The sequence below is a fragment of the Phocoena phocoena genome, chromosome 8, assembly GCF_963924675.1.
Source record: "Phocoena phocoena chromosome 8, mPhoPho1.1, whole genome shotgun sequence".
Taxonomy (NCBI): Eukaryota; Metazoa; Chordata; class Mammalia; order Artiodactyla; family Phocoenidae; genus Phocoena; species Phocoena phocoena.
The window spans coordinates 54,461,483-54,520,777 of NC_089226.1; the positions used below are offsets into that span (position 1 = coordinate 54,461,483).

General features: G+C 43.8%; 1 protein-coding gene across 1 annotated transcript; it reads left to right on the forward strand.

The window, feature by feature from the left end:
• The first annotated feature begins 5,480 nt into the window (after positions 1–5,480).
• Positions 5,481–58,344, forward strand: GAB2 (GRB2 associated binding protein 2). Its single transcript, XM_065882374.1, has 10 exons — positions 5,481–5,795; positions 8,586–8,886; positions 34,449–34,692; positions 50,997–51,589; positions 52,376–52,470; positions 53,507–53,771; positions 55,177–55,267; positions 55,553–55,655; positions 57,229–57,354; positions 58,201–58,344. Exons 1-10 carry the CDS (start codon positions 5,481–5,483, stop codon positions 58,342–58,344), a joined length of 2,277 nt encoding a protein of 758 aa, XP_065738446.1.
• Positions 58,345–59,295: the final 951 nt, after the last annotated feature.

The following is a 59,295-nucleotide window of genomic DNA, read 5'->3' on the forward strand; positions in this document are numbered from 1 at the left end:
CTATAGCCACACCCACTTCTATCCCAGTCCAACCCTCTCCTTAACCACTGACAACCACTAATCTGTTGTCCATTCCTAAATTCTGTCATTTCAAGAATGCTCTATAGGGCTTCCCTGGTGGCACATTGGTTGAGAGTCCGCCTGCCGATGCAGGGGACACAGGTTCGTGCCCTGGTCCGGGAAGATCCCACATGCGTGGAGCCGCTGGGCTCGTGAGCCATGGCCGCTGAGCCTGCGCATCTGGAGCCTGTGCTCTGCAACGGGAGAAGCCACAACAGTGAGAGGCCCGCGTACCGCAAAAAAAAAAAAAAAAAAAAAAAAGAATGCACTATAGGTGGGATCACACATTATGATTATGTAACCTTCTGGGATTGGCTCTGACAACATTCAGCATAATTCTCTGAAGATTCATTCAGGATTTTGCATGTGTCAATACTTTGTTCCTTTTTTTTATTGCTGAGTAGTGTTCTATGGTATGGAAGTACCACAGTTTATTTACCACTTACCCATTGAAGGACATCTGGATTGTTCCCGTTTGGAACTATTGTAAATAAAATTTACATAGACATTCATTTACAAGTTTTCGTATGAATATGAATCTTCATTTCTCTGGGATAAATGCCCAGGAGTAAAACTGCTGAGTCATATAGCAGTTGCATGTTTAGTTTTTTAAGAAGCTGCCGAATTGTTTTCCATGGTGGCTCTATCCTTTTAGAGTCTCACCAGCAGTGTTTGAGTGACCTATTTTCTCTGCCTCATTGCCAGCATTTTGCGTTGTTACAATTTTTTTTTTTTTTAACCATTCTGATAGGTCTGTGATAATCTCTTTGTGGTTTTGTGTTTTCCGAATGGCTAATGATATTGAACACCTTTTCATGTGCTTATTTGCTATCTGCATATGCTCTTCAGGGAAATGTCTCTTCATGTCTTTTGCCCATGTCCTAATTGGTTTGTTTCCCTTTTTAAACTATTGAGTGTTGGGAGTTCTTTATATGTTCTCCATACTCTCCTCTGTCAAATATGTGGTTGGCAAATATTTTCTCCCACTCTGTAGCTTATCCTTTTAGCCTGTTAACCGTCTTTTGCAGAGCAAAAGTTTTGAATTTTAATGAAGTCTAATTTATAGATTTTTCCTTTTATGGATTATGGTTTTGGTGTCTAGTCTAAGAACTCTTCGCCTAGCCCTAGATCCTAAAGATTTCTTCCAATTTTTTCTAAATGTTTTATAGCTTTACATTTAAGTCCATGATTCATTTGGAGTTCATTTTTGTATAAGTCCATGATTCATTTGGAGTTCATTTTTGTATAAGGTGTGAGGCTTAGATTGACGTTCATTTTTCCCCCCCTATGGATGCACAGTTGCTTCAGCACCATTTGTTGAAAAGGCCATCTTTCCTCCACTAAATTGCTTTTTCACCTTGGTCAGAAATCAGTTGAGCATATTTGGGTAGGTCTATTTCTGGGTTTCCTGTTTTATTCCATTGTTCCTATGTGTATGTCCCTTTGCCAGTATCACATGGTCTTGATTTCTGTAGCTATACAATAATTATTGAAATCTAGTGGACTTGTTTCCCCACTTTTATCTTCTTTTTCAAAGTTGTTTTAGCTATTGTACTTTCTTTGCCTTTCCATATATGTTTTAGAATAATTTTGTCTACATCCATAAAAACCCCTGCTGGGATTTTGATAGAAATTGTGTTAAATCTGAACATCAATTTGGAGAGATATACTATGTTGTGTCTTCCAATCCATGAACATGGTGTGCCTCTCCATTTAGGTTTTTTAAAATTTCTTTTATCAGCATTGTATAGTTTTCAGCATACATGTCCTGAACATGTTTTGTTAGATTCACACCTCTTTCATTTTAAAAAAAATGATTATAAATGGCATTGTGTTTTTATTTTCTATGCCCATGTGTTTATTTGCTAGTATACAGGAACAAATCCATTTTTGTATGTTCATCTTGTCAGGCATACCTTGGAGATATTGCAAGTTTAATTCCAGACCACCACAGTAAAACAAATACTGCAATAAAGCGAGTCATATGAACTTTTTGGTTTCCTGGTGTATATAAAGGTTATGTTTACACCATACTGTTGTCTATTAGCGTGCAATAGCATTATGTCTGAAAAACTATGTAATACCTTAATTTAAGAATATTGCTAAAAAATGCTAACCATCATCTGAGCCTTCATCAGATCACTGATCACAGATCACCATAACAAATATAATCATAATGAAAGAGTTTGAAATAGTGCAAGAATTACCAAAACGTGACACAGAGACACAAAGTGAGCAAATGCTGTTGGAAAAATGGTGCCAATAGATTTGCTTGACAGAGGGTTGCCATAAACCTTCAATTTGTATAATATGCAATGTCCACAAAGCATAATACAGCAACATGCAATACAATGAGGTACTCCTGTATTTTGTGACCTTACCAGACTCACTTATTTGTCCCAGGAGTTTTTTCCTAAATTCCTTGGGATTTTCTATGTGGACAATCATGTCATCCAAATAGGGACACTTTTTTTCTTCCTTTTCAATCTGTATGCCTTTTTAAAAATGGAGATACAGTTAATGTACAGTATTATATAAGATACAGGTGTACAACATAACGCCTCACAATCTTTAAAGGTTATGCTCCGTTTATAGTTATTGTAAAATATTGGCTGTACTCACTGTGTTGTACAATATATCCTTGTAGCTTATTTACTTTATATGTAATAGCTTATACCTCTTAATCCCTGCCCCCTATCTTGCCCCTACCCCCTTCCCTCTCCCAACTGGTTACCACTAGTTTGTTCTCTATATCTGTGAGTCTGTTTCCTTTTTGTTATATTCACTAGTTTGTTTGATTTTAGATTCCACACATAAGTGATACCGTGCAGTATTTGTCTTTCTCTGACTTATTTCACTTAGCATAATGCCCTCTAGATACATCAATCTCTATGCCTTTTATAACCATTTCTTGCTTTATTTCCCTGACTAGAGCTTCAGCACTATGTTGAATAAGTGGTGAGAGCAGACATCCTTGCCTCGTTCCTGATCTTAGGGGGCAGCATTCAGCCTTTCAATATGACCTGTAATGTTGGTGTTGGTCTTCTGTTGATGCACTTTATCAGATTGAGGAAGTTCCCCCTCTCTTCCTATTTTTTTGAGTTTTTATCATGAATGGGTGTTGAAATGTGTCATATGTTTTTTTTGCATTGATTGATAGGACCATGTGGTTTTTCTCCTTTAGCTTATTACTGTGGTTGATTACATTGATTGATTTTTTTAAAATATTGAATCAATTTCACATCTTTGGAATAAACTCCACTTGGTCATGTTATATAATTCTTTTTATATCTTGCTGAATTCTGTTTGTATTTTACATTTAAGTCCGTGATCCATTTTGAGTTCATTTTTGTAGGAGATTTTGTACAGATGTAAGAACAGTCCTGAAGAAGCTTTCCCCTTAAGAACATACTCAGGACTCAAGTTCCTGTATTCTCCTTGCATTACATGTCAGTACTCCAGCAGTAAATTTTTCATTTCTATATCATGGGGTACTTTCAAGCTGAAGTGCCCAGACTCCTTTATAAATATTTATTACAGGGTCCTGCACTCATCAAAATGAAGGGAACAAGGTGCTGGAAAACTCACGTCATAGAGAATCCACAGCATACCTTTATCTTATTCTCTTTTCTGTAATCCTCTTTTTTGTCCTCCTTTCCTACTTTCTACTGTGAAAACTCAACTTTTTAAATTGCATTTATTAGTTTGAATAAATGAATACACTGATTGAATGAAAAAAAATAATCAACAGATCTTTACTGAGTTCCCATATAGGCTAAGTACTCTGCGGAGTAACTGTTGGCCACACAGGACCCGAAAATCAAGATGCTTAGAGCTTAAAGGGGAGGAAGACATATGAGCAATCGAAACGTCAAAGATGAGTGAAGAAATGCCACAGAAAGCACGGGTTATTAAGGGAACAAGGGACAGGAGCACCAGCTCTATGGGAAGTTAGTAAAGGCCTTCCAGGAGAAGTGATATTTAACCTGACACTAAGAAAATATAGGAATTTTCCGGATAGATGAGATGAGGTGAAAGGCATTCTAGGAAGAAGCGTCAGCTTGTGCACAGACATGAAGTCATGCAATTATGTGGCACATTTGGAGAATAATAAGTAACCTGTTATGCGCCTGTAATTTCTGTAAGACCAGGAATTCATGCTGTATCCTCAGCATCTAGGATGATGCCTGTAGCTTAGTAAGCACTAAATAAGTGTTTGTTGGATGGATGGATGGATGGCAGGAAGGAAACATAAATGAGACCAGGGAGATAAGAGAGGTTCAGTGATAAAGAGCCTTGCTTAGTAAATGCCTACCATGAAGATTGAAAGAGGAATAGGAGGAGATTTTACTCATCATCTACTTGGGAAGAAACAACAAATACTAAAATATCTGTAATATGTTGTGAAAAAGAAAAATGACATGACATGAAAAGTACATTAAAAGTGTTATGATGGTTCGGAGGAAATAGAGGTCCATTTCAGCTGAGGGGATCAGAGAAGTTGTCTTTGGAGCTAGACTCTTTGGAGTTGCTTATACTTAGTTCTGAATTGTATGGTTCCCCCAAAAACACATACGTGAAGTTGGATCAGAGAGTGTTGTGGCAGAAGAGCGATGTGAATTTGGAACTAGACTAGATGGCTTTGCCTGCTCTGTCATAAATTTATCAGCATTTTGTAGGCAGCCATTTATCAGCCTGCACCACTTCTTGCGAGCAGAACCTGACAGGCTCTGATGTTATCTGTAGCAAACGCCTTTTTCTTGTTTATGAGAGTGTCTGCGTGTGTGTTTATGCTTGCACCTGCACACCAGTGATTTGAAGGCAGCTCTTTCTACAGAGACAAGCACTCAGGGGGGATACATCAACTGAAACACAAGCTTCAATACCTTTTAAAAATGCACCTTGCTTCCCACACACTTTCATTATATGCCTGCACACACATACACACATGCACACAGAGTTCTGTAAGTAGTGGCCTGGGCAAGATTTTAGGTGACTATAGTAGATGGTACTTATATTTATTTCCTCAGCTCTATCCTATACCTTAATCTTCACTTCCACCATGGCTCATCAGGTACCAGTTATATCCCCATGACCTTCTAGATTCTGTAAGGAGTTCACGTAAGAAAATGATTCATTGATTAGTCCAATACATACTTATTGATAACCACCTTTGTGCCAGGCACTATTCTAAACACTGAGGATGCAGCATGGGATAAAAAGAACCAATCCCTGCCCTCTCGAAGTTTACATCCTGGGAGGTGGGTAGAATCAACAAAAATGTGCTGTTTTAGGTGGCGTAAGTGCTAGTGAGATCAGTATAGAAGAGTAAGCGGGAGAGTGTGAGGGTTGGGTGGTCAGGAAAACAGTCTGTCCAGTGATGTGACACTTGAATAGTGACTTGAAGGAAAAAATAAGCAATGGGACTGTCTGGGGCAGGAGTATTCCAGGCAGGGGGAACAACCAGAGCAAAGACCCCGAGGCGGGATTGTGTGGCCAGTGTGGCAAGAGCAGAATGGGCAAGGTGGAGAGTGGCAGGAGGTAAGGAGAGCTGTGGGATGAGGGACTGTCATACTAGGCCCACTTTGGCTTTTACTCTGAGTGAGACAGAAAGCCAGTGGAGACTTGGTGCAGAGAAGTGGCATGCTCTGATTTGCATCAGCACCCGTGTTGAGAATAGATTGCAGGATGAAAGCATAGAAGCAGGAAGACGACCCAATGGTGGACTCAATCAAGTGAGTTAACAGTGGAGGTGTGGAGAAGTGACCAGGTCGTAGATGTATTTTGAACTGTTTGGACCGACAGGATTTGCTGTTGGGTTAGATGTGGAATGGGAAAGAAAGGAGTTGATGATGACATCAGGATTTTTGGCCTGAGCAACTGGAAGGCTGGAGCTGCTTGTAACTGAGATGGGAGAGATTGCAGGAAGAACAGGCTTGGAGGACGTCAAGAGCTCAGTTTTGAGCACCTTAAGTTTGAGATGCCTATTAGTGAGGAGTTGAATGTAAGACTCTAGAGTTCAATAGGCTGGTCTGGGCTGGAGATATAAATTTAGGAATTGCAGCAGTTAGATGGCTTGCAAACCTGTAAAGTGGAATAAAATAACCTAGGAAGTGGGTATAGAAGGAGAAGAGTCTGAGAACCCAGCACTGGGGCATTCTAACATTTAGAGATCAGGGAGATGAGAAGGAACTAGCACTGAGTGAGCGCTGAAGCCAAGTGAAGAAAGAGCTTCAAAGAGAATGGAATAATAAACTGTTATCAGATGTTGCTGAGAGATCAAGTGAAATGCAAATGTTGAAGTCTTTAAGACCTCTGTTGAGTTATTTTAGTGGGGGGTGGGGGAGCTGGGGGAAGCCTGATTAGACTGCTTCCAAGAAAAGAATGGGAGGAGAGGAAACAATGATTAGTACTATAGAAAACTCTTTGAGGTTTTACCGTACAGAGGAGCAGAAAACTGGGCCATTGCTGGAAGGGAATGTGGGATCAAGTCAAGCTTCTCGTTTTTTTCCTTGGCTGGGAGAAGTTGGGGTCCTGATGGGAATGATCCTAGGAGGGAGGGAAAATGCAGTGATTCCAGAGATACAGTGATGTCCACATGTAGGTGAGAGGGGATGCTCAAGTGGAAGAAGGTTGGCCTTAGACTGGGTGAACTGTCCATGCTCCCTAGTAACAAACTACTTTGCTACAAATGCAGACAGATTGGTAAATTTGGTGATGGAACATGTGTAGATTCTCTTTTGCTTGCTTGTATTTTCTCATACCAAAGAGTAGAGGTGTTGGAGGTTTAAAGAGAGGGAAGTCCGGGACTTCCCTGGTGGCACAGCGGTTAAGGATCCGCCTGCCAATGCAGGGGACATGGGTTTGAGCCCTGGTCCGGGAGGATCCCACACGCCATGGAACAACTAAGCCCATGCCCGACAACTACTGAGCCTGCGCTCTAGAGCCCGTGAGGCACAACTACTGAGCCCGCGTGCCTAGAGCCTGTGCTCCACAGCAAGAGAAGCCACCTCAATGAGAAGCCCGCACACCGCAACGAAGAGTAGCCCCTGCTCGCCGCAACTAGAGAAAGCCCGCGTGCAACAACGAGGACCCAATGCAACCCAAAAAATAAATAAATAAATAAATTTTTAAAATAAAATTAAAAAATAAAGAGAGAGAAGTTCAAAGACTGTTGCCAAAGAGCAAGAGAAAATCATGGACCAGGTAAATGTAGTAGGACTGTCAGGCAGCCTAAGGGCTCACTTGAATTTAAAGTGAGAGCAGCCAGCGTAGTTGTATGATTTTCTCCAACTACATACGGCTGAATGGGAACAGGCAGACTAGGCTGAGCATTAGACTTAGCCAGGGGTTGTGGTTTCCCAGATAAAGGAGAGGAATGGAGGAAAAAAGCAAGGGAATGATGATAATGATGGATCACAGGAGCAAGTTAGGTAGGGAGGGAAGTGAGGACAGGGATAGAAGGTGAGAGTGCAAGGTGGCAGGATTAACGGAGTGAAGGTCCCGGTAGGATGTAACGAACTGTGATGACAGTCTGATCCTTGGCATTTGCAGTGCTTTAGGGTTGTATACATAGTGCTTTGTGTGTGTTTGCATAGTATAAACCCTATAAGGTAGGTAGGACAGGCAGTGGTGATGTTGACTCTCATTCTATAGATGAAGCAGGATCCAAAGAAGTATGTAGTTTATCTAAAAATCACACATTAAGTCAGTGGTAAAGCATAGACTCAACCCAAGGCTCTGTTTTATATGTGATGTCTTTTTACCACTTTGTGTGGTGTCTGCTCACAGATTACTCAGTCTCATTGAAGAGATGGAATGTAGAAGACAACATAAGGCAATATGTAATCTAGTGTTAAATTCTATAGTATGACAAGATGTAAGGAGTTTATTCATTCAATAATGTATATTGAGTACTTAGTGTGTGCAGGGCTCTATTATAAGTACTAGAGATATAGCAGTGAATGAGATGGGGAAATCCTGAAGTTATGTGCTTCAGAGAAGTTTTAGAAGGGTTTCTATGTGATTTTTCCAAGGCATCATGATTTGGTAAAAAGCACAGGGTACTGAAAGTTAGGAAACTTGTTTCTCTGCTACTTGCTATGTGTGACATTGTTGCTTCAACTCACCTTGTCTTATTGGGGGACCCCGTCCATAAACTGAGATGTTAGTTTTGCAAGTCCCACCCTGACTAAAAGGTGCGTCTGAGTCTGTATTCTAGCTTAATGGAATAATTGCTCTAAAGTGTTTTAGTCCTCATCAGACTTCCTGACCTAAAAAGTGGGAATGCCACATCTCATCTCATAGTGATAAGACCCTGTTTCCATAGTGAAATGCTGCACTAACACGCATTCTAGTCATCCTTCATTTTTGAAACTCTGGGGAAGTAAGAAACGGAGATAGAGGCCATGCTCAGCCTGCAGGTGCAACAGTCCCCACCCTTAACCTGGTGACATCTGAGGACCTGTGAAAAGCTTTGAAGTAACTAATGACTTTCCACCCTCTTCTTACTCCTTCCTGTTCAGGCCTGGAAGAAACGCTGGTTTATCCTGCGGAGTGGGCGGATGAGCGGTGACCCAGATGTTCTGGAATACTACAAGAATGATCACTCCAAGAAGCCCCTGCGCATCATCAACCTGAACTTCTGCGAGCAGGTGGATGCAGGCCTGACCTTCAACAAGAAGGAGCTGCAGGATAGTTTTGTGTTTGACATCAAGACCAGCGAGCGCACCTTTTACCTGGTGGCCGAGACGGAGGAGGACATGAATAAGTGGGTCCAGAGCATCTGCCAGATCTGTGGCTTCAATCAGGCTGAGGAGAGCACAGGTATGGGAACAAACACGGATCTTTCTCAGAAGGGGCCAGGCACTTCCTGGGAGGGGCTGGGCAGTTGGGGCTAGGATGATGGCCCTCATATGCCTTGAATCAGGAGAACAACCTGTAGCTAAAGGCTTTCCTCTGTGGCAGAGGAGTAGTAGGCAAAGGGTAAGAGTGTGAAGGGGTAGCCAAATATAGAGGGCCTCCTAGCACTAAATATGCTAAGTGGGAAACAGATATGTTGGGGTTATGATGAAGCTCGAGGTACTTGATGGTGTTTCTTCAAGTACCTCCATACCACCACATTTCGCAGGTCTGCACCTTTCTCCCCTTCCCTCAGCTCTCTAGCTCTTTGTGCCCTGTTAACTGTCAGCCATCCCATAGGGCAACTCACACCTTTATCCCTTCTCTGATGCATCTCTGTCCGTTCCTGCCATCTATTTCAGACCATCCTGCAGTTATCCTTGCCACTTTTTTTTGGCAGGGGGAGATTTGGGATCCCTTGTGATTATTATTGATGTATAATCCAGTGTTCATTATATTTACTTGGGAAGGGACAGTCAAGAGGGGGAGATTCTGATTTGTGTTGGGTTTTGTTAACCTTCAAAAAAAAAGGGTAGCTCAACTTTTCAAAATAAAAGTTTTAAATTGCAGAAACGCTCTTTGACATTTGTTGAGGCTTATCCTCAACTCTGGGATGATTGAAGAGTAGGGTTTTTTTTGAGGCAGATGGAGACCCTATATTAGTAGTTTCCTGAACCTGGTTACATATCAGAAGTAGAAGAACATTTTTTAAATGCTGATGCCAAGGACCCATATCAAATCAGTTAACCAAGAACCTCAGGGGTGGGACCTAGACATTAGTGTCTTTTGAAAACTTCATTCTAAGTAGCAAGGGTCTGGGGCTCAGCATCCGTTTTCTGTACATAAATGAAGGCCTCATACAGTCTCTGATTCATATACCTGTTTTCTAAATTTTTTACAGCCCTTTAAAACAAAAACCATTCCTAGCTCATCAGCAACATCGTCCTCATCTGGAAATCTGTTAGAAATGCAAATTCTTGGGCCTCACTCCAGACTTACTGAATCAGAAACTCTGGGCGTGGAGCCCAGCAATCTGTGTTTTGATCAGCCTGCCAGGTGATCTGATGCACAGTTAAGTTTGAGAACCGCTGGTTTAGATTCTTGCGGCTCAGAGTGGGGTTTGTGGACCAGCAGCGTCAACCTCTCCTGGGAACTTGTTAGAAATGCAGAAGACTTCCACCCAGACTTACAGAATCAGAATCTGTGTATCTTTAAAACTTCTTATTCTGAAATAATGTTACAATTACAGAAGAGTTGCAAAAATTGTACAGCAAGTTCCCATGTATCTTTCATTCAGCTTTCCCTGATGTTAACATCTTGCTTAACCAGGTATAGTGGTCAAAACTGAGCAGTTAACATTGATTGGTACAGTACTATTCACTGCAGTGTATTGGGATTTCACCTGTTTTTCACCAGTGTCTTTATTCTGTTCAGGATTCAATCCAGGATAGCACATTAGATTTGGTGGTTCTGTCTCCAGGGCTCCTCCAATCTGTGATGACAGTTCCTCAGTCTGTCTTGTCTTGTTTGACCTTGACACTTTTAAAGAGTACTGGTTAGGGGGCTTCCCTGGTGGCGCAGTGGTTGAGAGTCCGCCTGCCGATGCAGGGGACACGGGTTCGTGCCCCGGTCCGGGAGGATCCCACATGCCACGGAGCGGCTGGGCCCGTGAGCCATGGCCACTGAGCCTGCGTGTCCGGAGTCTGTGCTCCGCAGCGGGAGAGGCCGCAACAGTGAGAGGCCTGCGTACTGCAAAAAAAAAAAAAAGTACTGGTTAGGTATTTTGTAGAATGTCCCTCCATTTGGTGTTTTCTCATGATTAGATTGAAGTTTTGGGGAGACTACCACAGAGGTGATGTGCCTTTTTCTGCACGTTGTATCAGGGGGCACATGGTGTCAATACGTCTTATTACTGGTCATGTTAACCTTGATCACTTGATTAAGGTAGTATCTGCCAAGTTCCTCCACTGTAAAACTACTATCTTTGCTTTTGTAATTAATAAATAGTTTGGAGGAAATACTTTAATCATGTGCAGATATCCAATTTCTCCTTAAACTTTTGCGCACTAATTTTAGCATTTATCAGTGGATCGTGTTTACAACCATTATTACTGTGGTATTCTAGTGAATTTTTCTATTTCTCTCAGAATCCACATTTTATTAAGATCCCTAGGTGATTTGTATGCACGTTAAAGTTTGAGAAGCTCTGGTCTGGATTATTTGTCCACAAACCTGGTGCCTTATCAGAATCACCCTAAAAACTTTTATCTAACTTACAGGTACTAATTCAGTAGATCTGGCTTAGGGCTGAGGAATCAAGTGTTAAGAGATTCCTCCTATAGAATGGGAGGAATTATTTCCAAATCATATCTGATGAGGGTCTAGTATCTAGAATATAAGAAGAATTCCTACAACTCAATAACAACAAGAAAAAGACAAATGACCTCATTTAAAATTGGGCAAAGGATCTGAATAGACATTTCTCCAGGGAAGATGTACAAATGACCAGTAAGCCCATGGAAAGATGTTGAACATCATTAATCATTAGGAAGATGCAAAGCAATACCACTAGCACTTCACACCCACTAGGACGGCTGCAATCAAAATGTGGACAATGATAACTGTTGGCAAGAATGTGGAGAAACATACATTGCTCATACATTCCACCTCATACATTGCTGGTGGGAAAGTAAAATGGTACAGCTACTGGAGAACACAGTGTGTCAGTTTTTTAAAACCTTAAACCTATGATCCAGCAATTCCACTCCTAGGCATATACTCAAGAGAAATGAAAATATGTTCACACAAAAATCTATAGACGAATGTTCATAGAAACGCTATTCATAATAACCAAAATGTGGGCACAACCCAAATGTCCATTAATGAATAAACAAGATGTACGTGTGGCGGAGTGCATGTGTAGTGAGCACTTTTAAGATCTGCTCTCTTAGCAACTTTCAAGTATACATTTGTTACAGTATTGTTAACTATAGTCACCATGCTATATATTACATCCCTAGGATTTATTCATTTTATAACTGGAAGTTTGTACCCTTTGATCCTTACCCATTTCCCCTGCCCCACCCTTGCCCCTGAAAATCACCAATCTATTCTCTGTTTCTATGAGTCTGGTTATTTTAGATTCTGCATATAAGTGAGACTATACAGTTTTTGTCCTTCTCTGTCTGACTTATTTCACTTAGCGTAATGGCCTGAAGGTTCATCCATGTCGTCACAAATGGCAAGATTACCTTCATTTTATGGCTGAATTTTATATATATATATATATATATATATATATATATATATATATATATATACACACACACTATATATATATATGTGTGTGTGTGTATGTCTATAGAATGTGTGTGTGTGTATATATATATATATATATAATGTGATTTTTTTAATATATAGTCACATTTTCTTTATCCATTCATTCTTCAGTGGACCTTTAGGTTGTTTCCATGTCATGCCTACTGTAGGTAATGCTGAAATGAACATGAGGGAGCAGATATCTCTTCCAGATAGTATATTCGATTCCTTCAGTGATATATCCGGAAGTGGCATTGCTGGGTCATATGGTAGTTCTATTTTTAATTTTTTGAATAAACTCCATACTGTTTTGCATAGTGGCTGTACCAATTTATATTCCCGCCTACAGTGCACAAGGGTTCCCTTTTCTCCACATCTCTGCTCACACCTCATATCTTTTTGACAATAGCCATTTGACAAGTGTGAAGTGATATCTCATTGTGGTTTTTTTTTTTGTTTTTTTTTTTTGCGGTTCGTGGGCCTCTCACTGTTGTGGCCTCTCCCATTGTGGAGCACAGGCTCCAGACGCACAGGCTCAGCGGCCATGGCTCACGGGCCCAGCCGCTCTGCGGCATGTGGGATCTTCCCACCGGGGCACGAACTCGTGTCCCCTGCATCGGCAGGCGGACTCTCAACCACTGCGCCACCAGGGAAGCCCTCATTGTGGTTTTGATTTGATTTACATTTCCATGATGATTAGTGATGTTGAGCACCTTTTCAGGTAGCTGTTTGCCATTTGAATATCTTCTTTGGAAAAAGGTCTGTTCAGGTTCTTTGCCCATTTTTTAATCAGGTTATTTGAGTTTTTGCTATTGAGTTATATGAGTTCCTTATATATTTTTGATATTAATCCCTTATCAGACATGAAGTTTGCAAATATTTTCTCCCATTCCTTAGGTTGCCTTTTCATTTTATTGATTGTTTCTTTTGCTGTGCAGAAGCTTTTTAGTTTAATGTAGTCCCACTTATTTACTTTTGCCTTTCTTGCTTGTGCTTTTGGTGTCATATCCAAAAAATCGTTGCCAAGACCAGTGTCAAAGAACTTTTCCTCTGTGTTTTCTTTTAGGATTTTTATGGTTTCAGATCTTACATCTTTTATCCATTTCAAGTTAATTTTTATGCATTATGTAAGATAGGGTTTTTTTGTTTGTTTTTATTTATTTATTTTGGGCTGCATTGGGTCTTCATTGCTGCATGCGGGCTTTCTCTAGTTGCGGTGAGTGGGGGCTACTCTTTGTTGCAGTGCACAGGCTTCTCATTGCGGTGGCTTCTCTTGTTGTGGAACATGGGCTCTAGGCTCACAGGCTTCAGTAGTTGTGGCACACAGGCTCAGTAGTTGTGGCTCGTGGGCTCTAGAGCGCAGGCTCAGTAGTTGCGGCGTGCAGGCTTAGTAGCTCCGCAGCATGTGGGATCTTCCTGGCCAGGGCTCGAGCCCATGTTCCCTGCATCAGCAGGCAGATTTTTAACCACTGCACTACCAGGGAAGTCCTAAGGTAGAGTTTTTGTTTGTTTGTTATTTAACATCTTTATTAGAGTATAATTGCTTTACGATGGTGTGTTAGTTTCTGGTTTATAACAAAGTGAAGCAGCTATACATATACATATATCCCCATATCCCCTGCTCTTGCATCTCCCTCCCAATCCCACTCCTCTAGGTGGTCACAAAGCACCAAGCTGATCTCCCTGTGCTATGCGGCTGCTTCCCACTAGCTATCTATTTTGGTAGTATATATAAGTCCATGCCAGTCTCTCACTTTGTCCCAGCTTACCTTTCCCCCTCCCCGTGTCCTCAAGTCCATTCTCTACATCTGTGTCTTTATTCCTGTCCTGCCCCTAGGTTCTTCATAACCTTTTTTTTTCTTTAGATTCCATATGTATGTATTAGCATACGGTATTTGTTTTTCTCTTTCTGACTTACTTCACTCTGTATGACAGACTCTAGGTCCATCCACCTCACTACAAATAACTCAATTTCGTTTCTTTTTATGGCTGAGTAATATTCCATTGCATATATGTGCCACATCTTCTTTATCCATTCATATGTTGATGGACACTTAGGTTGCTTGCATGTCCTGGCTATTGTATAGAGCTGCAGTGAACATTGTGGTACATGACTCTTTGAATTATGGTCTTCTCAGGGTATATGCCCAGTAGTGGGATTGATGGGTTGTATGGTAGTTCTTTTTTTAGTTTTTAAAGAACCTCCATACTGTTCTCCATAGTGGTTGTACCAAGATAGGGTTTTAATTCCATTCTTTTGCATGTGAATATCCAGTTTTCCCAACACCGTTTTTTAAATTTATTTATTTAGGCTCCACTGGGTCATAGTTGTGGCATGCGGGATCTTTTAGTTGCAGCATGTGGACTTCTTAGTTGCAGCATTGGGACTCTTAGTTGCGGCATGCATAAAGGATCATCCAGTTCCCCAACCAGGGATTGAACTCAGACCCCCTGCACTGGGAGTGTGGAGTCCTACCCACTGGAACATCAGGGAAGTCCCCCAACACAGTTCATTGAAAAGCCTTTTCTCCTTTGAGTATTTTTGGCTCCCTTGCCAAATATTGACCATATATTGGGCCTCTCTATTCTGTTCCTTTGGTCTATGTGTCTGTTTTTCTGCCGGTACCATACTGTTTTGATTACTATAGCTTTGTAATATACTTTGACATCAGGGAGTGTGACGCTTCCATCTTTGTTCTTCTTTCTCCAAATTGCTTTGGCTATTTGGCATCTTTTGTGGTTTCATACGAATTTTAGGATTGTTTTTTCTATTTCTGTAAAAATGCCATTGGAATCTTGATAGGAATTGCACTGAATGTATAGATGGTTTTGGATAGTATGGACATTTTAACAATGTAAATTCTTCAAGTCCATGAACACAAGATATCTTTCCACTTATTTGTGTTGAAGTTCTTAATTTTTGATCATGGAGCCCTGCATTTTCAGTTTGTACTGAGCTCTGCAGGTTATGTAGCTGATTGTGCCTGGACTAGATGTCCTGCCCTAGGAATTATGTGATCTTCCTTGAGGAAGGATTATGAGGCCCCATTTTACTCTTAAGTCCTTTGGTATAATTTTTGCTTCCTGTGCGGACTTTTTTGTTTTCCCCCCCAAATCTTTGTTTTTTTAGGCTTTATGGATTTTGGTTTTGTTTTTCATTTTATTTTATTCCTGATAAAGAAATAAAATACTCATGCAAAAAAAAGAATAAAATAAGAAAGGAATTTTTAAAAAGTGGGAGAAAGAACCCATAGACCCCCTAGTGTCAAAGCTTTCATAAATGTGAGAAATAAGTCCAAGGAATACGTCAGCTTTTTAGGAAATAGGTATAATGGGGTGGAGGAGGAACCAGAAAGCAGATTGCTTTTAAGTGAACTATTCTCTTGTGGGATTAGAGGTGTCCCTACCAAGAAAAACATATCCTTGAGATGTAGCAAAAATTACTCTTGGTGCAAATATCTTTTTTAAAAATCACATATTTAAAAAATAGTTATTTTCTGAATCCCTACTTTTACTATATAGAATTTAAGTATAATTCAAATTCAAATATGTAAAACTACATCATCTGGGCTTGCTTTCTTTGGTGGGAATATTTATTCATTCATACATTGTTCATTTACTCATTCATTCATCAAATCTTCATGGAGCACTCATTCTATGAGAGTCCCTGTCATAATCACTGAGGCTACAGACTATAAAGATGAACCATAGAGTTCCAGCCCTCAGACATCATAGTCTAGTGGAGGGGACAGACATAACCAGACAGTCACAGGGAAATTCTGTAACAGAGGCATCACCAAGGATGGAGGCACCATCCCATGCACCACCATCTCAGTGAGGGAAGAAAAGGAGGGGAAGTATTAAGGGGGTGACAAATAATCAAGTCAGTATTTTTCAACAGCTTTGTCTATTAAACAGTATATTCCCTTTAACTTTTAACTTCATTTTTAAGGGATTATTTTATTAGATGTCTAGTAGTTTAATTACCAGAGCAAGGGTATTATTTGTCTCTGATAGAGGTTTAGGATTTTTTGTGAGATCTTTCTGATGAAGACAAATGGCCTTTTCTTCCCTCTCATAGGAGAATCTGGTATGTAAAAAGATTCAGCCACATAATAGGTTATGTTGTAATTTAGAAGCTGTCTTGAAAGTACATATATTATATCTATAAAACCCTCAGGTAAGGAATGAGAGATTAATCACCCAAGTCAGTGTTTCTTTTCACTGAGAATCAGGGTCTGAGGGAAAGCAGGAAGGAAGTTAACATTTGACTACCTACTTTTGCTTAAGTACTTTATTTCATTTAATCACTTTTATCAACTGTTTCTATTTTTTTTAAATAAAGAAACCGAGTGCTATTTCTTCCCTGCCTAGCACTCCAGGACTAAAACTCTTCTCTGAACCCAGCCTTGGCTGGGTTCACATGGGCTATCCAACTCTCATCTGCCTGAGATTCTTCCTAAATACAACTGCTGCTCTCCTTTTGCTGAGGCTTGTTGAGAACAATCCAATCACCTGGGTGTTAGCGTCAGCACCTGCCTTATGTGAGGAGCGTCCTGCACTGATATCTAACCTTCGGTGGCCACAAAAGGAAATTATAGGAGCTGTGTATTGAGCATCTACTCTATGTAAAATAAGGACTTTACATAAATTCTCACTAAAAATTCATAGTAATCCTTTGAGGTAGCAACAATTTTGACTCAAGTTCACAGCTAGAAAATGATGGAGCCAGGATTCTAGTCTAACCCAGGTCTGACTGTGCATTGTAATATGCTGTCTCTTTGTCCTGGACCTCCTGGAATATGAAAATCTGTCAGAACCAAGCCCCGATAGTTTTGCCCCTGTGGACACCATGTATTAGATTGGAAGCACTCCTTGACCCCTTCCACCAGAATCCTACAGCTGGCTCAGTTTTCCCTCCTCACCAACCCATATTGCTGAAATCCTTGGGCTCGAATATTCCAAGAATTTAGTAACTTCTAGAGCTTTAATCCAGCCATTAGGCTGTATTGGTGAGTCTGTAGGCTGGGGACGAGGAAGCCTGAACTCACATCACAACTCTGGGGTGATGTGAACAAGTCACTTGATTGAGGCCTTAGTTTCCTTTCTTCAAATAGAGAGAAAATCCTCTTTTCACTCAGTAATTCTGCTTCTCTATGGGTTCATCAACGCAGACCTTAGACCACTGGCAGCCCCTCAAGTTTCTTATTTCCCAAAGGAATATTCACACTGTATTCTATGTAGAGGTATCTCCTGGAGCTGTGCAGTCCATACCCCTGCTTGCTGTTGGTCCTGTAGAAATTTCTTCCCATGGGGAGCTTCCTTCAAGCAGATACTCCTTCTTTCCTTTCTTTTTTAAAAAGAGTTGTGATGGGACCCGTAAAAAAAAACTTGTGTTTTTCACTTTTAGCTGGAAGCAGTTCTATAGCAGATGGAGTCTTTTTTTAATCCTTCTTGCCACCCCCAGCTTCTTCTTTCTGCTGCCACTCTCCAACTCCTCACGTATTCCAGCCAAAAATGCCTAGGATAAAACCTGTCTAGGATCAAGACCAGACCAGGAGTGCCACTGAGTTCGAATATTGACACAAGTGTGGAAGAAACAGCCTCCTGATAGAGAGCTCTTTCCAAAAGGAAACCGGGCACGATGCTCAGAAAGGAAAGGCAATTCTAAGAATGAATATCAAGATTTCATATCACATACATGGAGTTTGCTTGTTGTTTGTTTGGGGGTGGGGGTGTGTACATGTACGCACAGGCAACAGTAAGAACCCCACCTTCCTCTGGGAATCAAAATAGCCTTCAATCCCCCAAGTCAGGGGGCAGAAAGCTGCTCTGAGCTGTGTTTACGAGCAGGCGGGTCCAAGTCCTCACATTTGTGGCCCTGTCGTGGGCAGCTGTCCCTGACCAGATGTACCACACATAAAAAGAAGCAGCTCCCAGCACAGAGCGTGGATAAATGATTCATGGGCTCAGGAGTCATCCACAGTCAGGAAAGCCCTCACCCCTTTGAATCCTCTAAGCTGAGGGCTTCTCCTTCCCACTCATCCCCTCCCTCCTCCCTCTATTCCGTAGCTGGTCCAGGACCTGCACAGCCCCTTACTCTAACGTGCACTCTGAAAGGCACCCTAGCTGCTGCTGTTTATTTGCTCTAGGATGTTGAATAAGTAACTCTATCTCTTTGAGGTGTTATCATCTGTAAAATGGAGATTATGCTCCCTTGCAGAGGGGTTGGGAGGAAGCTGGGAAAATGTATAGGCGCACAATGTGAACAGTAGCTGCTTGTTTTGCGGCTTTCCGTGTCGTACTTTTGGTGAAAATGATGATTTTTATATCTGGAGGTCAAGATGAACAGGATATGATTTAAGTATCTGGTGTTTTTAGAGAACTTTACAGTCTACACAACACTTACACAGTCTCCTTTGCGTATAAAGAAACAAAATAAGCTAGGCAAGGCTGCTAGCACTATTCCTATTGCACAAATAAGGAAGCTAAAGTTTAAAGGCACTGACATTGCCAGAAAGCAGTGTTGCCGGATCTAGAATCCAAGGCTTTTAACTCCACCCTAGGGCTGTATGCTCTAACCTCTTCTCACTTATCCGAACCCCTTTTCACAGACCTGTTTATTGTTGGCTGCTTGTAAATCACAAAATAGCCAGCAAAGAGGAGAAGCAAGAAGTTGATCACTGAGAACTAAACATTTGGAAAGTAAAGTGCTGTCTATACATTAACGTTAATCTCGGACGGCTAAATCAGCAAGATAACATGATCCGTCTCAGAGTAGCCAACAAACTACTGTGAACTAAAGCTCAGGGAGTTTAGGTCACCAGAGCCCCGTTTGCAACTCTTGAAGATTTTGAAATTAAGGCCAGAGCCTCCTCCATATCCTATTATTGTAGCTTTTTTCCTTCTTGAACTCCCTGGCAGGAATTTCACAGTAGTTGCATGACTAACTCTATAGAAAGATGACCTCCCAGAGTTCCAACCGACTGTTCTTTATCTGTTCCCCACCATTTCTCTACTAAAATTTTGGGTGAGACTGCCCCCTACTTTAAATATTTTGCGAATATTTACACTTCTAGTAATCTGTGAATTTCCCCAGTAACTCAACAGCAGAATTATTTTAAGTCCTGGTTCCCTTCCAGGATGAAACTATACCCACAGGTATGCGTTTGGGGAGATCTTCAGCCCCCAGTGGAGGAATGTTATCAGCGTCTTCAAACAGCTCCTTCCTCTCCAGAGAGAATGATTGGTGCCTTAAAGGTCAGGACCCCTTATTCCAGCTGGACTTCTCACAGCAGGGAGGGCCGTAGTGGAGACAGGCAGTCCACTCAGGTACCTTCTGGTGACCTTGGTCCCTTCCCCCACTACCCTGACGCAGTGAGTGGGAGTGCCAGGGAGAAGCTGGGAGTGGAGGACAGTGGGGACGAGAGAGGCCTTTCTAGGAGACCTGACCCTTTCTCTCTTCTCATTCCTGGGAGGAACTTTTCCTCCCTTGTTCCCTCCCCTACCTTTTGTTTTCTGGGTTTTTTTTTTTTTTAACTGGGGTCAGATCTCTCACTCCTCTGGGAGACCCTTGTTGGAAGCTTAGAGAAAATGTGGGAGGTGATAGGCAGCTTCTCCCCAGGCTTACACAGGTCCCTGGAGGAAAGAAGAACAGACTGGAGACTGATCCGGGCCCCAGCCCAGAGGCAAAGGCTGCTCTCTGAATCACCCACCCTTTTTTTCCAGAGACAGTGGGGAAAATAAACATCCAGACCAGTTTCCAGCCAGATCTGAAATCCTCATGCCTTAAAAAAAAAAAAATTGGTATTCTAAATAACCCTGAAATATCAGACCTTCCTCCTCAGTCTTTTGTTTATTTGTTGTTTTTTTGTCTACAGCTGGGTCTCGTCACCCTGAGAGTAGGCTTTGAGTTGGGACATGAACTCTGTAAAATCCCCACAGACACTTTTGCCTTGTCCTGGAACAGGCTTCAGCCCTGACCTGCAGCAAAGTCCAGACCCTCTGGAGGAGGAAAGGGTGACAGGGAGAAACCTGACCCTCTTCTTTTCGTTCTAAGCCTTGATCCTCCTTCCTACTTTCCCTTGTATACCAGACACTCCCCCACACCGTCCCAGCCAGCCAGCGTAAAGTCTAATGTACCTGCCAAACCCACAGACTGTTAGAAATGAGAGTGTCTCATCCCAACTCCTCAACACCAGAAGCTTTGGATGGTTCCCCAGACGTCCCATGAGATGCTCCCCCTTTTTTTTGTTCTTTGAGTATGTCTAATTATCTCTAGTGAAGGAGGGTAATAAATTATTGTTGAATTGGTCCCAGACCAGATTCCAAAGCCCAATGTAACTCTAGTTTTTGGCTAAAGGTAGAATCAGGACTTTGAATTTGGTGGTAAGGTCACTTTGGACCTCTGAAGCTCTTGATTATGATTAAACATCCAGTTATGTACAGTTCTGCATAGGATTCTGAACTCTGCAAAGGCCTTTGGACTCTACCTTCAAGTTGAGGCCCACCCTGCACTCCAGCATGGAGTCAGGGCTCTGGGATTCTTCACCCTTTTTGCTCAGTTCTGACCCGCATCTTGTGTGCGAGATAAGGTCAGCCCTGGAACTTTGCCTACTTTTTCCTATTCTTGAGTCATTTCCCTGTTAACCTGACTGTCGTATCAAATTCCACCTGGGACTAGACCCCATCCTGCTTTGATTTAGTCCCTCTCAGAGACCCCAGTCTTACCAAAATCCTTAAGCCAGTGGCTGGAGCCCCACCGTCCAGTGGCTGACTTCCGGGTGGCCAGTGGTCTGTCTGCCTGAATTTCTGAAGAAACTCCACTTGTGCTTTCCCTAAACAGCTTCCTCCTCCTTTCGGACTCAGCTGCCCCCATTTCTGGGTGATACCCAGTTTCCGTTTCTGTGTTCACCCATTCAGCACACTGAGTACCTGTTTTTGCCAGGTCCTGTTCTAGGGTCACATGCCAGAGAAGAGCGTAAGCCGCGCACCCGCTCTCAGTGACCTCAGGAGCTTTGTCAGGTCCTCCAGTTGGAGCCCTTCTCAGTGACTGCCTGCCTCCTCTGTGTATAGTTCCAGGTCCTGGGGCCCTCAGTTTTCACCAAGTTTTGCTGCTTTTAACTGAACTGTGCCTGGCTATATGCCAAGATACAGCTAACAGATTAAAACAAAATTGAGGTTAACCTCAAGTGTGAAAAGAAAAGAAAATTTTTTTTCAATTTCTGAATTTAATTTCAATATCAAGCCCCTATCTGGCTAGTGATAGAAACTAAAGTTCTAATCAACTTAGGTTAACACTGATCAATACAGGATTTTCTCAGTTACTTCAGGTTTCTCTTCTTTCTTCTCTTTCTTCTCTTTTCTCTTTTTCCTCACATAAATGGAAATAAATACACCAGATATTTATTTTTTCCACCTCTTTATTGAAGGATAATTGACAAAACTGTATATATTTATATATATATATATATACAAACTATATATATACAAACTGTATATATATACAAACTGTATATATACAAACTGTATATATATATATATATATATATATATATACAGTTTATATATATACAAATCACCTCATGGTGATTTGATATATGCAAACACTGTAAAATGATGGCCACCATCAGGTTAATTAACACATCCACCACCTCAGAGTTCAGGTTTCTCTTGTTTTCTCCAAGTTCCCAGAAGCTTAGGGAACTGGAAGTAGTTCACTGAGGCTAGAGCTCAAAGTTTGGGACTGAGGGGAGATATGTCAGAGACCTGAGAATGAGAACATGACCCTTTTATCTTTCTGTCACCACATTAGTAGAGACACATAGTGGCTGCCCAATGATGATTCAGATGAATGATTTAGTTATAGTGTTTGTTTATAACTTTGTAAATAGTTACAGTTACATAAAATTACAGTTTAAAAAATTACAACTTATTTCTAAACGTTGTTTTGAGAAATTCACTGTTGAGGAGGGGGAAACAAAGAAGCTTCAAAAACATTCTAACCTTATTAACAGGACATAGAGTCTAAAATTCCATATATTGAAATAGTGGTATACAATGAACAAGAACAATTTTTAAAAAGCAAAGAAAAATTGAAAATGGATGATGTTCTAACTAGTCTGAAGAGGTAGGATATGAACTTTATTTTACATATCTATCATTTATTTAGTGTTTGCTTTTATTCCCCACCGCCTCACTTCTTGTGTGGATGAGGTCAGTGAACAAATTCTTCATGGCTGGTAAATCATAGCAGCCAAAACACCCAGCCAAGACAGAGAAGGCAGTAGATTTCATAAACTGAGAAAATTCTAGAATACGAGATCTTGAAGGGCCCTTAGAGAGTGTTTTGTTCCAAACTCCTCAGATGACAGCGTCTGGAGGTCAAGAGAGGGGAGCTAAGTTGCTCAAGAACATAACTGGCAAGGCTAGAATTGAAACCCAGGTTTCATCTTATACTTTTATGATGCATGTGTGTGTGCCTGTGTATGTGTATATATACACACTCAGGCACACACACACATACACACACACACCGGTTCAGGAGGTCAATTTAGTACAAAAAGCAAAGAGCATAGGTCTTGGAATCATAAATACATGAATCCACAACACTGATGAGTTCAGTCTTATGGTCTTAGGCAAGTCAGTTTTCTGAGCCTCAGTTTCTGCCTCAGTAAAATAGAAACGAGACTTTCTTCACAATATTATGATGAAGATTATACAAGAATCCACTTAAAGCATGGCATTTGGTACATGATAAGCACACATTAAATATCTGTCCGGTGTATGGCTGATAAATTGTTGCAGCCTTCTCTGTGATCTTCGTGGCAGCCCTTTGAGTGTGTATACCGTGCTATTCTTATCTCCCCAAAACTGAAACATCCGAAGTAACACGATCTCTATTTTCCCTGAACTTGGAAACATTCTTACTGTGTGTGATTAATATGTTTATCAAATAAGCCTTGCTGACTTTCCTGATTTGAGATGCATTATACTTAAGTTATTGAGGTGCTCAAAAAACAAAGGTGTTTCTTTAAATATACTACTACTAACAGTAAGAGATAATGTTTACGTAGAGCTTACCATGTAGAGGCAGTGTTCAAAACATTTCACAGATCTTAACTCATATAATCTTATGAGGTAGATACCTATCATTATTCCCATTTAACAGATGAAAAAGCTGAGGCACAGAGAGGTTCAGTAACTTTCCCTAGTTCTTACAACTACTAAGTAAAGGACCTGGGATTCAAACCCAGACTGTATGGCTGCAGAAGCCATGTTCTTAACTATTAACCCATACCCTGAAATTCTAGATATAGTTCCTTGCCTCACACTGTCACGATACCTGTTTAGGGTCTTCAGCATGTGCATGAAGACCTGAGAAAGACTCACTGCTGTCTCTGCTCTCTTGTGATGACCTTCTCTGGCTTTGCCAAGAAGGTTTCCCAAGCCTGTCAACACAAGTCAATCATATTATTCTCTTGTACCTTTTGATTCTGTATGCTGACTAGAAACTAGCATGTTGTTTGTGCCCAAGGTGTGCTGAGATGAAAGTGAATATGATTTCTTATAATAATATTCATGGGCTCTCCACACTGGCTTTTCCCGTGATTCTTCTTCTTCATTATTCGAAAACATAGGTTTGGGATCCACTGGTCTTGGTTTCAGCCCGCTTCTGTCTCCTTAGTGAGCAGCTTAAGTTAGGTACTAAGATTTTTGAGAGAGGACATGATTGTACAAACCAGAAGGAGAACTTGTAGTCTGGGGACTGGCAAACTTTCTCTCTAAAGGGCCAGATAGTCAATATTTTAGGCTTTACCACCTGAACGTTCTTTGTCACAAGTACTCAACTTTACATAGAAGCAACCATAAAGAATATGCACATGAATAGGGATAGAACTTTATTTATAAAATCAGGCAGTCGACGAGATATGACTTATGGTCCTTAGTTTGCCAACTCCTGTTCTAGTATAATAATATGCCTTGGCAGGCCCACTCAGATACATGTACATATGGTCTTAGTGTGCTGGCCGTCCTAGGGATGTTAAAAAACAACTCTCCCTTTTGGATCCCGGTGAAAAAAACCTAGGGTTGCTGAGGCATCAAGACACAAGGCTGGAAGATGAATAGGGAAGCTACAGGTATGAAGCCAGGAGATTGTTGTGACCCCAGGACTGGAGACAGTGGCTGAGAAAGAGCTGCCGACTGGAAGCTGAGTCCTGCCAGGCTCTCTGCCTGCAGTCCTCTACTCGCCAGTCAAAGGCCAGTTGAATCCATCTGCATGCTCTGGTACCAGTCCTGCCTCTAATCAAACCCTGAAGGTCTGCAGATGCAGTTCACACACCAGGTGACCCCAGGGATGGAGTGCTAAAGGGAGAAGTTCCCTTTGTGGAGCACTGATATACAGACACTGTGGCATTCCTTGACTCTCCAGGACAACGCTGCAGGTAGCTATTCGTAAAAATTTTACAAACTAGGGCACAGATTCGGATACCATTCCTAGGTTCCACAGCAAAACACTCAGATTCAGATTTCAAAATCCACGTTCCTTTCCCCTAACCACACTGTCTCTCCTATAGCCACAGTTCTGGGTCAGGTAATGCTGTGGATCTCATAATTCCCTAGGCAAACTGGAGCTCTTAGAATCCCAGCCTCACCATCCAGACTAGAGCAGTTTCAGGGATTGTTCTTGTGATTATTGCCACTGGTAATGATTCTTGATAAACTCCCATCATTGGAATATCTGACACTTGTGTTTCACGCTGGTAGCCAGTTGTCTCTTAGTGAAAGTCACTGTGAAAGGAAGGGGAAGCTTACCTCTTATGAAGTTGGTTAGCTTAAAAATACAGTGATATAGTTTCGATATTTTTGTGGAAAGGTCACAAGGGTCAGATACATCATTGACATGTGAGCTTATGGTGCCACTAGATGGATTGATTCCCATGGGAATACTAATGAGTCCCCAGAGTTCCTTGGGGGAAGGGAGAAGTGCTGCCCCAAGTATACATTTGCTCTTCCCAACTGCAGTATAAGCTCATAGAGCAAGGACAAGATCCACTCTTTTTGTCAGCCTGAAGCTCTTAGCAGAGTGCCCACGGTCAGTACTCATGCCCCTAAGTTAACAAGAGTGCTTCATTCCAATTATGGATTGACTCTTTGAGGGGGACACGCAGTCAACCGAAGCCCCTCTCAAAGGAGCAGGAGTAAGGTCTGTCACAACTGGGGTGTGCTGTCCGTGTGGCAGGTGAGATGAGAACAAAGCTGACCTGTCCGACGTGAACTGGACAATGCATGCGTGGCTAAATATAGACCAGCTGTCCAAAACCAGAAACACACACAACTCAGACAGCCTTGCTAAGTGGTAACAGTTCCTCCCACCCTGAACAGCAGCTTACATTCAGATCCTGGAGCTCTTCACTCCTTCTTCTGCCACAAAGAGGAAAGATTCTGACAAAACGTATTGCCCTGGTATGTTTATTGAGCACCTTGTTCTCATCTGGACGTTTAGTAGACGCACAGCATTGTGCTGAACTCCACCAGAGAAACAGATGGTCTGGGTCCTAACTTCTAACAGCTCGCGGTCTGTTTAGTATGAGAGGTTTGTGAATGCCCAGCATAAAATAAAAACCAAAATGAAGTACGGTAAAAGGTTTAGAGGAAGGCATAATCAGTTCTCACCAGAGACCTTATAGAAAGCGTGGCGTTTGCTGTGGACCTTAGTTTCCCATCTCTGAAATGAGATGCCACGGGGCAAAGGGAGGTTTTGTAAGGACGTGTGACCAGAGACTGTGTGACATGCCTGCGAGCTGCAGCCACTCACTCTCTTTGCCCTGTGCCCCTTCACAGGATTGATTTCTGCTAAAGTAGACCAAGAGATCATATCCGTCGAGGTCAGGGTGCTGTGACTTGGCCCTTGGATCTCTGAGATGGTGTTTTTTCCCAGATCCTTCCTCAGAAGGGGTGTGGGGAGGCCTGGTCCCTGAAAGGTCTCACAGGGTCTCATGTTACTGCCTGTCTGCCTCCCCTTTTTTCTTCCTCTGTTTTATAGTTTTTATAAACACTAGAAGACTTATATTTTTGAACTTGGGGAATTATTTATACTAGTCTTTAGTAGTTGGATCCAGCAAATGTCTACTTACCATGCGAATATGAATAACATTATAAACTCACGACAAAATAGCAATCCCGCTGGCCAGTGTCCTGGTGGTCAGATCTCCTGGCTTGATTACCACCCCCCCTTTATAGAGAATATATCTTCATTCACATTGATACATCTTTCTACTGGTAGCGCAGAAGGACCCCTGGACTAAGAGATCTGAGTTTTCATTTCAGGGTTTACATCTGATCCACTGTGTGGCCTTGGACAAGTAGCCTCACCTTTCTGGACCACGGTTTCTCCAACTGTAAATGAGAGATTTGGGGGTGAGTAGGGAGGGCGGTGGTGATACTGATCGGACCCTAGGTTCCCCTCCAGTTACCATATTATGTGAGGTAGTGTATAGAGTGAAGGCATTTCGTGTTTGATCCTGAATGTATGAATAAATTCTCTAGTAATGATGTGTGCCAGAGGATTTTGAGGATGATTCCTTTTTAAATAATTTTAGGCTTGTGATTGTGAGTTAAAATGACCTGGATCTATTGATCCAATTTTGCACTCAGCCAATCTGTCAGCAGGTTTTTGTTTTTAGAATTCTCCACCCATCTGATTCTTGCTTTTCAGTTAGCTTTCTCCAGGGGACCACTCATCCCATAAAATCCGACACCATTAGTTTCAACATTCTTTGATTAATCATCTTCTCCCCAGTTAGAACCCTCAGAATTTTACCACCTTTCTACTTCTAGGAATAAATGATATAACAATTGTCAACTAACTACCACTTACTTAGTATTTAATAGTTACTATTTACCCATATTTCACCTCATTGAATCCTCAAAAGAACCCTGTAAGGTGGGTGTTCTCTTTGGCATTTGACAGCATGGGAGAGGAGATGTAGAGATTAAAAGTTTCGCCCAAGGCCCTGTGGCAAAGTAGTTTTAGAACCTGGACTCCCACGTTTCTGAACCACGTCAGGCTCTCTCTGTTGCTCACTGTTCCTTTGGAGTCGGCTGTGGACAAATGATAAGGAGGGCCAGGAAGAGCATGGATGGTTTCCAATTTAGAATTTTGATGATACCAAGAAGGATTCTGGGAAGAATTTGTTCTTTCATTTGGCTTTCAGAACTTGCTTTGCCCTTGATTTTTCAGTTGACCCCAACCCTTCTACCTCTGCCCCAGAATTAAGAACCAGAGATTGTGAAAAACAAAGCCAGTGGATCTGAATCTAAATGTGTAAATATAACTCATTAGGTCTTACATGGAGCAGCTCTCGTAAATTTCCCAAAGATGACTTTGACGTGTATCCCTGGTCTAATCCAAGTTCTCCCTTTTATAAATAAAGAAAACAGGGCCCAGAAAGGTGAAATGACGTACCGAAGGTCACGCAACCAGTTGGCAGCAGACCTGGACCTAGACCCTCATTCTGTTATTTGACTCTGCCTCCCATAAAGCTAATACCATTCACCTCATAGGGATTGTGCAGGAACTCTTTTCTCTACATGGGTGAAAATAATTGGCTTTGAAGACAATGAGCTCTCTTTCAGATCTAGACTCTGCACTTCCTAAATGTGTGACCCCAGAGCTCACTATTAACTTCTCTGAGCTTCAGTTTCTCCATCCCCCCCAAAACAAAAGAAAAAAACCAATGGAGGTAATAATAATATCTACCTCACGGGGTAGACCAGAGACACGTAGTAGGTGCTCAGTAAATGGCAGCTGTGATTATTGTAGACAGTATTGTCCCTTTCGTTCTTATTAGTCCACGTATAACATCTATACAAGGTATAGTTGTGACCTGGAAAGAAATTCCATACCTCTTGGCCAATTTCAGGGTCTCAGCCAGTTCCATGTGTACTCTAGGAATAGGAGCAGTAAGAATGGTGGGGTGCTGTGCTAAATGCTTTGTATAAATGACTTCCAGTCCTTGCAGCAGCCCTGCAAAGTATGTATTCTCCCTATTGAACAAGTGAGGATCAAAGAGGTTTATGTAACCTGTCCAAGACCAGAGCCAGGAGTTAGTAGAGCCAGGCTTTGAATCCAGCCTGGGCGCCAGCATGAACTTTGGTCTATCATTTTACGGGTTCTGAGACCCACTGAGGCTTGGGGTGGGGTTTGGGGGGGGGGGGAAAGGATAAAGATTAAAAGGGCATTGAGATAAGGGAACCAGTCATTATTTGGCCAGTCACCTTTTCCAGAAGCTCCCGCCAACCACCCCTTTCCTGCTCCTGTTATCACTAGCTAGTGGATGGCTGGGCTGGGCTCCTCTACTGAAATCCTTCAGAGCTTTCCTGTTCTAGAGTTTTGCAAGAAGGTGGGAGGAGTGTTTTTATGCTGGGAAGGCTTCCCAGGGGTGATTGTGGAAAGGAAGGGGAGTGATTTTGTAGGGCCCTAAAAAGAAGCCAGGAAGAAGAGGAAAAAATAAAACCCTGCTGAAAAGAAAACAAATTGACTCAGGCATTTTCTGGCATTATCTTTCGTCTAGACTTGGAGATCGAAGCTCAGGCCAGAAGTCTGGAAATGTCCGTTTTCTTCTCGCTGTGTATAACTGACCTTCCTAATGACCCAAGACACATCATTACAACAGCCTTACAGCCACATACCAAAAACAGCCCAGCCACGTATTGTCTAATGTCTCCTTTATCTTTACCATTCTTTCCTTTCCTCAAAAGGTACCCAGGCAATAACAACAAATTCTGTGAATATTTATATGAGTGCATGTATTTGTTTTCACATCCTTATCTCATTCGCCCTTTACAACAGCCCAGTAAGATAGACAAGCAGGCCAGGGATTATCCTCCCATCTTGACAGGTAAGCAACTAAAGCTCAGAGAGAGACCTGTCCATGATCTCACAGCTAGTTAACAGCAGAGCTGGAAATGGATCCCTGGGCTCCTGACTCCTGTCCTGTGCATGAGGTCCACACACTGTGAGGTGGAATTTCAAGCTGCTTGAGTCTTTTCACCCCAAACCATGAGTGCTTGCCTTCTGTTTAGCTGAACTTCCCACTGCCTTGCTATGATGATGGGGTGAAACCCTGAACAGCGGGGTTGGAGGAGTTATAGGGAACTGAAGGTAGGAAGGGGAGAATGTCTCTTACTCAAGGGAGTTTAGTAAGGGCTCGGTATTTACTGAGTGTTCAGTTTTCTCTTCGGAGAAGAAATAAAGAAAAACTAAAGGTCAGATGAATTTAACTGGATGACTGTTAATCTCTTGCATATACTTTACACTTCATACTTTGCAAAGGGCTTATGCGTGTGTGTGTGTGTGTGTTAATTCACACACCATATATCACTCAATTAAAGTGTACAAGTCAATGTTTTTAGTATATTCACAGGGCTGTGCAACCACCATCACAGTCTAATTTGGGAACATTTTTATGACCCCGAAAAGAAACCTTATACCCATTAGTAGTCACTTCCCATACCCCATCCTCACCCCAGCCGTAAGCAACCACTAATCTACTTTCTGTCTCTATATATTTACCACTTCTAGACATTTCATATAAATGGAATCTAGCTTCTTTTCACTTAGCACAGTACTTTCAAGGTTTGTACATGTTGTAATAACATGTATTTGTGCTTTATTTTTTTTTTTTTTTTTTTTTTTTTGTGGTACGCGGGCCTCTCACTGTTGCGGCCTCTCCCGTCGCGGAGCACAGGCTCTGGACGCGCAGGCTCAGCGGCCATGGCTCACGGGCCCAGCCGCTCCGTGGCATGTGGGATCCTCCCGGACCGGGGCACGAACCCGTGTCCCCTGCATCGGCAGGCAGACTCTCAACCACTGCGCCACCAGGGAAGTCCCGTGCTTTATTCTTTTGACTGCTGACTATTCCATTATACGCTATGCCACATTTTCTTTATCGATCAGCTTATATGCATTTGGATTGTTTCTACTTTTGGCTGTCATAAGTAATGCTGCTGTGAAAATCTGTTTACAAGTTTTTGTGTAGATGTATGTTTTCATTTGTCTTGGGTATATACCTAGAAGTGGAATTGCTGGGTCATATGGTGACTCTGTGTTTAACTTTTTGAGGAACTGTCAAACTGTGTGTGTGTTTATAAATTTACTGAGATGTATTTCCCATAGCATGAAATTCACCCTTTTAAAGTATATAGTTCAGTGGGTTTAGTATTTCCCAGGGTTGTGCAACCATCACCAGTCTAATTTTAGAAAATTTTCATCAACCCAAAAAGAAGTACCATACTCATGAGCAGTCACCTTCCATCACTGCTCCCCACCCCAGGCAACCACTAGTTGACACTACTTGCTGTCTTTGGATTTTCCTATTCTAGACATTTCACATAAATAAAGTCATGTAATCTATAGTCTTTTATCACTAGTTTTTTTCTCTTAGCATAATGTTTTGGAGATTCATCCATGTTGTAGCATGTATTAGTATTTCATTCACTTATATGGCTGAATAATATTCCATTGTATGGATATATCACCTTTTGTTTATCCAATCTCTACCTCTTTCATCCCCTTCCTGTATGTCTTTGTCTCTCTTTTCTTATAAGGACACCAGTCATTGAAGTAGGTTCCATACTAATCCGGTATGACCTCATTTTAACGAATTACATCTGCAAAGATGCTGTTTTCAAATAAGGTCACATTCTGAGGTTCCATGAATTTTGGATTGACACTGTTCAACCCAGTAAAGGTACCAAGGAATCATCACATGAATTCAGGTAGTCTTTTAAAGTTGCAAGCTGAGGTAGGCTTTTGGCAAGATTTAGTGCCCAAACAGCTTTGAAAGAACTTTTCTGGGGCTGCAGGCCATTATGGAGCTAACTGGCTTCATAGACATGGCTTTATGTCAGAAGAGTGGAATTCCAAGTGTCTGTGGGCCCAACTCATGCTAACCCTTACTTCATCTTATTGACAGACCTGAAAAACCTCTCTGACTTTGACCACAAGAAACAAGCATATGTGGATTTTTATGCCAGGGAAAATTCTTTTATTCATTCAACAATGAATTCAGTGTAATGAACACCCACTATGTGCTGGGACTGTTCTAGGCACGGAGATACAGAAGTGACTAGAACACATTTTGAGTACCTACAACCTGCAGTGCTTTCTTGGCCCTCTATGCACTTCATCCTCATAAACCCACCCTATGTCAATTTGTAAATAAGGAAACTGAGACTCAGGTGAAATTTCTCTAGCTCTGTGAGTAAACAGACTGGGTCACAGATTTGAATCCATAGCCTGAGCTGGAGGCAGAGGGCCCTAGAGCTGAGGATAGCTCACTCTTCCTTTATACAGACCCACAAGCATTCAGCATAGGGGACATGAAGGATGAGTTGGGTGACAAGGCAGGGTAAGTAGGTTGTGACAGAATGGCTATTCTTGTCAGACTGGGGAACCTGGACTCTATTCTGAAGGTAATGAAGAGTCAGTGGATGTTACTGAGGGAGTATCACTTATTATGCTCTATGTACTTCCTGTGTTTAATCAACACATGATTATGGAGTTGGATCACAGACTGGGCTTCATTCTAGGGGTAAAACTGTTACAAGAGAGACAGTATGTCTGCCCTTACTGAATTGGTAGCCTAATGTATGGAGCGATGAGAAAGAGGTTGGTGTTTTCCTGAAATTCTGTTTGAAACACAAGGAAGTACAGGTGGGAAACAAGATTGAAGAAATAAACAGGAAAGTGGTTTTTAAAAGAGAGAGCTTTGTAAGTCATCTTGAGGATACCAGGGATCCAGTGACAAATTTTAAGCAAGGCAGTGACATGATGACATGCCGTGGTTGCTGAGAAACAGGGGAGAGTCACAGATGATGCCTAGGTTTCCGGCTTGGGGAACTGACTGGATGGTGACATTGATGCACTTCACTGAGCTAGAGACGCAGGAGGAGGAGTTCCGTTTAGATTGTTGAGCTTGACCTGCCTGTGGGACAGCTGAATGGAGACACTCCGTAGATGGGGGGTGGGGGTGGGGATATAAGACAGGGAGCCCAGGAGAGAGAACTGAGCTAGAGATGCAGATTTGTGAGCTGTTACCACATAGCTGAAGCTGTGAGAGTGGACGGGGTACCCCTGGAGAGTCTCCAAAGTGAGAGCGAGGTCGTAGGAGGGTCTGGGGCAGAACCCTGGAGAAAGCCCCCCTTGAAGGGCTGGGCAGTGGAAGAGGAGTCCAAAAGACCACAGAGAGTGTAGAATGCACCAGAGGTTTCCCTTGCACCTTCCCTATGTCTCCTCAGGCAGCGGCTTGGGCTGATCCCCGGCGCTGGGCTTTCTCTGTCCCCCAGCACAAACCCTCTCCTCTGCCACTAGAGAGTTCATCTTGCAGGTCTAATGGAGTAATGAAGCCATTGATTCTGTTAACAAACATCCAGTTCACTACGAGACCTGTAATGGGAATTCATTTTGGAGGTCAACACAGCTGTCAATGGGACAGTTTTTCCCCAGAGGCCTGTGGCTTTTCCTGCTGTACGCTGGCAGAAGTTGTCTTGCCCAGCAGCAGAAAAGACTGCAGAGTCATTAATGCTGTAGAGCATCCATGAGCTGGTGGATCCTGCCCAGGGCCATGAGAAGGGCCCTAAAATAGGTCAGATAACAGGGAACTATGTCCCCTCTGAAGTGCTTTGAATAACCATAGAAAGCCACCATCATCACCACTAAAACATTACCTCCCACTAGAAATTACACCTTTAAATCTTTCTTTTGAACAAAAAAGTTTCACTGTTGGAATTATTGTATGCTGAATGAATGTTTTTGCTTATTCTACAAAGACAGACTCAGAACTTTGTATGTACCTGGGGTTTATTCGGTAAATGCTGGCACTGTAGAGGTAACATCATCAGTCACTGTTCTTAGAAACCCATGGGCCAGGCAAGGAAGCAGGGTGACAGTGGATATAATGAAGCATGGGCCACGTGCTGTTAGCACCCAGAAGAATGGCCAAGTCCATGAAGGTTTCAGAGAGAATGTGATACCCGTACAGGGTCTTAAAGTCTGTGTGTGAGTGCCAGAGGAGAAGAAGTGAAATCCAGGCAGAAGGAACATCATAGGCCAAAACAAAGAATCATAAAAGGGGCCGGTAGTGTATATATATCCATGCCACTCTCTCGCTCTGTCACATAGGGAGGATGGGAGGGAGGGAGACGCAAGAGGGAAGAGATATGGGAACATATGTATATGTATAACTGATTCACTTTGTTATAAAGCAGAAACTAACACACCATTGTAAAGCAATTATACTCCAATAAAGATGTAAAAACAAAAAAAGGGGGGGCTGGTGCATTCACAGACTGATGAAGCTTTCATATGCCTGGGGTATGGGAGGAGGGAAACAGGAAATAGGTCAGACTGTGAAAGGCCTTGTATGTTGTGCTAAGGAATTTGGACCAAGCTTAGAGAGCCAGCCAAATGGATAATGCCCTTGGCTGGGGGTATTACTCTAAACTATTATCTGTCTTTAATACCTCACTTCCTTTCTAACACAACAGACGAGAGTTTAAGATAAGAGTTAAGAGAAAAAAGACCAATAGATGGAGAGTGGTGAGTACAAGATGTGGGGAACATCGTCCTCAGAGGACTTGGAAGGGTAGGCGGGAGGAGCTGGGACCAGTCTTAAGGGACCGTTCCAATTACATGTGCTTTTGTCATTAGTACAGTAACACACAGTCCAGGGACTCAGTAAATAAGTCTTCAGGAAGCAAAGTTTCATTTAGTAAAGCCAGCTTAGCTTTGAGGGAGATGATGAGAGCAGGAGCCACCAAAGAGAGGGAAGGCCGTGGCACTCACTGCCCCAGAGGCTGGCCTTGCTCGAGAGCCAGAGTCGCACTTCTGGACCTCGAGTAGGCACACCTCCTGGAAGTGGGGCAGATACTGCCCAGGCTGTGATAGGGAGTCGCCTCCAGGAGCGGTACAGAGGTCCAGAGCCTGGAAGCCACAGCCCTGCGCTCTGGGAGGGCAGAGCCGGGGCAGGTGCACGAGGAAGAGAATGCTGCGGCTGGACCATTGCCTCTGCTCTTAGTATTTTCTCCTCGTCTGACAACCCAGTTTGGGATAAGGACACCTTCCCTTCCTTTACCATTCAGAGAGCTCTTTCTCCTTTTCACAGACTCCCTGAGGAACATTTCCTCAGCCAGTCACGGCCCCCGCTCTTCTCCAGCTGAGCTCAGCAGCTCCAATCAGCACCTTCTCCGGGAACGAAAATCCTCAGCCCCTTCGCACTCCAGCCAGCCAACCTTGTTCACCTTTGAACCCTCGGTGTCGAACCACGTGCAGCCCGCCTTGTCCACCAGTGCACCTCAGGAGTATCTCTACTTGCACCAGTGCATAAGCCGGAGAGCAGAAAATGCAAGGTAGGCAAGCAGTAGTAGTTGGTTGAGCAACCAGTCGCAGGGCCTAGTACTTTTCAGACTCTGCTTTGTAATTTTAAATACGTAAGAGTAAACTATTTTATCTTTCCAGGTGGGCAAATATATAATTATAAAACAAAACATCATTGTTTTCGCTTAGGCAACCTTCACATTTTATTGGTATCATCTACGTTGCTGTACAATGATAATTGGATTCCAAAGAAGCCTCCCCTTATCAAAAATCATGCTATAGGGACTTCCCTGGTGGCACAGTGGCTGAGAGTCCGCCTGCCGATGCAGGGGACACGGGTTCGTGCCCCAGTCCGGGAAGATCCCACATGCCGCAGAGCGGCTGGGCCCATGAGCCATGGCCGCTGAGCCTGTGCGTCTGGAGCCTGTGCTCCGCAACGGGAGAGGCCACAACAGTGAGAGAGGCCCGCGTACCGCAAAAAAAAAAATCATGCTATAAAAATTTCTGGTTTAATTTGAAAAAAAAGCGTTAGGAGCTAGAGTTTCAGAATTGAAAAAAACAAAGCCAGTGCACTTGTTGGCCCTAAGAGTATAACTATAAAACCTTAATATTGTTGAACAAATCCTTATCTCACTTTGCTCTAGAGCTACAGTTCCATATGGCAGCCACTCTCCACATGTGGCTATTTAACTTTGAATCAGTTAAAATTAAATAAAATTTAAAATTAAGTTCCTCAGTTATACTAGCCATATCTCAAGTACTCAGTAGCCGCACATGTCTAGTGGATACCATACTGGGTAATACAGATATAAAACATTTTCATCATCACAGAAAGTTCTAGAGCAAGGACTCCCTGCTCTGGAACAAGTTTTTGTTTTTCTAACACCATCAACTCTAACAGGTACAGAGCCTGTACATTTTTTTATTACCTTTTATTCCCATTGTTAGGGTAAACAAAGGTGCAGAGCTGGTGGGCTTTGCCAGAGCTAGTTCCCGATTCTACCATGGCCAGCAGATTGTAAATCATGTTCCTTACTGAATTAATTTAGAAATATCTAATTTGTGTTACGAAAATTAAGGCAGTTAGAGAACTGGCTGTATTAATCATGTCACAGAGTATTTTCGTGCATAATCTCACTTAAACCAGTTAAACACACTGAGAGATCGCCAGGGTAGATCATTTATCTCCATTTCATGGATGAAGAAACTGAGACTCACAACTAATAAATGACAGAGAGAGGACTAGAACCCAGGTTTCTCCTTTCTGGTCCTGTATTCTTTTTTCTACACTGTGCTGTTCTGGTTATGGTTTTCTGAGTCATTTTCATGCAACAGAACCTCCCAACACTCAATTTTAAGTCTGCCTGAAAAACCCATTTTCCTGAAGCAGCGTTGATTCATTTGTGAACTTTCACTAGTTCAGTCGACTTCCATCAACATACACATGAAGGGCTGAGTTCTAAAAAGGTAGAATGAATTAACCAAGATCACTGAACTAGTTAGTACCTGATTCTCCTGAAGCATAGACCAGAGACAGTATAGTAGAATGAAAAGTATTTTACAGAGTGAAAAGTATTTTGCAGTCAGTCAGTTATGGGTTCAGATTCAGGTTTGGCCACCTCCTTGTGACCTTGGACCACATAGTGAGCCTTTTTGACCTTCAATTTCCTTATCTGCAGAGTGGGAATAATTAGTTCAAAGGCTTACTTAACGAGCATAAAATGGCAAAATATACCTAAGGTAGCCAGGAGGTAGGAGGTGCTCAGGACACATTGCCAGATGCTCTCCTGTGCCGCCTCCCCTTCTACTACATGTAGGATTGCCTGGTGGTAGAGAATGCGAGGTCTTACGGTCATAATTCTAGTGAAAGACGGAGCACTTTATATTAGTGCCTCTCCAACATTAACGTGCATATGAGATACCTGAGGGTCTTGCTGAAATGCTGATTCTGATTCACTGGGCCTGGGGTGGGTCCTGAGATCCTGCCTTTCTGCGAAATGGCAGATGATGTCAGTGCAGACTGCAGAGCATACTTTAAGTGGAAGGCTTTATATAGTATTAACAACTTGCCACCACCTCCAGTCCCATGGTACTGCTAAAGCAACAGTGAACGCATGTATAAATGTCTCTGCTTGAATTAGCAGCTGGGGCCCACTCTCTGTACCCTCACCTCCTCTGTAAAACCTCTTTTAAATCTCCCTAGCTGGAATTCATTTTTCTCTGAATTCCCATAGCAGTTTTTGATGATCTTTCTCACAGCATTTGGAACTTTCTACCTCGTATTATGGATTTTTGTATTAATATGTTACTGTTCTTTGGGACAGGACTCAGGGCACATAGTAGGTGCATAATAAATATTTGAACAAATCTGTGCTATGGAGGTAACATAATAGATGAGAGAATTTATCTACATCTGGGGAAGCAGCTTAATTGTAGGGCCTTGATCAAGTTGTGCTTTTCTCTGTGTCTTTGTTTTTACTTGTGTGGGTGTGGGAGCGAGAGGGTGATGAGCAGGATCTCAGGGAGATTTTAAAAAATACTAAAGTTCAAACAGTGTGTGTAGAATTCCAAGCAGGAAAGGAGGGCGGGAAGGAAGTTTTCTTCAGTCTAGAAGGATTATGTAGTTCTTGGTAATGGTGGAGTAGCATGCATGACACTAAACATACTGTAACAATTATAAACTCTGGACAAAACATTTTAAAATCCTGTTCAAAGGCACTGAAGAGCAATCAAAAAGCAGGACTGATTTGACTCTTCAAACAAGGGACCCACATTTAGTGAGATTCAATTTACATGGCTTTTGCTATGAAGGAAATTTCTATAACATATCATCCCAAATGTCAGTATACAATGAGAAATTGCTGGACATGTGAAGAAACTGTAAAAGTTGACCTATAGTCCTAGAGAGCTCAGGTCATAGAAACAAGTTAAAATCAACCCAGTTTTTGGAGCTAGCATACAAAGACTTTAAAATAGTTGTGTTACTTGCTTTAATCTATGGTGGGAAGAGGGGGTGGATAATGAGTAAAGAGATGGTGAAATTTAGGAAAGAGATAGAAACTTTGAAAAAGAACTTAGGAGTTCCAGTTCCGCTATGGTGGCAGAAGCCACCACAGGCTCCTGTCCCTCCCACTAATTACAGATAAAAACTCTGGGCAAAATATAATTACCCAAAGACTCTGTAAAGAAAAAGAAAGGAAGCAGATTATGGAGGGGAGCAAAACTTGGAGATGTGAGTACACAGGTAAATCTTCTGTCTCTGGTGGATTTGTCCTGAGAGTGGGCTCCATCACAAAGCAGCACAGTGGGGCAGACTGCTGAAACTCTAATAGAAACCTCATCTTTCTGGTTAGAGGAACCAGAAAAGGAGCCCTTTGGGGACTGGAAAGGAGTGGAGTATCCCAGTGTGGAGAGAGCTAGTGAAGGCAATTCCTGATTCTGGATATAAACCCACACAAGTCTCAGGCTCACCTTGAGCTACCTATGTGTGGGACAGACTCAAATCAGTATAACCAGAGCTTTGTGAACTAAACTGAGATTTTCACTACCACACACAGAGGAGAAACAGAAGTTACAGGTTGAACCTGACCATATTGATTGCCTGAAAAAACCAAATCAACATTCTGCAGAGGATGATAAAAGAACCCAGAGTCTACACAACATTCAGAATATAATCTGAAATTTCTCAGCCTACAGGGAGCCAGCAAACTAATTCTCAAGGGAGAGCACAGATGCCAACCCCAATATAACTAATGTTGAAACTACTACACAGAGGTTTAAAAGCCCATTTTATAACGGTATTCCATATGATAAAGGAAAACACACTTGAAATTAATGGAAAGAAAAAGAAACTCATATCAACCCAGAAGTCTATATTCTGCAAAAGTATTCCTTCAGGAATGAAAACAAAATTAAGACACTCTCAGATGAAAGGTAAATAAGAGAATTTCCAAGAGATCTGACTTAAAGAAATAATAAGGTTAAAGCAAAGAAGTACCAGAAGGAAACTAAGATCAGGAACGAAGAAAGAGCAGCAGAAATAGTAAATATCTGCATAATTATAAAATACTATTTTTTCCCTCCTAAGTTTAAAATGCGTATGAGTGCTGAAAGCAAATATTAAACATTATCTAGTGGGGTTTTTAATCTGTTTTTATTTCTGGTAAAGGAAGCGCTCTTCTGGTAAAGGAAGAGCTTCCTTTACCATTTTTGGCCATGTGAGTCCCTGGTAACAGATTTTCCCAGCTTTCATTTATGTGGAAATACCTTTATTTCACCTTTATTTTTTAGAGATATTTTTGCTGGGTATAAAATTCTGGAATGATGGTTTTATTTCAGCATTCTAAAGGATGCCATTCTATAGTCTTCTGACCTTCATTGTTTCCGATGACAGGTCAGCTGTTCTTTTTATTCTTATTCTCCTGTATGTAATGTATCTTTTTTTTCTCTTCTTTTAAAAAAAATTGTGGTAAAATACACATAATATAAAATGTACCATCTTAACCATTTTTTTTTTTTTTTTTTTGTGGTACGCGGGCCTCTCACTGTTGTGGCCTCTCCCGTTGCGGAGCACAGGCCCCGGACGCGCAGGCTCAGCGGCCATGGCTCACGGGCCCAGCCGCTCCCCACGCGGCACGTGGAATCTTCCCGGACCAGGGCACGAACCCGTGTCCCCTGCATCAGCAGGCGGACCCTCAACCACTGCACCACCAGGGAAGCCCCATCTTAACCATTTTTAAGTGTACAGTTCAGTAGTATTAAGTACTTTCACATTGTTATGCAACCAATCTCTAGAACTCTTTTCAACTCTCAAAATTTAAACTCTCCACTCTTAAACAACTCCCCATTTCATCTTCCCCCAGCCCCTGATAACCTCCATTCTACTTATCTGTATGAATTTGACTTCTCTAGGTAACTCATTTAAGTGGAATCATACAGTAGTTGTCTTTTTGTGCAGTCCTCAAGGTTCATCTGCATTGTGGCATGTGTCAGGATTTTCTTCCCTTTTAAGGCTGAATAAATATTTCATTACATGTATATTCCACATTTTGTTTATCTGTTCATCCATTGTTAGACCCTTGGGTTACTTCCACCTTTTGACTATTGTGAATAACGCTGCTGTGAACATGGGTTTATAAATACTCTTCAGGACTCTGCTTTCAGTTATTTGAGGTATATACCCAGAAGTAGAATTGCTGGGTCATACGGTAATTCTATTGTCGCTTTCTGAGGAATTGCCATACTGTTTTCCATAGTGGTTACACCATTTTACAACAGTGCACAAGGGTTCTAGTTTCTCCACCTTCTTGCCAACACTTGTTATTTTCTGGTCTCTTGATAGTAGCCATCCTAAATGGGTGTGAGGTAGCATCTCATTGTAGTTTTCATTTGCATTTCCCTAATGATCAGTGATAGTCAGCATCTTTTCAGGTATTTGTTGCCAATTGGTATATCATTTTTGGAGAAATGTCTACTCAGGTCCTTTGCCCGTTTATTATCAGAGTCTTTTGTTATTGTTGAGTTGTAAAAGTTCTTTATATGTTGTGGACATTAACCCCTATGAGATACATGATTTGCAAATATTTCCCCCATTCTAAAGACTGCCTTTTCACTCTGTTGATTGTGTCCTTTGATGCACAGAAATGGTTTTAATTTTGATGTAATCCAATTTATCTCTTTTTACTTTGGTCACCTGTGGGTTTTTTTTTGCGGTACGCGGGCCTCTCACTGTTGTGGCCTCTCCCGTTGCGGAGCACAGGCTCCAGACGCGCAGGCTCAGCGGCCATGGCTCACACTCCCAGCCGCTCCGCGGCATGTGGGGTCACCTGTGTTTTTTATTTCATACATAAGAAATCATGGCCAAATCCAATTTCAAGAAGATTTTCCCCTGTTGTCTTCTAAGAGTTTTATTGTTTTAGCTCTTACATTTAGGTCTTTGATCCATTTTGCATTAAGTTTTGCATACAGAATATGGTAAAGATCCAACTTCATTTTTCTGCATGTGTATATCTAATTTTCCCAAAACTGTTTGTTGAAAAGACTGTACTTTGCTGTGGAAAAGATCTTTCCCATGGTCTTAGCATCTTTACTGAAAATCATTGAGGGTTTATTTCTGGACTCTGTATTCTGTTCCCTTTGTCTATATGTCCATCTTTATGCCAGTACCACACTGCTTTAGTTACTGGAGGTTTGTAATAAGTTTTGAAGTCAGGAAGTGTGAGACCTTTAACTTTGTTCTTCTTTTTTAAGATTGTTTTGGCTATTTGGGCCTCTGACTGATTTAAGTTTTTTTCTTTATCTTTTTTCAGCAGTTTGAATGTGATATTCCTAATGTGTGTTTTTCTTTATACTTACTATGTTTGGGGTTCACTTGCCTGTCTGATTCTGTGTGTTGATATTTTTGATTCAGTCCAGCAAAATTTCTACCTGTATTGCTTCTGCCCCATTTTGTCTCTCCTTTCCTTTGAGGCTCATGTGAAACTTCAGTTACTCATATGCTAGACCACTTGAACCTTACCTACATGTCACCGATACTATTCTTTTTATTTTCCTATCCTTTTTCCTTTCTGTGCTCAGTTTGGATAGTTTTGTTTTGTTTTGTTTTGTTTTTTGCGGTACGTGGGCCTCTCACTGTTGTGGCCTCTCCCGTTGTGGATCACAGGCTCAGGATGCACAGGCTCAGCGGCCATGGCTCACGGGCCCAGCCGCTCCACGGCATGTGGGATCTTCCCAGACCAGGGCACGAACCCAAGTCCCCTGCATCGGCAGGCGGACTCTCAACCACTGCGGCACCAGGGAAGCCCTGGATAGTTTTTTTAGTTCATTTTTCAATTCTAGGATTCCCCCCGCTTTTTTAAAAATAATTTTTGAAGGGTAATAGAAGTACAGTCAATGCCATATATATAAAATGTCCTCATGCCCCTTTGTAATGTGTCCTTCCTTGTACCATATTCCTCAGAAACGACTGACAGTCTTTCTGTCACTACATTAGTTTTCATTTTTTGGAATTAACTTGAATGGAATCATAGAGTATCACTATTTTTTCTGACTCCTTTCAGTCAGCATAATGCTTTTGGCATTCATTCATGTTGCATGCATCATTAGTTTTTCCTGTTTATTGCTGAGGAGTAATTCAGTGTATCTTTCTATCACAACTTACGTATCCAGTCACATGTTGATGGGCAGTTGGGCCATTTCCAGTTTCGGCTATTACAAATTAAGATGCATTTGTACATAAACAGTCACTAACAAATCTTGTATGGACATTTGTTTCATATCTCTTGGGTAAATACCTAGAGAGCTAGGTGGTTTACTGGTTAATTCTGTCAAATATTCAAACAAAATAGTACAAATATTACCCAAATTCTTTTTAGGAAACATAAGAGGAAGGAATCCTTTTGCAACTCATTTTTATATAACCAACATAACTCTACTACCAAAACCAGACAAAGATTATGAGAAAGAGAATTACAAAGCATTATTCCCTGTGATGATAGATACAGAAATTCTTTTTTTCTACAAAAAAGTATTAGAGGGCTTCCCTGGTGGCGCAGTTGTTGAGAGTCCACCTGCCGATGCAGGGGACACGGGTTCATGCCCTGGTCCAGGAAGATCCCACATGCCGCGGAGCTGCTGGGCCCGTGAGCTATGGCCGCTGAGCCTGCACGTCCAGGGCCTGTGCTCCGCAACGGGAGAGGCCACAACAGTGAGAGGCCCACGTAAAAAAAAAAAAAAAAAAGTATTAGAAAACAAATCCAACAACAACAACAAAATATATATATATATTTAAAATGTGTGTGTGTATTTTAGGGATAATATATATTAGGGAATATATATGTTTGTATACATCATTAGGGATAAGACACCATGACAAAGTAATGTTCATCCCAGGAATACAAGGTTGGTTTGACATTCAAAAACCAACCGATATAATTCATCACATTAAGATAAATAAAGGAAAAAAATCATATAATCGTCACCTCAACAGATGCTAAGAAAGTATTTGACAAAACTTAATACCTCTTCACAAAAAATATTTCTTAGCAAACTGTGAACAGAGGAGAACTTTCTCAAACTAATAACAGACTTCAAAGGATAACCTACAGCTAATATCATACCTAATGGAGAAGTAGTAAACATATTCCCCTAATATTGGAGACAAGGAGAGAATACCTGCTCTCACCACTTCTATTCACTAGTGTACTAGAAATCCTAGCCAGTTCAATAAGGGAACAAGAAAAATATAAAAAGCACAAATATCAGAAAGGAAGATGTAACACTGTCTCTATTTGCAGGTAACATGATTGTTTATATAAAAAATCCTGAATATAGAAAATACTAGAATTAATAAGGGAATTTAGCAAGGTCACAGGATAAAAGATTATTATACAAAACTTAATTTTTACATACTAGCCTCGAAAAATTGGGAAAATGAACTTTAAAAAATTCTCTATATAGTGATGCCCCCAAAATGGACTAGTTAGTAATAAATTTAACAAAAGACATGCAAGATCTCTTCACTGAAATCACTATCTAACATTGCTGAGGGAAATTAAAGACCTAAATATGGAGAGTCATAATATACTACAGTTATGAATTGGAAGACCCAATATTATTAAAATGGCAATTCTTCCCAAATTAATCTGTAGATTCAATGCAATCCAAATAGAAATCCCAACTAGCTTTTTCATACAAATTGATAAGTCAATTCTAAAATTTACGTGAAAATGCAAAATATGCTAAAATGTGAATAGCCAGAGAGAGTGGCATGGACATATATACACTACCAAATGTAAAATATATAGCTAGTGAGAAGCAGCCACATAGCACAGGGAGATCAGCTGGGTGCTTTGTGACCACCTAGAGGGGAAGATAGGGAGGGTGGGAGGGAGACGCAAGAGGGAGGAGATATGGGGATGTATGTGTATGTATAGCTGATTCACTTTGTTATAAAGCAGAAACTAACACACCATTGTAAAGCAATTATACTCCAATAAAGATGTTTAAAAAAAATGTGAATAGCCAAAGAGATCTAAAAAAAAAAAGTTAGAGGGCTTATACTACCTGATTTCAAGACTTTCCGTCAAACTACGGTTAGACAAGACAGTGTTGTATTGATGAAAGGGTAAACATACAAATCACTAGAACAGATTAGTGAATCTAGGGGGTAGAATGAAAAAAGATATGTATGATTTTGACAAAGGTGCCAATAGGGAAATGAAAGTCTTTTCAACAAGTGGATATCCATATAAGAATTTTTTTAATTTTTATTTTATATTGGAGTATAATTGATTAACAATGTTGTGTTAGTTTCAGGTGTACAGCAAAGTGATTCTGTTATACATATACATGTATTTATTCTTTGTCAAGTTATTTTCCCATTTTAGGTTATTACAGAATATTGATCAGAGTTTCCCTGTGTTATACAGTAGGTCCTGGTTGGTTATTTTAAATATAGAGTGTGTACATGTCAGTCCCAAACTCCCAGTCTGTCTTTCCCCCAACCCTTCCCCACCAGTGACCATAAATTCATTCTCTAAGCCTGTGAGTCTGTTTCTGTTTCATAAATAAGTTCATTTGTATCATTTTTTTTTAGATTACACATATAAGCAATATCATATGATACTTTTCTTTCTCTGTCTGAGTTACTTCACTCAGTATGACAATCTCTAGGTCCATCCATGTTACTGCAAACAGCATTATTTCATTCTTTTTAATGGCTGAGTAATATTCCATTGTGTATATGCACCACATCTTCTTTATCCATTCATCTGTCAATGGACATTTAGGTTACTTCAACATCTTGGCTGTTGTAAACGGTGCTGCAATGAACATTGGGGTGCATGCAATGTCTTTTTCTATCCATCTCCCAGAGTAATGGAAATAAAAATAAAAAACAAATGGGACCTAATTAAACTCAAAAGCTTTTGCACAGCAAAGGGAACCATAAACAAAACATATAGGGATTTTTTTAAAAACCTTTACTTCATATCACGCTACTCAAAAGTTAACTCAAAAGTATCAGAGACCTAAATGTAAAGTCTAACACTGTGAAACTTATAGAAGAAAACATCTCTGTGATCTTGGGGTAAACAAAGATTTTTATATAGGATTTAAAAAGCAGGAATCATAAAAGAAAAAAATGATAAAGTAGTTTTTATCAAAGTTAAAACTTGCTCTTCAAAAGATCCCATTAAGAAAACAAAATAGCAAGTCGCCAAATGTGAGAAAATATTCAAAACACATATCTGGCAAAGGAGTTATTTGTAGAATATATAAAGAGCTATTACAAGTCAGTAAGAAGACACGCAACCAATTTTTGTTTTAAATGGGCAAAAGATTTGAACAGACACTTCACAAAAAAAATAGATATAAGAATGACCAATAAGCTCATGAAAAGATGCTGAAACATCAGGGAAATGCAAATTAAAACCTCAGTGAGGTTTTGGTTCGTCTCCCCTGGAATGGCAAAAACAAGACTAGCAACACCAAGGGCTGGCAAAGTATGTGGATGGGCTTTATCCATGCACTGCTTCTGACATTCACATTACACACTAGGTACTCTGGAAAAAGGAATAATGCTTTACAGTTTACAAAACACTTTTATATTAGTTACCTCATTTGATCTCCAAAATAATCTTACAGGGTTACTTTTGAGTAGGGACTTTGAGAGAGAACCATCTCATTCATCTCTGCCTAGCATAGACATAAATATGCCTGATGATTGTAGTGAAATAGTATTTACTGAGGCCAATAATACCAGCCTTCTGTCTATCCCCTTCTACATTCATGAGGGATCCTGATACAGTTACAACAAATGAAACATCTTAGAGATAAAACCATGACTTTTTTATTATTACTCTTACTGTACTACTAGCCACTATTATTTCTTCAAGTACCAGATAGTATGTATTCTGGTTAAAATGACTTCAGTCCTCAAACTCCAGCTCTTCCACTGAGCTAAGATAACTAATAATTCAGAATAGTAACTATTGCCAATGGAAGGAGTTTTGAATGACACTGTCAAGACAAGCAGAATCTTTTTTGTTTTTGAAAACAAAGTAGTTTCACTAGATTTATTTTTGCCCTCTAGCTAGATTCTAGCCAATCTCTGTCTTCTTATTTCAAGGAAGCTGTTAAACCTGTAACATGTGATGCGTTGTGGTGTGTGGTGGGTCAAATGCCCTGGAAAGCCATAATTCTGGTGAGGGTTGAGGAAAGTGAAATTTCAAGTAACGAAATTCCAGAATGAAAGCATCACTGACCCTGCAGCAAGCACTATTCTACAGAAAGATAGGGGGTAAAAAGTAAAATCAGAAATGTCCATGGAGAACTTACCTGTGATTAATCATTTCTAAGGCTCATTCTCCCAGTGGCTTTGATTGACCAAAGGCAGAATATACAGCTTTTACCTTCATTTAATTTCACATATACAGCTTCTCTCTGTAACCACAGAGAGAAGGCAGGCTCAATATTGCAGCCAGAAGAGTTTGAGATACAAAGATCACCTCACCTCTTAGAGATTGTGGGACAGAATTTTCTGAGTTTTCTTCCCTCACAGGAAGGATCCATTTGGAATGAGTCAGATACAGAAGGATGGTCCAAATGACCTCTTAGGATTGCCAGTGACAGGTACAGAACGCTAAATGGTGGCTAATTTACTTACAAGCATTCAATTATACTCCAATTTTTAAAAATAGCAGAAAAAAAATTAAATTGGCCCTTTATTGTTATAAGGTACTTGGCATCTTGTAGAGTGGAAGGAGTGAAATTGTGGTGTAGTATGTTACCATAACATGAGAAAATGTACAAAAGAACAAGTGCAAAATAAAGTGGCTGGGAAAAACTAGGAAAGCATTCCTAACAGCCAAGAGAGAGGTTTGGGTTGATATTAAAACCAATGCATGTACAAGTGGTGGTGTGATAGCCCCATCCACCTGGGGCTCTGGGAGCAGCTGGGAGCCAGGAATGGAAAGGAAAAGCTGCTGGGCTTGGGGGAGCATTTTCTCCCAAACTTCTCTCTGCCCCCAGGGAGCTCCCCTATAGACTTGTGTTCGAGTATCTTCTGGCACCATGTCTGCCATTTATCGTTTCTCCTCACTGGATGTGTGAGGGTAATACCTGTCTCTCAGAACTGTCAGGAGGATTAAAAGCTACGTCACATGTGATGTGCCTGGTACAGTACTGTGCTCATTTTATGAGGCCTCCGTCAGCCCAGAGCCCTGGAAGAGAAACCTTTCTCCAAATCCACTGCTCCCAGGTATCTGTCCCAGAAAGCAACTCAGCACATCATGGTGGCACAGGCCTCAGTAAAGGCCTACGTGAAAGCAGTAAAGGCTGCAGGACTTCTAAGTGCTCAGAATTCCCCCTCTTGATTCTTGTCCAAAGGGAGCGCACTGTAGCCGTGTGGGTTTTGGGCAGGGAGTCCAGGGACCTGGGTGCTGGAACCAGTTCTGCTACCGTCCAAGTGTATACCTCTGGGCAAGTTTGTTCCCCTTGTTCAACTCCTTTCACCTGACTCTTGAGGTAATGGTCAGTCCCCCTCAGCGTGCATCGGTATCATCTACCACATGCCAGGAACTATGCCAGGGGACAGGATATGGTGCCCTGCCTTCTAGAAGCACAGGGTCAGGTAGGAGTGGAAAGACACAGACCCAAATAGATTTCACACAAGATGAGTGCTGTGATGGAAGCAGAGTGCTGTGGGAGCAAAGGAGGAGTGGTGAGTAAAGTGACAAGGAGACTTAGAGGACCGAAAACACCATCGTGGAGCAAAAAGGCTTCTTTGGCGCTTTGTGTAAGATTTTGGTGCATCAGGGAAACATTCCAGAGAAAGGTAAATTATGGAAGCCCAGGGCTGGAGCTCAGGGAGTGTGTTTAGGGATGAGCGAGTAGTTCTGTGACTGGAGAGGAGATGCCACGACAGCGGGAGGTTGGGACATGAGCTCGTGTGTTCTGAAGAGGAAGGGTTTCAATCTGCTGCTCCAGAGGGGTTCAGGCCAAGCTCAGGAAAGGGCACAGCAGCACCAACGCTTTTCTTTCTTTCTTTATACATTCATTTGCTTGTTTATTCAAGAAACATTTATTCACTGTTTACTATGTGACAAGCACTGATCCCGGTGCAGATGAGAGAAATGAATAAGACACAGTTTCTTCTTTCCTCGAGGAAATCACAGTCTGATGGAGGAGATAAGTAACAATGGTGCGTAACACAGATAACAGTTGCTGCCTGCTCCAGGAACAGAGTTGAGCAAGTGATTGCTTGCACTGGGAGGTAGAGGATGTAAGAAACAGCTTCAGAAGATGTGCCATTTGAGCTGAGTATGAGCTCGCCAGACTGGAGTAAGAGGCCTTCCAGACAGAGCAAACAGCACAACAAGGCACGGGGGCCTGACTGCCTGGGGCATACGGGAACACCTGGGCAGCTGACTGAGTGGACCCTAGAGTGGGAAGGGGAACTGGGGAGGAGAGATTGGAGAGGTGAGTTGGTGTTGGAATATGACTCGGTCCTAAAGGCATTGAGGCAGTTTTGAAAATGGTTAAAGAGGGATAAAGAGGATCAGAGAGGTCCTAGGCTGATGGTCGGGAGACGAGTTATTACCCCTTTCGTTATTGCAGGAGAAAATCAGGAGGACCTGAACTGGGGTGGATTCAATAGGACCTGGTGTGATTATTGAGTGAGAAATCATAAGGTAACTCCAGGTTTCGGCTTGAGTGGCTGGTGCCTTTCCCAAACTGCAGAGTCAGGAGGAAGATGATGAGTTCACTCTTGCATATGTTTAAGGTGACTGCAGTATACCTGCAATGCTCTCCCCACCCCTGCACCACCTTAAAATCCTTCAAGGACTCCCATTCTCATCAGCCCAGGCCTGGCCCCTCCACGGTCATCTCTCAGCCCCGCCTCCTAAGGCACTTGCTCCAGCCTGAGCAGCTTGCGGTTCCTCGAACTTGCCAGATTGTGTTCTACTTCTGTGTCCCTCTAACTGGAACACCATTTCCCTTCTCTTGCCTTGTGCCAGGCCAGTTGCCAGAGTCAGTTAGAGGTGACATCTTCGGAGAGGCCTCCCCTGACATTCTGTACCACCACCACCAGGGAGGGTTGGTATAAATCTGTCAGCAGCTGCTTACTCACTGGCTTGATTGTAAGATTTGCAGGCAAAGGGACTTCCCTGGTGGCGCAATGGTTAAGGATCTGCCTGCCAATGCAGGGGACACGGGTTCGATCCCTGGTCCGGGAAGAGCCCACATGCCGCGGAGCAACTAAGCCCGTGCGCCACAACTACTGAACTTGTGCTCTAGAGCCCGCGCTCAAGAGCCCGCGAGCCACAACTACTGCAGACTGCATGCCTAGAGCCCGTGCTCCGCAACAAGAGAAGCCCACTGCAATGAGAAGCCCACGCACCGCAACAAAGAGTAGCCCCCACTCACCACAACTAGAGAAAAGCCCGCGCGCAGCAACGAAGACCCGATGCAGCCAAAAATAAATAAATAAATTTATTAAAAAAAAAAAAAAAGATTTGCATGCATGTCAACTCCTCTACCACTGTGCCCCCTCCCCCAGGGCAGGAGGCTTCTCTGTATCCACTGTGCCTGGCCCAGGTGGAAAGTAGGACATCCGTAAATGTTTTTTAAATGAACAAATCCAGATAGGGCATCCACCAGCATTGGAAATTCCAAAAGACAAAATGAAAGGCACCAGAGACAAACTGACAGATGTGAACAATGTGAGCACCTTATGTCTACCATTGGCTCCCTGGTCCTCTGCTTCAGGCACTTCCTTATCTAAAGGCTAGATGTTCAATGATCTAGGCCATGCCTGTCGCCTTGGTTATGCGTGTGGAATGAAATAGGAAGGGAGGGAGAATACGGAGGACCAGAGAGGAGGGCCGCGGAAGGTTTGGGGACTGAAACGGAAGTCCTAGCCATCAAGGATGCAAGTTTACACAAGAGAGAGCCTGGCTGCTTAGACACCTGTTTCCCTTCCTCTTTCTAAGCCGATGGGCCTTGTTTTCTATCACCATCTGGTGGCCACATCCACAAATAACAAGCTCCCCATGAGCTGAGAGAGTTTGTATAAGACCCAAGTTCCATGGATTGGCCTCGGTGGGTTAAGAGCTGCCCACCCCCCTTAGAGATAGCATGCAAATTTGTATGTATGTGAGACTTGCCTTATTCTGGTGAGAAGTGCCAAGAGCTTTTTATCAGATTCTTAAAGAGGCATATAGCCTCCAAAAAGCTGAGAATCACCACTAAATGATAGTTCTAGAATAGTGATTCCTTTATTTCCCCCAAATGGAATCCTGTGAAGAATCATACTGTAAGAGAAAAGCAGACCTGAATCTCTACTTGCTCAGAACATCACCTTCTAATTTCCTAAGGCACCTACACAGAACACAGAATCCAGTTTGGAAACCCGGCTAATACACCCAAAGGGTTGTGGAGTTTCAGAACCAGATGGACCCTTAAGAGCTATTGAGACACACCAGGTCCTGCCTTGGGGAAGGAGACTTGGTGAAGCCCACAGAGCATATCAGTGGTGGAAATGGAACCTGCACAAATCCCTTCGCCGCCCGCCACCCCCCCCCAAGATCGTTTTACTTTTTAAATCTTATTTCCCCAAAACATGAATTTTTAAAAAGTAATAATCAAAACCTTTTCTGTCCTGAATATAGTTCCCAAACAGGAAAACATTTTTTCCTGTAGAATTTTAGTCTTCTGGAAAGAGATATTTTCCCCTCTAAATGCCTCTCAATGAACCATAATATATGATAGAAAATAAATCTATGGCTTACATTTGAATAGTTCTGTATAACTTAGAACAATACATTAGCTGACTTGTTTTACAGTGGAAAAACTGAGACTCAGATAAAATGACTTGCTATTTTCTGATACCAACGTAAGGGTTCTTTCCGCTATCTCACAGCCTTTGTATACGAATGCATATATTTTGTGGCACTTAAAACAGTAAACAAGTGTGTGGTATAACTAGCTTGTTGATATATATTTGGGGAGGTAAGACCAACCTCTGCTAATCACAGCCATTTGGGAGTAGGGGAAGGGATAAAGGCTAACACTGAACATATACTTACTAGATACGCTAGAGTCCAATTTCTAAGCAACCTTAAAGCATGATTTTAATCACCATTTTTGCAGTCGCATTTACTAAAGCTCAGAGAGAAAACGTGCCTTGCCCAGATAACCCTCAGGCCTGCCAGCCTCCTCAGCCTGTGTGTTCCACACCTCCTAGCTGCACAGGGTTTGAACAGGCCCGCTTGCCTCTCTGGTGGGCAGCCCTGGCCTCCTCTAACCCCTGCACCCCCTTCTTTCTGTCTCTTAGGAGCGCCAGCTTCTCTCAGGGCACCAGGGCCTCGTTTCTCATGAGGAGCGACACGGCCGTGCAAAAACTTGCCCAGGGCAACGGACACTGTGTCAACGGGGTCAGTGGTCAAGTCCATGGCTTCTACAGCCTCCCCAAGCCAAGCAGGCACAATACAGAATTCAGAGACAGTACCTACGACCTCCCCCGGAGCCTGGCCTCCCATGGCCACACCAAGGGCAGCCTCACAGGCTCTGAGACGGATAACGAGGATGTGTACACCTTCAAGATGCCCAGCAACACCCTGTGCCGTGAGTTTGGGGACCTCCTGGTGGATAATATGGATGTTCCGGCCACCCCACTCTCAGCCTACCAGATCCCTAGGACATTCACACTGGACAAGAACCACAACACCATGGCAGTCGCCACTCCTGGGGACTCGGCCGTAGCCCCCCCACCCCGGCCCCCCAAGCCAAGTCAGGCAGAAACACCTCGATGGGGCAGCCCTCGGCAGAGGCCTCCAGTCGGTGACAGCAGCAGATCGGCCTCTGCCGCTGCAACCATCCCCAGGCGCAATACCCTCCCAGCCATGGACAACAGCCGACTTCACCGAGGTCAGTGTGAGCCCTTGCTGAGGCCGGGGGCAAGGGAGGCAGCACAGGGGTTCTCCGTAGCGTGCCGGTTCTTGGTCATCCGCGCCAAGGAGACTTAAGTCCTGCCCAGGGGACCTGGGATACAGGTTTAGGCATCTTCTACCCAGACCTTTCCTAGTTTGCCCTCCAGCACTGGAGGCTATTAGTAGACACCACAATGGCAAGAGTTTAGCAGACCCTGCCTGAGAGAAGTTACTGTTCTACTAAGGAGGTAGAACATTCTTGGTTAACCACAGTACAACATATTATGGGTTTAGAGGTCCAAATCACAGTCTTTTATTCATTTATAAATCAAACCAAAGATTTCAAAAATAAATTTAGAAGCTTAGTCCAAACCTATGTGGACCAACAGACTTTGAAAATCAAATCTACAAAATATTTTCTAAGCCACATTTGAATCTCTGGTTAAAGTCCGAACGTCTGTCTGAAGTATTAAATTCTGTTGCCGATTTCCCACTGAGAGTATTCCAACTCTGCATATAACCTCCTCTGTTTGATGAAAAAGTAGAATAATATTAATTCCTTTCATTTGGCATCTGCCAACACTGGAGCTACATCCAGAAGCCTGGGAGGAATTTGTGAGCTGAGGAGTGATATGATAGAAGCAATCCCTTATCATTAGGGGTTGAGAGCAGTATCTTCGGAGTATCAGTAAGACTCTGAGCCACACTGGTGAGGGTGTGGGGAAGTGTCAACACAGGGATTGACTCCAGTGAGTGCACATGGATCTTCCTTCCTCTGTCGTAGCTTCTTCCTGCGAGTCCTACGACTACCCCCAGCGTGGTGGAGACAATGCGGGCCGGTCCACCGAGTCCGTGAGTGATGCAGTCAGCGCTTTTCTGGTGAGTGGGGTTTAACCAGGGGTCCTTAAGTCAGCTCAGGTGGATTAAAGGTCACACGCATGGAATTAAAAACACAGCCCCAAAGCATGATGGTATCTCCCTCTTAGGAGCCTGCCTGGATTCTTATCTCAGTTCAGAACCCTGGGTTGAGTTTTTGGAAAGTAATAGGCAGGTATCCTGATCTGGAAGAAGTGTGTGTACTTAGGTGCACTAGCCGGTAAGGCTCATCACTGTGGGCAAGCAGGAAGGGTCCAGGATGCAGAGGACCCAGGCGCTGGGATGGCGGCTCTAAGGCAGCATCCGTGCCGTGAGGTCTCACCAGGCAGGGGTGGTGCTCAGAGTCAGGCTCTGGCAGAATTATGGTTCGCGTGCAGGGTCCCAGGCTGCCCTGAGGAGGGGGCTGATGACAGTTCTCCGAGGTGTCGGGCCCAGCTAAGCTGACTAGGGCCTGGCTCCAGGCCCACCGGAAGGACTGTGAAATCAGGTAACTGAAGCAAAAGCAGCTTAGTTGTGTGTCTGGAAAGACAAGGCAGGAGTTAAAGGAAGGCTGTGGCCGGGGTAGCTGCATTGTACAGCCCCGTGGCAGCTCTGACTGCAGCCCGGCAGTCACACTGAAAGCTGGGTTGGGGAAGCACACCTGCCCCAGACCTCACGTGCCAGGGCCAAGGCTTCCCTTACGCTCCTTGCCCTGCCAGTGGCAGGTGCTGACTTGCCGGTGATGAGTCCGGACCTGAGGAAGAGGGAGGGTCCTGAACCAAAGCTCTGCTTGGTCAGGCATTCAGAACGCCTCGTGGATACTTTCTACTAAAGATTTATCACAAGTTATAAGTAAGCTCCAAGGGATCATGGAAGCTGGAAGAGACCCACAGACCTCATTTCTTCCTGTCTCCTCCTCTGCTTTCTTAGTTGTTCTTCCCAGGGTCCGCCTTATAGCCGCACAGTACACCCAACTCAGTCTTTCCTTGCCTTGTGTACAAATTCTCACCCCTTCTTGTTTCCTGTCACTAGTAACAGCAGTATTTCTTTTCACTCCTAGCCAGGGAAAACAGTTGTAGGCCGATCGGATAGCACCAATTCCGAAGACAACTACGTACCTATGAATCCAGGCTCCTCCACCCTGCTGGCTTTGGAGCGAGCAGGTGATAGTTCCCAGAGTGTCTACATCCCCATGAGCCCGGGGCCCCATCACCTTGACCCGCTTGGCTACCCCACCTCAGCCCTTCCTATGCACCGAGGCTCCAGCCGAGTGAGTGAGATCCAGCCACCCCCTGTCAACCGCAACCTCAAACCTGACCGGAAAGGTAAGTCCACTCTTTCCTCGTTCCATCTCTGGACAATGTTCAGGGACTGTTTGCATTCATTTAGGGATCAGGTGGATCCTAAACTTTTCTTGCAAGGAAGTGGCAGCCTCTGGGGCCTAAACCAACCCAAACACACACACACACACACACACACACACACACACACACACACACACTCTCTCTCTCTCTCTCTCTCTCTCTCTCTCTCTCTCTCGCTCACATACACACACACACACACACACACCAAATTCATCCCAGTGGTCTGGCACCCTAGGGACTGGCTCTTGAGGACCCTTGATGAGCAGAAAGAGTGCAGGAATCAGAAAGACAGGATGGATTCAGGTGCCAGCCCTGCCACCTGCTAACATGTGATTATAAACAAATGATCCTGTGTCTCTGTGCCTTATTTCTCATCTGTGAAATGGGAAGTGTAAAACGTACCTCCCAGAGGCATTGAAGGACATAGATAATACATCTAAAAGTGCTTCATAATGTATGAGATGTAATTCAAGGATGAGGTATTTGTATTAACTCTGGGGCTGGGCAAGGTAGAACTGACAGAGCAGTCCATGAAAAGATACACTATGCTATAATCAAAAGGATTGAGCTTTCAAGCCAGGTAGATGTGGGTTGGAATCCTTACCCAGCACTTCCTAGGTGTGTGACTTTGAGTAGATCATGTAAATTCTCTGAGCCTCCGTTTTCTTATCTGTGAAGTGGGGATAGTCATGCCTGCCTTCCAGGTTTGGTGAGAAGGAAAGCATCTAGGACACTGACTCCACTGCATGGCAGGTGTTCAGTAAAGTTAGCTCTGTGCCCTCTGCATTTAGACCAGGAAGAAGTGCTGCAGTGCAAGTGTCAGGTCTGCCTCGACCTCATTCTGCAGGCCTGGATCAGTGGCAGGGATTCAAAGGGAGAAGTAGAGTCACTGGACAGACCTAAGCCCCCTTCAGGCTGGCCAACAGAGAATGCAGATCTCAGCATTTGGATTGAAGGCTTCAGGACTTTGTGACGTTCACCTTCCTCCACTGAAGGATCCACGGTCCTGGTGGGCAGGGGGCAGTCATGGTGGCCTTCTCTATGATGTTTCAAATATCATCTCGTCTTCATATGCAGTCCCCAATCCACGGAAAACAGTCTGTTGTCACACCCTATGTCCCCACTTTAGGTTCCGAAAGTATGATTACCATAGGTACGGTGCGAAGAATATAAAATTTGGAATCTGAAGACATGGCTTCAGGGCCCGTCAGCATGGGCAGAGGTTGTGTAACCTTGCTGAGAGCTTCAGTCTCCCCCTGAACAACTGGGATGAATAGGAATGATTCATAAACGCGCTTGTGTGTCACGTGTGTCTGTATGTGTGGCATTATCATCGTTGGCTGATGACTTCCTGTTCCTGCTGCAGCGAAGCCGACACCACTTGACCTGAGAAACAATACCGTCATCGATGAGCTCCCCTTCAAGTCACCCATCACCAAGTCTTGGTCCAGGGCCATGTAAGTGTCTATTTGTGGACACGGGAACTTGGAACATGGCCATCAGGTTGGTGAATGGAATGGGTCACTAGGCCGTGTGCCAGGAAGGCTGCGTCCTCCTGCTGATGGCTGTTGGTAGCTCAGGGCTTGGTTTTCTTCTTCTGTGAAGGGAGAAAAATTGTCCCCGCTCTGTATCCAATCTTAGTCTGATCATGGAGGGCAGAGGTCTGTCTGGGGGTGTGAGGGCCAGGGCCCGGCGGGAGGCTGGATGTGCCCCGGGGTTTACTCCCTGTCTTCTCCCCACAGCCACTCCTTCAACCCGGGATCCACCCAGTACTGCCGCCCCATCTCCACACAGAGCATCACCAGCACGGACTCGGGGGACAGCGAAGAGAACTACGTCCCGATGGTGAGTCCTCTGGGGTCCCCTGGAACCCACCTCTCACTCCTCCACTTCCCAGCTCACTAATTCACCCCGGCCTCAGGCCACCCACATTATTTGTGATTTAGTTTGCTGCTGCAAGTCCGTCTTGAGCACATACGTGTCGAGCACTGTGGGGTCATCGTCAGAGGCAAGGAAGACGCGGTCCCTGCCCTCAAGGAGGCTGCTCTCTTAAGGGGCAGAGAGAGAAGGCCTGCCTCTCTCACGATTGTAACACAGGTGGCATGGTCGGTGTCCCTGGAGAGGCGGTGCTGCACCCGCAGGATGGGCGATCACACCGGACTAGGGACAGGGGAGGCGCTGAGGTGGAGTGGCCGTGCAGACAGGAACACGGAGAATGATGGTCATTAACTCTGGGTGAAGGTGGAGAGGGCAGGCGGGGAGGTTGGACTGGAGTCAGATCACGAAGGACCCCGAATGCTGTCTTGGGAAGTCTGCACTTGTGCTGGGGCAGGAGGGAGCCCCAGAAGAGTTAGCAGGCCAAGTGGTTAGCTGGTGTTTCAGAATAGTCATCAGGGGCCTGTAGAGAAGAACTAGAGCAGCCTTCAGAATTAACTTCCTCGTTCTGTCCTGTTAAAATCTTTCAAAACTAAAAGGTATCTTCATTTCCTTATCCCGTTGTTCCCATGACCGTGAGGAGGTGTGGGAGTGTAAGTGTCTATTGAGTGTGTGTTACCCCACTCAGCGGTGGGGAAGCACACGTGTGCATGACTCGGTGTGGTGAAGGCCCTCTCAGAGGGAATAAACACAGGGTTCTGCCCCCTGAGATTCCCAGTGCAAAGGGAGTAGCCGCCCAGCACCTGGTAGTTGCTGCATCAATAGGACAAATCTACCAATCAATAAAGCAGCCAAAAAACACACAAAGCATAGGACTGTTTATTGCATTTCTCATTAGAAGGTGTCTTCAGGAAAGTGCCAGACAGGTTGGTCTTGATGCCTGGATGAGACGGGACCATGGAGCGTGTCCTCTGAGGGACTGGGGCTTTGTGCCGCCTGGGGATGAGGCCCCTCTGTCGAGACCCCTGAGGAGCTGGGGCTGGAGGGACAGGCCGCTGCAGTGTGACAACCCCGCTCCGGGCCATGGGTGGGAGCCCCAGAGAAACAGATCTGGCGCAACAGAAACCTTTCCAGGGTCCAGCGCGTAAAGGACATGTGCTCCCTTCTTGGGGCCAGCAAGCGGGGGCTGGTCTGTCCGGGAGACCACAGGTGAGACGCGGCCTGATGCCCTGGAAGGGAGGCAGCGTGGCACAGCGGGGTAGTCATCCCTGCTCTCCAGCTGTGCAGCCATGGGCAAGTTGCTTTACGTCTCCGAACCAGAGTTCTATCTGCGTTTTGAAAACGAAGAACAGTACTAAGAGCTGTGTCACAAGATTGTTGCGGGGGTTTAGACAAGAGCGTCAGCAGTCCCCGGAGCAGTGCAGGGCAGAGTCGGCACTCACTGAGCTAGCTAGTTGCTCTTACTCCCAGAGGTGTTTTTTTCCCGGTGGTGGGCTAATCTGTTTCCTAAACTAACTAATGGTCTCTCCCTCCTTTGTGATAGCAAAACCCAGTGTCTGCATCTCCCATTCCCAGTGGCACCAACAGTCCGGCCCCTAAGAAGAGCACTGGCAGCGTGGATTATCTGGCCCTGGACTTCCAGCCGAGCTCCCCAAGCCCCCACCGCAAGGTGCCTGGGGTGGGTGGGCGGGTGTCAGTCCGGGCTTTGGCGGCCCTGGGGGAGGGGTCCCGGAGGCCAGCTGCCTTCAGCGCAGCCGGCGGCACTCTGCTTCTGTGACTGGGCCGTGCTGTAGGCTGGGTCTCCGGGGGCTCACGCGCCCTCACTCTCAGCACACAGGTACCCTGAGCCCGTAGGACCGCATCCGTCAGCCCACCCCCCCTGTCGTGCGGATGGGCGAACGAATGCACACGGAGACACGAGCTGCTCGAGGTCACGTGTGAACCCACGACAGAGCCGAGACTCGGGGATCCTGTGTCCTGGTCCTGAGTTCTTCTTTGAGAACTCGCTGTCCAGGTGCAGCCTGCAGAAGGGCTTCCGGGACCGGGAAAGGCCCCCCTCAGGAAGCACACTTAGTTGCCCAGTCCAGACAGCAGCCCCGGCACAGCGTCCCACACAGGATGGCTGTGTGCACTCACAGCCAGCCACACACAGCCCTGTGGCTGGTGCTTGTTGGCACCCGGCACAGTCCTTCCTCTGGACAAGTGGCCACAGGGAGGTGGGTGGAGGCGCAGGTGAAAGCCTGGAGCCATCCATCAGGCCAAGGAAGGGCCTGGGTCCCCCCCAGGAGCTAGGACATTGGGACGGCAGGCAGGGGCTGTTGCATCAAACAGGAGGGATGGTGTGGTTTGGAGTTCAGGCCTTACAGGCCACTTTCAGAAAGAAAAGGCAGGTCAGAGAGGCAGCTATGTAGAGCCCCACCTCCTCTCCCGGGAAACGACTCAGGAAGTGCCGCGCGCCCACTCCCCACATTACTGATAACTCACAGCCACTTCACTTCCCTGCTCTGTCCCCCAGCCATCCACGTCATCAGTCACTTCCGACGAGAAGGTGGACTACGTCCAAGTGGACAAGGAGAAGACCCAGGCCCTGCAGAGCACCATGCAGGAGTGGACAGACGTGCGGCAGTCCTCGGAGCCCTCCAAGGGGGCCAAGCTGTGACGCGCGGGCCACCGCCCCAGGGAGGGGCCAGGAGGCGGCGTCTCCAGAGCCGACGCCTCCCCGTCTGTCTCCCCCTTCTCCTCTCCAGCGCGCCCTCCTGCCCACCCCCTCTCTACTCTGCCACTCTGGCCTTCAAAGCACTTGACATCAGGAACCCTGACCCCTTCCCCTGGGAGGTGAGGGCCTGATCGAGGCGCTTCCTCGGCTCACTCGGGGCCCACCTTTGATTTTTATCAGCGATGGCCATGCCTCTACCCACCTTAGTTAGAGCTATTGCCAAAAAGCATCCTTCAGCCTCTTCCTGCCCTTTAGACCCGAATACCTACCAGACGTGTGGAGGGAGGGGCTGGGGCTCTGAGCCAGATTCCACACCTCACCTTTGGGCACAGCTCTCAGCCCCTGTCCCTCCCGCTACTGGCCTACCTCTCCCCCAGTCCCGGAAGAAGCCAAGTCGTCTCGCTGACCCAGGGAGCCAAGGACCAGCGGACCAAGGTGGATACAGACTTCTTCAGCCCTTTCTTGGCAGGGGAGATGCAAGGCCACCAAAAGATGAAGGAGTCGAGGAGGAAGGTCAGAGGTGATCTTGAGGGACAAAGGAGTTAGACCCCCAGATGCAGAAGGGCAGTGGGTACCTGCTGTGGTCCCCCATTTGCAGGCCAAGTGGCAGTGCAGCTGTTGCCGGGTGGGAGAGGCAGAAGGATAAGGACAGCAGGAGGGGAAGACTGAGGATGATGGGCAGCCCAGAATAAGGAGCAGGAGATGGGGTGACGAAGACACTGCGGGGCCGGGCGCCCGGGACTGTGGGGCCACAGGCCCGGCTCTGCCGCTCTGGGACAGAGCGTAGTCCTCTTCCCCGAGACCCCACCCAGCCAAGAGCGCCGCACCCACGAGGCTCGGACTGTGCTGGGCGGTGCAGCGCGTGCGGTGGGAGCGCCGATGTGGTGGTGGGGG

What these genes read in the sequence shown, in the direction of transcription:
- GAB2 (XM_065882374.1), top strand. Translation starts at nt 5,481, where the DNA reads ATGGGACTGTCTGGGGCAGGAGTATTCCAGGCAGGGGGAACAACCAGA. An exon ending in CCAATGGTGGACTCAATCAA is followed by an intron (nt 5,796 to 8,585) that starts GTGAGTTAACAG and finishes CTTCCTGTTCAG; the next exon opens with GCCTGGAAGAAACGCTGGTT. An exon ending in CGGAGAGCAGAAAATGCAAG is followed by an intron (nt 34,693 to 50,996) that starts GTAGGCAAGCAG and finishes TCTGTCTCTTAG; the next exon opens with GAGCGCCAGCTTCTCTCAGG.